This window comes from Tenrec ecaudatus, chromosome 8 (genome assembly GCF_050624435.1).
Source record: "Tenrec ecaudatus isolate mTenEca1 chromosome 8, mTenEca1.hap1, whole genome shotgun sequence".
In the NCBI taxonomy this organism is placed as follows: Eukaryota; Metazoa; Chordata; class Mammalia; order Afrosoricida; family Tenrecidae; genus Tenrec; species Tenrec ecaudatus.
In genome coordinates, this window is record NC_134537.1 from 45,513,206 (window position 1) to 45,583,119 (window position 69,914).

General features: G+C 43.4%; 1 protein-coding gene and 1 pseudogene across 1 annotated transcript; one reads left to right on the top strand and one right to left on the bottom strand.

The window, feature by feature from the left end:
- Nucleotides 1-36,352: 36,352 nt before the first annotated feature.
- Nucleotides 36,353-37,076, top strand: LOC142455381 (large ribosomal subunit protein eL14-like; annotated as a pseudogene).
- A 3,364-nt stretch (nucleotides 37,077-40,440) lies between these two features.
- On the bottom strand, nucleotides 40,441-60,035 carry CD86 (CD86 molecule). Its single transcript, XM_075557167.1, has 4 exons — nucleotides 59,992-60,035; nucleotides 44,762-45,103; nucleotides 42,050-42,388; nucleotides 40,441-40,613 (listed from the first exon to the last, which is right to left on the bottom strand). The coding sequence occupies exons 1-4, from the start codon at nucleotides 60,008-60,010 to the stop codon at nucleotides 40,441-40,443; spliced, it is 873 nt and encodes a 290-aa protein (XP_075413282.1). The 5' UTR covers nucleotides 60,011-60,035.
- Nucleotides 60,036-69,914: the final 9,879 nt, after the last annotated feature.

The window sequence follows — 69,914 nt, forward strand, 5'->3', positions numbered from 1 at the left end:
ATATATCTATCTGTATATAATTTAACTGTTCATTTCTTATGTTATATATCTGTCTTTATATATCTATATCTATCTATCTATATGTATATATATAATTTTATTAACACTCTGGTTTTGTCTCTCTAGAGAACCCTGTGTAACACATTTTGGTACCAGGAATGCTTCTAGAGAAATAAAATAAATATGGGCTTCTTAAATTGGCTTTCCAGCCTGATTAGTCTTAACACTAGTAAAGCTACTTCAACACCCCAAAGCATGGATAAGTCTGCTATCTTACTAATCCATGGTGTGAAATAGCAGAGATAATACCTAAAATAGCACCACTGATAGATGAGGTGCTGGTTAAAGGAGAGGCTCTGAGCGATCGTATGTTTGATATTTTCCAGGAGTTTTGTCAGGATGACAAGTATAGGGAAGCTGGTTGGCTGGTCCTTCTTACAATGAAAGCGTGATTAAGGAGAGTGATGGTCTCAGAGCCTCAGAAACATGCCTCAGGTGTGGACTAATGGATTTGAAAGCTTCCATCTGTGCTACAAAGGAGAGCTTTCTCTCCTCTAGTAAGAGAGCTGACATTGTTGAGAACCAGGTCTCATTATGTGAGTGGCTGAATCACAGCGGCAGCTGAATTTCAGATCTAGAGCAGTGTCTGATATCAAAGTGAGGGCGTTGATTGGGAAAAGTTGGGACCCTGAAACTCGGGATGGGAACATATGGGCTGATGATCCAGAAGAGGAGGATATTGAGCCCTTAGAAATAATTGACTCACCCCAGTCAATAAATCCACACCTCCCAGCTAAAAGTATTACTTCACAATCCACACCTGAGCAGATTAGCCAAACTATTCAAGTTGATATGCCAGGTGGGGCGGGCTGCATCAGTAACATTGCCTGATGGAGATGCCTTACAAGTTATTGCTGAGAGGGCCCAGGAAACACCCTCGCCACCCATTATTTCCACTAGACCTGTCACTAAAATTAAGTCTCAGAAAGCTCCTAAAGGTGAGGTTGAGATGATTACCCAAGAAGAAGCGAGTTATACTCATAAAGATCTGCTCGAGTTTTCAGATACGTACAAGAGAAGCCTGGGGAATATCCCTGGGAATGGTTACTAAGGGTGTGGGATACTGGTGTATGAAATGTAATATTAGACCAGTCTGAGTTTCTGGATATGGGACCCCTAAGCACAAACTCTTCTTTCAATGTCTCTGCAAGAGAGGTTAAGATAGGACCTAATTCTTTATTTGGTTGGTACAATGAAGCATGGACTGCCAGATGGCCTAGATTAGACCAACTTGAAGTACCTGACCTACCTTGATACACTGTAGAGGAAGGCATCCAAAAGCTTAGAAAAAATGGTATGTTGGAATGGCTCAATCAGGATATTCCTATAGACCCGAAAAAGGAGTGTCCTGAAGACATACCCTTTACCACAACCATAAGAAAAAGTTTGTGAAGTGGGCCCGAGCATCTCTTAAGACTCCTATAATTGCTATTTTATGTGCACCAGGATTAACAGTGGGCACTGCCCTAAGCAAATTCAGACATTTTTCCACAATGGGGCTGATTGGTCCCCATGATGGTAGAGGTCAGATGTCAGCACTGAATCAACAGAGACAGGGTGGGCATGGTTATAATAGACAACAAGGTTTCCATAGTAATCAAAGCAACCTGTCTCGTGTGGAATTATGGCATTGGCTACTTAGCCACGGTGTCCCTAGGAATGAAATAGATGAAAAATCTACTAAATATCTACGTGATCTATACAGGCGGAAGAATGATAGCTCAGGTGAACAGCAGAATACACAGTCATAATCGATCAATCAATTCCTAGACCTGAGCCAGTTTACAGACCCACAACCCCTTGAATGAGGGGGAGGATGGGTCCCTTTGAAGGAGGATCCTGCTACATCACCGAAGCTCTATACTGTTAGTCTTTCTTCTAGCCTTCCCCAAAGGGACCTGTGGCCTTTCACAAGAGTGACTGTTCATTGGGGGAAAGGAAATAATCAAACTTTTCGGGGGTTACTGGACATTAGATCGTAACTGACACTAGTTCCAGAAGACCCAAAGTGTTTCAAAGACCCACCAGTCAGAGCAGGGGCTTATGGAGGTCAAGTTATCAATGGAGTTTTAGCTCAGGAACGCCTCACTGTGGGTCCAGTGGGCCCCCGGACCCATCCTGTGGTTATTTCCCCAGTTCCAGAATGCATCATTGGAATAGACATACTTAGTAACTGGCAGAACCCCCATATTGGATCCCTGAAATGTGGAATAAGGGCTATCATGGTGGGAAAGGCCAAGTGGACACCATTAGCACTGCCATTGCCTAGGAAAATAGTAAACTGAAAGCAATACCACATTCCTGGAGGGACTGCAAAGATCAGTGCCACCATCAAAGACTTGAAAAATGCAGGGGTGGTGTTTCCTACCACATCCCTATTTAACTCACCTATTTGGCCTGTCAAGAAGACAGATGGATCCTGGAGAATGACTGGATTATCGTAAACTTAACCACGTGGTGACTCCAATTGCAGCTGCCATTCCAGATGTGATTTCATTGCTAGAGAAAATTAATACTTTTCCTGGTACTTGTTATGCAGCTATTGATCTCGCTAATGCCTTCTTCTCAATACCAGAAGCAGTTTGCCTTCACCTGGCAGGGGCAACAATACACTTTCACAATTCTCCCCCAGGAGTACATCAACTCTTCTGCACTGTGCATAATTTAGTCTGAAGGGACTTTGATTGCCTGTCTATTCCACAAAATGCCACACTAGTCCATTATATTTATGACATTATGCTGATTCGACCCACTAAGGAGGATGTATCAAAGATTCTAGATTCATTGGTGCAATATCTGCATACAAGAGGTTGGGAAATTAACCCAATGAAAATTCAGGCCCCCTCCACCTCAGTAAAATTTCTCGGGGTCCAGTGGTGTGGGGCATGTCAAGATATTCCTACTAAATTGAAGGATAAGCTACTGCACTTGGTGCCCCAATGACTAAATGAGAGGAACAATGCCTAATAGGCCTATTCAGATCTTGGAGGCAACCTATCCCTCACTTGGGTGTTCTACTTTGACCTGTTTATCAAGTGAATGAAAAGCCTCCAATTTTGAGTGGGGTCCAGAACAAGAAAAGGCTCTTCAACAGGTTTAGGCTGCCTGCCATGCAAGCTGCTTTGCCACTGGGACCATATGATCCAGCTGACCCAATGGCGCTAGAGGTGTCAGTTGTAGATAAAGATGCAGTGTGGGGTCTTTGGCAGACCCCTATTGGTGAATCACAGTGTAGACCGTGATTCACAGTGTAGACCGTTGGGATTTTGGAGTAAAGTCCTGCTATCCTCTGCAGACAACTACTCCCCCTTTGAAAAACAGCTGTTGGCTTGTTTACTGGGCCTTGGTGGAGACTGAACGCCTCACCATGGGCCACCAACTCATCATGAGGCCTGAACTACCTATCATGAACTGGGTATTGTCTGACCCACAGAATCATAAAGTTGGACATGCGCAGCAACACTCCATTGTTAAATGGATGTGGCATATACGAGATTGGGCCAAAGCAGGACCTAAAGGGACAAGTAAGCTATACGAAGAAGGGGTCCAAATGCCCACAGTCTCCACTCCTGTCACATTACCTTCTTTTTCCCAGTCTGCACCTATGGCCTCCTGGGGAGTTCCTTACCATACTTTAACTGAAGACCAAAAAAGTCATGCTTGGTTTACAGATGGCTCTGCACAATATGCAGGTGCCACTCGTAAGTGGACAGCAGCAGCACTACAGTCTCTTTCTGGGATCTCCCTAAAGGACAGTGGTGAAGGGAAATCCTCCCACTGGGCAGAACTTCGAGCAGTGCACCTGGCCATTCAGTTTGCATATAAGGAAAAATGGCCAGATGTGAGACTATATACTGATTCATGGACTGTGGCTAATGGCTTGGCTGGATGGTCAGGGAATTGGAAGGGCCATGATTGGAAAATTGGTGACAAGGAGGTGTGGGAAAGAGGTATGTGGATGGACCTCTCTGAATTCTTCATATAATCCAGCTTCTCTCATTATTTGCTCTCCATATAGATTGCATAATTATGGTGACTGGACACAATCCTGACACACAGCTTTCTTGACTTTGAACCATGCAGTCTTCCCTTGTTCTTTTTGAAAGACTGCCTCTTGATCCATGTACAAGTTCAGTATAAGCATAATGAAGTGTTCTGGAATTCCCATTCTTCTCACGACAATCCATAGTTTGTTATGAAGCACACAATTTATTGCCTTGGCAAAGTCAATGAAACACAAGTAAATATCTTTCTGGTATTCTCTTCTTTCATCCAAGATTCATCTGGCATCAGCAATGCTATCCCTTTTCCCATGCACTCTTCTCACTGTTTGCCATACCGTGGTGGTGTGTGTGTTCCAATGATGTTGGAAGTGTTGTCACTGATATTTCAGATGCCACTAGGGTCACCCACAATGTACAGGTTTTGGCTGAGTTTACAGGCTGAGAACAGATTATAAAGAAGGAATTGGCTACCCAATTGGAAGTTTGGAAGAAGTAGCTGCTGAAAATCTTGTATTCAAACTGGAAACATTGTCCAATACTGAAGGTGTAATGAATGGAGGCAGAACACTGTCAGAGAGAGGACCCCTGGGCCAGATAGCACTCCAAATTAGACTGTGAAGGAGCTGCTCTCTCAAAGTACAGCTGACCTTGGTGACGTGAATGCAGTAAAGCTGGTGAGAGCGGTTTCTCTTGGACCTTCATTTGCTCATGGGACACAACACAAGTGAGAAGAGACAGCTGTAGAAATCTATGAAATAATCAGAACTTGGAATGTACAAAGTATGAATCTAGGAAAATTGGAAATTGTCAAAAATGAAATGGAATGCATAAAGATCAATATCCCAGGTATTCATGAGTTGAAATGAACTGATATTGTCCATTTTAAATCAGAAAATCATGTAGCTAACTATTCTGGGAATGAAACAAGAGGAATGGTGATATATCCACTGTCTAAAAGGACATTTCAAGGTCAATCTCTGAAGTACAATGTTGTCTGTAATAGGATTATAATTATCCACCTTCAAGAAAGCCCAATCAATACAACTACTATTCAAATTTATGCACCAACTACAAAAGCTAAATGACGAATAAATTGACGAATTCTTCCAACAACTTCAGTCAGAAATTGATAAAATATGCAATCAAGATGCATTTATAATTACTGGTGATTATAATGCAAAAATTTGAAACAAAGCGGAAAAATATTTGGAAAATACGGACTTGGTGATAGAAACAAAGCTGTAGCTCTCATGATAGAGTTTTACAGGATCACTGACTTGTTCATAGCGAATATCATTTTTCAACAACACAAATAGTGACTATACACATGGTCTTCTCCAGGTAGAATACATAGAAATACAGTTGACTGTATCTGTGGGGAGACATGGCAGAGAAGCTCAATAACAGCAGCTAAAACCAGGCCAGGGGGCAACTGTGGAGCAGACCGTTGTTCCTATGTAATCTTCAGTGTAAGCCAAAGAAAATTAAAAACAAGTCCACAAGAGCTAAAATAGGATCTTGGCTCTGTCTCACCTGAATGTCAAGACATTTCAATAGATTTGACTCATTGAACAGTAATGAGAGAAGACCTGATGAGCTGTGGGAGAATATCAAGACCATCATTCAAGACAAAGCACGAGGTCAGTAAAAAGACAGGAAAGACAGAAAGGAGCACAATGGATGTCAGAAGAGACTCTGAACGTTACTCTCAATTACAGAAGAGCTAAAGCACGTGGAAGAAAGCATAAAGTCAAAGAGCTGAACAGGAAATTTCAAAGGGCAGCTCAGGAAATGTGTGAAGAACTAGAGTTAGAAAACCAAAAGGGAAGAGCACATGTCTTAAACCGAAAGAACACAAACGGTCCAAGCCTCAAGTGGCAATATTGAAAGATTCTATGGAAAAAATATTGACCGACGCAGGAAGCATCAAAAGAAGATAGTAAGCACACACAGAGCCACTGCGCCAAGAAGAACTAGGCTGCATGTTACCATTTCAGGAGATAGCATATGAGCAAGAACCAAGGTTATTGAAGGAAGAAGTTCGAGTAGCACTGAAATTATTAGCCAAAAACCAAGCTCCAGGAGTTGATGGAATATTGATCGAAATGTTAAAGCTGACGAAGCACTAGAAGCACTCACTCATCTATGCCAGAAAATTTTGTAGAGTATGATTTAGCCAACTAAATAGAAAAAATCCATAAATGCACCCATTCTAAAGAAAGGTGACTCAACAGAATGCTCAAATTATAGAACAATATCATCGATATCATATGTAAGTAAAATTTTGCTTAAGCTCATCCATCAACTGCTGCTACATTACATTAACAGGGAGCTGCCACAGGTTCACGCTTGATTCAGACAAGGAAGTGGAACAAGGATATTATTACTGATACCAGATTGATCTTGACTGAAAGCGTAGAATACCAGTAAGATGTGTTCTCGACTCTTCCAAGGTATTTGCCTATGTGGATCACGGCCTTGAGAATTCCAGGACACTTCACTGTGCTTATGCTGAACTTGAACACGGATCATGAGACAGTTGTGTAAGTAGAACAAGGGGAGACTTCATGGTTAAAAATCAAGAAAAGCGATCATCTGGGTTGTATTCTCTAACCATACTGAGCTAATCTGTATGATGAGCAAATAATCAGAGAAGTTGGCTTATCTGAAGACGAACGTGGCATCAAGCTTGAAGACAGGCTTTTGAGCATCCTTTTAGGAGGCAGCAGATGACACAGCCTTCCTTGCGAAAGTCGGGAAGACTTGAAACACTTGCTGATGAAGATCAAGCCTTCAGTGTGGATTACAACGCAATGTAAAGAAGACCAGCATCTTCACAACTGGACCAATAGATAGCATCATGATAACTGCAGTAAAGATGGACATTATGAAGGCTTTCATCTTGCTTGGATCAACAATCAATGTTCATGGAAGCAGCAGCCAAGAGATCAAAAGACATTGCCTTAGGTTAATCTGTTGCACAAGGCCTCTTTTAAATGTTGGAAAACATGGTATGCCTGACACAATTCATGGTATTTTCAATGGCCCCAAAGACATATGAAAGTTGAACATTGAATAAGGAAGCTCACCAAAAAATAGATGCATTTGAACTACAGTGTTGGTGAAGAATCTTGAAAAAAAGATGTGTCTTGGAAGAAGTACAGCCAGAATTCTCCTTAGAGGTAAGGAGGGCAAGACCTTTTTTCATGTACTTTGGGCATGGTATCAAGGGAGTCCAGCCCTGGGGAAGGACATTGTGTTTGGTAAAGTGGAAGGGCAGGGGCAGGGAAAAAGAGAAGGTTCCTCGATGGCATGGACTGACCCAGTACCTGTAACAAAAGACTCAGGCATAAGAATGCTTGTGAAGGTGGTACAAGACAAAGTAATGTTTCATTCTGTCGTACACAGGGTTGCTGTGAATGGGAGAGGACTTGACGGCAGCTATACTCTTCATGTCTGGGTAGGACTATGCAAATGTACAGTGCTTGGTCCCATCAAGGAGATTGGATAACTTGTTATATTGTAAATAAGATGCATGGAACCCTTGTGGGAACGGGTCAATGCAAAAATATTTTATGGAACTTGAACATAGCAAATTGGTAGTTTTGTCATCTTACAGGGGTTACAATGATACATCCCTAACGATCTCTCAACCACCAAGGAAGACCAGAAGTTGAGTGTACTCTTTGGACCCAGGATTCCCTTGCCAAGATCTTCTCAGAGTGAGAAAATTGAGTGCCTTCAGACAAGAGACTTGATGGTAGACTGGGGTGCCTCCAAGCTCTTACTGGTAGTACTAAAAGAACTTTGTAACACAGAACAGAAGCCGAGAGCCTGTGGGCATGGCTGGAAAAAGGCTGTCCTGATCAATATACTGTTTCCCAATAAGTCCTGATGGTAAATTTTAACATATTCTTTCCTAACCCAAGCCATGGTATTTTAATTACCTTATATGCATATGAAAGCTGGACAATAATTAAAGAAGGCCAGTGAAAAACAAATGTATTTGATAGTGTTGGTAACGAATAGTGCACTGGTTGCTAGCAGAATAAACCAGTCTGTGTTAGAAGAAGTCAGCCAGAAGACTTCTTAAGTAGCAATGATGGTGAGACTTAGTCTCACACACGTTGGTTAGGTTATCATGAGGTACCAGCATCTACAGCAGTGGTTCTCAACCTTCCTAATGCTGTGTGACACAGTTCCTCATGCTGTGGTGACCTCCCCAACCATAACATTATTTTTGTTGCTACTTCATAACTATAATTTTGCTACTGTTATGAATCGGGCAACCCCTGTGAAAGGGTTGTTCGATCCTCAAAGGGGTCTGGACCCACAGGTTGAGAACCGCTGATCTAGGGGAGATCATGCTTGGTCAAAAAGAGGAAGCCCCTCAATGGGATGAATTGATACTGGCTATAAAAATGGACTCAGCTATAGGAAGGACAGTAAGAATGGTGCAGGACAAGTAGTGCTTTGGTCTCTTGTCCGTGAGGTCACAATCACTTGGAACCAACTCAATGACTCCCAACAACAATGAAAAAGAACACTTCCCTATCAAGCCCCATAACTGTGCGTGTTGTCTGTGAGTTCTGTGTAGCTATTGCAATGAATTATTGAACCCTGTAGAGAAGTAGAGAGTGCCATAGAAGGGACAATTGGTGTGAGAATTTGTCACGAGGTTGGAGGGTCGAGGCATGTTTGAGTTCTGCCTAATAGTCCCCAGCCTTGGATTACTGATATTAACCTTCCTCCCCACTTTTGAAGTTAAGTAGGCCAGGTCCTTTGTCAACCATTCTTACACCATCTTTGCCCACTGCATGAAGGAATTTACCTGCAATAAGAGGGAAGATGGCCACACTACAAATAGAGTCAAAGCCAGGAAAAGAAGAGAGAGAGAGAGAGAGAGAGAGAGAGAGAGAGAGAGAGAGAGAGAGAGATGCCTTTGGATTCAGTCAGGCCAAGACTTTCCAGTTCTTTGATGTATCAGTTCGAATTCTGTTGTATGGAACAGAGAGTCCTATTCTGAAATAAAGCTTGTTTAAGGGATTGAAAGTGGGTGGGGAGAAAAAGATTTCACAATTCCTATAGGACAGAGTAGAATTGTCCCTGTGAGTTTCTGAGACTGTACGTTTATAGGAGGAGAAATCCTGGTCTTTCTCCTTAGGAGGCGCTGGAGCTTTCGAATTGCTGACCTTGAGGTTAGCAGTCCAGCGTGTTACCCACTATGCCAAAAAAGGATAGAAAGCATTTATTGGCTCACACCTGAAGAATGCAGGAGTAGATTTATTGCCAGTGTAGCTGGAAGCAGGTCCTGTGTGATGCCGCCAGGATCTACCTCTTGGGTTTGCTTTCTTAGGACTGACCCCATCTTCAAGTTGAGCATGAATCAGACAATAATCGGAGCGGCAGAGCTTTAGTTTGCTCAAAGTCTGCTCATCCTTTTGGACATGGTTGCCATGGTTCCTCACTCCAATGCTCATGCCTGGATTAAGTCTTTAAGATGAATGATTCCCTTGGAAATCCACCTCCTTTCCTCAACCAATTCTCTTATGATCACTTATTCCCGCAATTCAATGACAAACTCACTCACTGTCTATTGCTCCCATAATTGTTCTCCTTTCAATTATGTTATTTCATTACGGTTTCCTTTTGCCTTTTCTCAATACAACTTTCTGAGCGTTTAAAATGCTGCAGCCATTATTCCTTCTTCTCATTATAATGCATGTGAGCTGTTTAAAATTGTGCCTGGCGTGTGGCATGCTCAATAAACAGCAGCAATGATGATGGTGAGGATGATGGTGGTGAGGATGATGGTGATAATGACAATGATGTAGCAGCACTCCTTTGAGGACATTTTATCATTATTTCCAATGATGACTCAAATGTCCTCATCTCTTACCTCTCTATTTTCTATTGCAAATAAACCATTTCTATTAAGCTCTGGAAATAATAATCAGTGCATCAGAGCAGAAAATGCTTAAAAGTCTCTTTGACTTTCCATCTTGCTTCTTCAAGCCTAGCTGCCAGTTTCTTTTCCCCACCCAAGACTTCTTAAATTCTAATGACATTCATATGTGTTACTGTGCATGACTGGTTGGAACACAGGAACAGGATTTATTTTTAACACACAATCACTTTCTTTTTAAATTAGTAATGGGAGTCTCAAATATAACTCCAAGACAGCTGAACAAATCTACTGAAAACCAAAGGGAACAGTTTTGATTGTTTGAATTGGTATATATATATATAAAGTGGGATGATATATATATATTTTTTTAAGTGGGATGGCCTAACCACTTTCCCCATCAAGTGGACACAGCTCAGCTGTTCTTACAGAGTTTATGAGGCCTGAAGCCTGAGGGCAAATACTTGATGTGGGCAGTTAAAAAGCGGCAGGTGAACTGGTAGAAACAGCACGGAACTAGTTTGTGCTAACCAACCAGCTCTGTAACTACACCCTGGCACATTCTAACAATAACTTTTAGACATGAGCCTTGGGTTCCAAAATATGAATTTAGAAAGCGTTTTAATTATTTGCTGGCCAGAGATTTGGGAGTCAAGACCTCCCTCTCTGGACTGTGCTGTCTCTAAACTCTCGTGCCTAAAATGAACCTGGTCCCTATCCCTGTGCTGAGGGTCTAGCTGCATTAATGATTAAATCAAAGATGGATTTCTAATTTCCAATCTGCTATCTGTGCCTGGCTTATCCAGCCCGTCTCACGCAGTCTTCCAGGATTTCTTTCCTCCTCCTGTGCTTGAGCACCCAAAGTTCCCATGGTCCACCTTGATGACGGCAGCTCCCTTATGGTTCCACTTTCCTCTCCCGTGAGCCTGCTTCCGTAGTGGAGGCACTTGGCCCTGCCCCAAGGGTATTCAGCAGGCACCAGGATCCGGTTTGGAACAGTTCACTAGAAATGACCAAACTTGTTGGGGCTAATTAGAACTGGTTTTCTCTCCTCTGGTTCTACCCGCTCCAAGCCACCTTCAGTGTCTGCTCAGTGAGAGGTCTTTCAAAGTTTCATCCAGGAGCCCATGGCCCACTAACCCTTTGGCACCGAGTCATTCATGACTCCTGCCTCTATAGGCCAGAGTAGAACTGCCCCATGGGTTTCCCAAGGCTGGAATTCTTAGGGAAGCAGACCGCCCCACAGCTCTTCCCCAGAGCGGCTGGCGAATGCAAACCACTGACCTTTGGGTTAACGGTCGAGAGCTTTAGCCACTGTAGCATCAGCTCTCTTCCTCTAGAGAGTCCCTTTTCCTCCCCGTCTGACTGAGTAGAATTTTCCTGTTATCTTTCATAAGGACAGAGCTTCCTGCCCCTTGGCAGAGAAGACGATCTCAGGGTGCTTCTGAGCTGTGTCAAGCTGGTACCACTGCCGGCATGGAGGGCTACTTTCTAAAATAGGTTCACCTACACTGTGGGACTTCAGAAGCTCATGGGACATTTTCATGATCTTTCCACTCCACTTTCTACCAAATTTCTGAAGTCCCACCCCCGTATGTGTCAAAAGATGTTTTGCCAGGTTAAGAACCTCAAAAACACAAACACTGAACATTGTCAACTTCTGTTTCTTTTGTAAATTTTTCTTTTAAAAAATTGCTCAGAAGCAACAAAGCCCATATGGAAGAAGCACACCAGCCTGTGTGATCACCAGGTGTCGAAGGGATCAGGTATCAGGCATCAAAGGGAAAAAAAAATCAGATCATTGAGAATGAGTGGCAGTGTGGTGTCTGTACCTAAAGCCCATCTGTAGACAACTGACATCCCCTTATAGAAGGGTCACAGGGAGGTGACGAGCCAGTCATGGTGCAGTATAGCACTGATGAAACAAACAAATTTCCTCTAGTTCTTAAATGCTTCCTCCTCCCACTATCATGATCCCAATTCGACCTTAAAATCTGACTAGACCAGAGCATGTACACTGGTACAGATAGGAACTGGAAGCACAGGGAATCCAGGACAGATGATCCCTTCAGGACCAGTGGTGAGAGTGGGGGGGGAAGGTGGTGTGGAAAGGGAGAACTGATTACAAGGATCTATATATAATCCCATCCCTGCAGGACGGACACAGAAAAGTGGGTGAAGGGACACATATGACAGTATAAGATGTGATAAACATATTAATTTATAAATTATCAAGCATTCATGAGGGAGGGGGGTAAGGAGGGAGAGGCAAAAGTGAGGAGCTGCTATTAAGGGCTCAAGTAGAAAGCAAAGGTTTTGAGAATGATGATGGCAACAAATATGCAAATGTGCTTGACACACTGGATGTATCTATGGATTGTGATGAGTTGTACGAGCCCCCGATAAAATGATTTAAAAAAACACAATAAAGAACTGTCTACCTACAAAAAAATTGCTTACACTCGTGTAGAATCTAAACAATGGGAAGAGAAAGGAGGGAGGTCCTTGAAAAGGCTTTGTCCTTAGGCAGTGGAGGTGGAAAAGACATACAAGCAGCCTGTGAGCACATGGGTGCATCTCTGGGTACAGATGCAGAGAGAGAGGCTTCACATGAAGAGGAGAACGTTGGGGTTATAGGTGCATTTCTGACTTGTGGCAGGTTGTGGGGGGCTTCTGACTGAGTGTTTGACAAAAGAATCCAGGACCCCACAACCTGTGACTCTGTGGTGTCTGCCTGTTCCTGTCCTCCCAATCCTCACCCACCAACCCCAGGCCTGCTCTCTGCATAAAGGGACTCAATCGCTTATTTGCTGGAGCTTTAGCTTTCTGTTTTCTTTTTAACTACTTAATTTTAGACCTTATGGGTTATCCTTGGTCCCATGAGGAATTATTAATCCAATTTCACAGATTAGAGAACTGAGAATCAGAGATGTTAAGTCATTTTCCCAAGGTCACGCAGCCAAGTACTGTGGTGTCAACTCTAGCTGACCCAAAGTTGGGGTGTCCTTGCTGTAAACACTCTCACTGCCATCAAATCAGTTCTGACTCTTGGCGACCCTGCATGCCAGGGTAGAACTTCCCCTGTGGATTTGCAAGACGGTAACTCTTTGTGGAGTAGAAAGCTTCATCTTTCTCCAGAGGAGTGACTGGTGGTTTGTAAAGACTGGCCTTGTGGTTAGTAGCCCAATTCAAAACCACCGTGCCATAACAGGGCTCCTTGCGGCATAACCGTGGGGCTCTTTATTTTCCAGCTCTGCCAGTTAGTTAGCAGGAAGTGAGAAAGGCCATGGCAGGTGGAAAGCACCTTAGAGGAGGATCAGGGACATGACTTGAGATCATGTTTCACGCTGATGTTTGTGACTCACTGTCCTCCTCCCTCTTCTGCCGCATACAATGGAAGGGCTCTACTGGAGGCTTTCTAGGTTTCTAAGACCATTCGAGAAGTCCGGTGATTTTCTGACTTAGTGCTTTCTATATTTAGAAAAACCATGAACTCATAGTACTAAATCTCAGATTTAATCTCTCCTTGGGCATATGCTGCCCTTTTGATCTCCAATGACGGATTATTCTAAGGTGTGCATCCCTCCCGGGTGTTACTGTTCCTCTTCTAGACGAATCTATTTTGGGGTTGACAATTGGGTAAGTTCCGTTCCAGACCAGAAGGATGACTAAGGACCATGATCTTTGGGGTTCCACCAATCCCTTTTGAGCCTGTAATCTTGGTCTTTTTAAAAAAGATTTTGGGTTTTGTTCCAGGGTTTCCTCCCACTTGATACCAGACTTCCTGATGCAGACCGCGTTCACCAGTTAGTTCTTCTGGTCTCTGGGTTGTAGAGATTGATGTTTATGTGGCCCATGATACCAGTGGACTACTCGGTTCCACATGCCTTCGATTTCCATCACTCTTCTTTCCTCCAGACATCTTACATGGTCACTCAAGAGCTTTTAAGACCCTAATTGCTACTCACCAAAGTAGGATGTAAAACATTGCCTTTGTGGCCGAATTTATGCCAGTTAGTCTTGATGTCCCCTAAGACTATTACAGTTCTGAGCCCTCAGGTCCGGTTACTCATTTCTTCAAGGTGTGGTTATGTCCAAGAAGTCTTACTAACTTTGCCTCCTACTGATCCACTCTAGTTATAAATATCTTGGCAGCAAAGGTAAAGACACCTGTACAAATATCCGCAGTTAAACTTACCTACCCTTATGAGCATTCTCCCACCTCCCTTCCATGCTTTCCGCCTGGCTGTCTTTCCATGCATCGACTTAGAGCTGTAAGGCTGTGTCTGTAGCTGCTGTAGGTTGTGTCTGTGCAACTTCTATTGTCTTTAACTGCTGCACTCCTCTGAATATTCTCCCAGGACTCCATCTTTTATGTGGGTGACCTCCCTCTTTTGTATATTGCCTTCCCCGTCACTCAAGGTAACACGCATGGACTTACTCCCTAGCCAGTAATTTACCTTCCCTCTTTCGTCCCGAGTCCTGGTGGCAGAGTGGGTTGTGAGCTGGGGCTGCTTTACCACAATCAACAGCAGTTCAAAACCTCCAGAGGCTCTCAGCTCCCTTAATGATTTCCAGCCTCAGAAACCCATGGGGAAGTTCTAGTCTGTCCTAAGCGGTTATGTGAATCGGAATCAACTCCATGTGTTTTCTGTGCAATGCACGCCCCCTCCCCCTTTCCCCGCCCCCACCCCACCCCCCTTCTGGTAACCGTCAACGAATGTTTCTTTTTGTGTGAAAACCTTTTCCTGTCTTTTGACAAGAGTGGTCTCAAACAATAGCCGTTCTTTTGTGATTGACTACTTTTACTCAGCATATTGGCCTCCATTCATCTTATGAGGTGTTTTGTAGCTTCATGTGGGTCTTCAAAGTTGCATAGTAGTTCATGTGTGGACCTACGGTAGTTGATTCGCGCGTCCACTGTTGGGCATTCAGATTGCCGCGGTCCTTTGGTCATGGGGAGTACAGCTCTGAGGGACATGGGGGTGCATTGATCTAGTCACGCGGCGGCTCTCATTTTTCCAAACTAGATAACAAGTGGAGGAATTGCCAGGTCACATTTGGATCTCCAGCTTTTTAAGAGAGCACCATACTATTTTCCCCAGTGGCTGTACTGTTTTTCAGTCGCACCAGTAACATTCCAGTCACACCCAGTAACATTCCAGTAACATCCCTCGTCAGCAGTTGGTTTTTTTCATCTGCCTTTGTGAACTAGGCTATGAAAGCTGGAGTGCGGTGGTGTCTAGTTATTTTGAGTTGCATCTCTCAGGTGGCTAACAAACCTATGCGAACACTTCATATGTTGGTTGGCTGCCTGGATGCCTTCTTTGACAAAGCTTCTCATTAAGTCCTCTGAGATGGTTTTGGTTTTTCCCACACAATAAAAACCTTGGACAGTGATCTTTGTCAAATTATTCCTCTTTTATGTTTCTTTATTAAAACACACTTGGTTGTGCTGGGGTACGTATGAATGGTCCGCAAAATAAGCAGGAAGGCAAGGGGCCCTGGTCCCCTCTGCAGAGGTCACAAGTAGATAGTCGTGGCCCAAGACACACTCTGCCATTGCTGTTCCGTCCAAGGACTCTGATTTAAATCCTATAGATACAAGGTTCTACAACTACTGAGACGTCTTTCTTTCTGCATCCACAAAAAAAGCGACATTATTGATCACTGGATCTTTAGGTACAGATTGACATGAGATCATTTGAGAAGTGTAAGGTCTTTTGAGTGTCTTTATAAAATTTGAAAACCACTGATTCTGATCCCTTTTCTGTTCTTTTTATTCTCCATGCCGCTTTTTCTTAACACTTGATATGCTGTTTTCTTAAGAAATGCACGAGAAATAGACAGTTATCTACCAACCTAATTAGATGGGTTTAGTTACATGGTCACAAACAGGGTGTAGCAAGGCTCAGGAATGTTGTTATGAATGAGTTTTTCCATTTTTTCTTCTACTTTAAACTTGCCAACATCCTGCCCATCCCTATACCATCTCTAAGTCTTGGCTGTCTGTTTCTCATCTCAAACTCTTGCTTCTTGATTCTTTTTTTTTTTAAACATTTTATTAGGGGCTCATACAACTCTTATCACAATCCATGCATATACATACATCAATTGTATAAAGCACATCTGTACATTCTTTGCCCTAATAATTTTCTTTCTTTTTTTTCTTTTCTTTTTTTACATTTTATTAGGAGCTCATACAACTCTTATCACAATCCATACATATACATACATCAATTGTATAAAGCACATCCATACATTCTTTGCCCTAATCACTCTCAAAGCATTTGCTCTCCACTTATGCCCTCTGCATCAGGTCCTCTTTTTATCCCCCTCCCTCCCGCTCCCCCCTCCCTCATGTGCCCTTGGTAATTTGTACATCGTTATTTTGTCATTTCTTGCCCTATCCGGAGTCTCCCTTCCCCCCCCTTCTCTGCCATCCATCTCCCAGGGAGGAGGTCACATGTGGATCCTTTTAGGTACCCAGTCCCTACCACCCATGAGGGCCAAGGACTATTTGGTTTCTTTTAGAAAATTATTATGATTTCACAAAATTATAGGAGTCCATGAAATGAGAGGCCTTTCCTCGGTGAATAAGGATGCCTACTAAAATGGAGGGGCAGATTAATGGCACATGTTTACCTCCTGTGTAGAGCCATGTGCTCTGTAATCCTGTTCCTGCTGCTTGGGGAGCATGAGTCTACGATAAAAACGCTGAACTAACAGGTCCTGGAGGCTGAGGGGGTGAGAAGATAATAATCATGGGTGACCAGCAGCAGCTTTATTAGGGAGTGCATCCAAGACACAGTTAGGGTGGGAGATCAAGGTCCTAACCAGGGAGGGGAAGCTAATTGCTAGGCTGAAATGGTAAAGATAAGGTGGCCAAGACTGGAGGCAATTTGGTGGTTGAAAGGTAGAAGAGTTGGGGGAATTGGCCTGTAGGGCGTGAACCCTCTGGACCAAATTAGTCTGGGAGTAAGGAGTGAGGCTGCGCACAAGGTTTGTGAACATGTGATTTCCTCGTGGCTTCCGTTTCCCAATGGGGAGCCAAGAGCTCTTCTACCTATTGGCCACTGGCCAAGGTCATGTTGCTAAAAGGGTAAGGTGAGTGTTGGGACCGAAACAAATTATTGTTCCTCACGCACTCACTGCCTTCGAGTCAATGCTGACTCATAGTGACCTTCTAGAACAGGGTAGAACTGCCACTGTGGGTTTCTGAGACAGTAACTTTTTACAGGTGTAGAAGCCCTATCTTTCTCTTGCAAAGTCACTGGTGGTTTTGAATGATGTACCCTGGTGGCTTAGTGGTTACCCGTTGGGCTGCAATCCGTAAGGTAATTATTCTGTGATCCAAGGATAACGGCGTCAGTTGTAAGCAGCCGTGGTAGTAGTAAGACACGCGACTCGATGGGGATAGTCATATTTGACCTGCTGTAGATAAGTGAGATTTCAGTAGAGAAATATTTCAGATACATAGAACAGCATAAGTGAAACTACCGTAGAAAATGCCAGCTGAACTTGGTGAATGAGTAGTAGTTAAATCTGGTAGGAGCATGATTTTCTAATATGATAGGAGAGAAACATGTCCTTGGCAAATAGTTGACTTAGTTTCAAACGGCATTGTTGGTAACTGGACTTTAGTTAATGTGATAGTCCTTTGTGAAGAGGGTAACATGGAAGACAATTTTAGCACCTCCAGAAACCTGACTGTGTTGTTGTTCCGTTTAGGAGACCTTGAGTTGGCTCAGCCTCATGGGGACCCTACGTATAATAAAGGAAATGCTACCTGGTCTTGTGCCGCCCTCACAATCCTTGTCATGTTTGTGCGCATACCTAGAGACATATCATTTTTATTTAAGTGGGGGAAAATATTAGCAAGTAGAGGGATGACAGGAAAGGAGACCACAGGGTCAACATTTGGATCCTGAAAAGTGGGTGGATGAGTGGTAATTGATTTAGCAAGCCAGGGCAGCTGAACCCCAGTTTCAGCAAGGCAAGCTGAGAAAAACACAACTTACATCCCAGACTGTTCAAAGGTCTCAGGAACTGACAGGACCTGGACGGTCTGAAATTGAGGATTGGGTGCAAGCTGTTTCTTCAGCAGTTAGAACGGGGCTTTCATTTCCCATTTCACACCACTAGGTAAGTTCCTCTTCCCAGCCCTGCAGAAGTGTAGAGTCTCCTTCTCAGGACAGAGCAAAATAGAAAGCATTTGACTTGGGAGGCATGACTAAGAGTGGAGGCTGGAATAACAATACTGACAACATATGGATTAAATACATTTTTACTGAATGAAAACTAGAGACCCTTCCTGGCCTACTTTCCCACACAACCGCCTTCTCTCTCTTGTTCCTCAAATGTTGGCAGTTGGGGTTCTACCTTCCAGATACTGGAAATACCTACAGATAGTGGCTCCGGGAAGGCCTGCCAAAGTCCTTCTACAGGCAAGCCGAAGTTGACAGGTCTCAAAAATTGTCACTGACTCTTAATCATGAATAGACAGTCAAGGTCCATTAGTCACCCGAATAAATCCTCCAACATGGAAGAGAGAGAACAAAGCGAACAAACAAGAGAAACAATTTGGAGGATAGAGAAACACTGTAGGAAAATGAAAGTTTTAAATCAAACAAATGACTTATCATCAAATTGTTAAGAAACCACATGGTAACCATTAGTAACAGAGTCCTTATAAACAGAAGCATTCAGATGACAAGAGAGGGCTTTTAGAAATTAACAACATGATAGCAGAAATAAAAACCCAATAGAAAGTCTGGAAGATAAAGTCAAAGAAATCTGTCAGAACTGGAACAAAAGACACAATAAGGAAGAAAAATAGAAGAGAGTGTGATTAGGACGATCAGTCTAGAAGATTTAATATCCTAGAACCAAACATATTAAATAGCAAGAGTAAAGGCATACAGAAGAGGAAATAATCAAATCAATGAGGATTTTCCTGGAGTGGAAGATATTAGTTTCATGATGAAAAGGGCCATCTGAATGATGACCACAATAAACGAATGGGCATTTCTCTACACTATGATCATCTGGAGATAAAGAAAAGATACTAAAATTTCCATAAATGAATAAACGTTTGCATATAAAGTCAGTATTTCCAGATTTCTCAACAGCAACATTAAAAGATAGGGATAATGGAAATTATTTCTAATCTACATTCTATACTCAGTCAAATTATCAATTAAATGAAAGAGTGGAATAGAAGCATTGTCAGATATGCAAAATCTAATTAAATTGACCTCCCACTTGCCCTTCCTCAGGAAGTTATTGGAGGATATGCACCCCCAAAGTGAGGAAATAAAGCAAGAAAGATCAGTACATGGAAAACAGAAAACGAGAGATTTAGTTAAGAGTGACTGCTGTCCACCAGACCTAGGCTACATCATTAGATTGGAGGGTTGAAAGTTGTGTCGAATCAGAAGGCAGGGCTCCCCATCTGTGAAATAGCTCTCTTTCTGGAATGAACAGATAGGCACCGTGAAAGTCAATGGATTCACACCGAGGTTGGCAAATGAGTGAGACAAAAACTGGAACGCAAAGCAGTCTATTCCTAATATGAAAGGCTATGGTGAGGACCTGTGTCCCTCTTGAAATGCTGTCTTGATTCACTCAGGCTCCGCGCAGGATAAAAACAAATCTGTCTAAATAAACATATATACCATCTGTGGAAAGCTGCCAACGTAGCTGGAGGCAAGAGTTGCCTGAGAGAGAGGTGGTTCTCAACCTTCCTAATGCCGCGACCCTGTCATACAGTTCCTCATGTGGTGGTGACCTCCCCAACCATAACACTATTTTTGTTGCTACTTCATAACTGTCATTTTGCTACGGTTATGAATCGGGCGACCCCTGTAGAAGGGTCGTTTGACCCCCAAAGGGGTCGCGGCCCACAGGTTGAGAACCACTGTATGGTTAGGCAGAAGAAAGCCTTTTTTTTTTTTTTCACGATTCAGTCTGTGTTCTTTGAGGTGCGTGGGGTACAATGCAGCGGAGACGAGCTGGAGTCTAGAATGAGGTGGGGGGTGTTGCCTCTGCTTGCCACGAGTAACTCCGGTCTTGAATGAGAAAGGGGTGGAAGGAACACATGCCTGATCTTGTGATGATTGAATGTGGTTGGAGGTTAAGGGTGGCAGTGGGTGCTGAGAGAAAGGTCAGAGGGAAACAGAGATGACTCTTGGCTTTCGAGTCTGGACTAACCAACGTGAAGATGCTGAGTGGACGAAACCGACTTCGGAAGGGGGCAGAGACAGTCGAGGGCAGGGGAGAAGAGGAAGGGGTTGAAGGAGAGAGACATGGCTGGCTCTGTTTCCTTCGGACTAAACCTGTCTTCTCTCTGTGTTATTGTGTGTCTTAATAGCCACAGCGTCTGGCCTTATAACATGATGGGAAACCTTGTGGAAAATGCCTTGCTAGATCCCCTGGAGAGCCCACGAGCTGTGGAGCTGAGGTTGTCTCATGCAAACTATGATACAGCCCTTCAGCCTGCAACCTACCATAAGGCTATGTTTTCTATAGTCAGAAACGACAAGAATGGGGTGGGGCGGGGAGGGGGAGAGCAGGGGAAAAGGGGTAGAAGGACTGATGTTTTAAGTAATTTCCACAGCTCTGCCACTTACGAAGTTAGCAACCTTAGGGAATCACTTTAACCTCTCTGGGCCCAGGTTTCCTCATTAGCAAAGTGGACACAGCATCTCATTACCGACATCACCAGGTTGTTGTGAGGCTAGAAAGGAATTGAGTTGACCACATTGAAGGTAGGGTTTACGGTATGGTGAACAGGCAGTATTTGTTAACTAGTACTTGATAAGATCAGGTGGTCTGCTCCTGGAGAGATTTACAGCCTCAGAAACTCTCTATACTGTATAGCGTCTATACGGTCACTGTGCGTCGGCATTGCCTCAATAGCAGTAAGTTTGGTTTGGGTTTAATGTCCTCTTTACATTTTGTGGGTTTTCTTTTCTCCATAGTTAGAAAATACAGCAGATCAGTGAACTTAATATACAAAAGGGAGATGTCTTCATCAGATGGCATGTTAATGTTTATGTGTGATCTTTAAGCCGCAATATTGGAGGCACTCTCTTCACTCCCAGCCACACAGTGGATTGCAACTCATAGCAACCCCATGGGAGGATACGGGACAGCCGTGGGGTTCTAAGGCAGTCCTGCTTTGTGGGGCTGGAAGGCCTCTTCTTTGGTGCCCAGGATCCATTGGTAAGTAGGTTAGACACTTCTCTGCCCTCATAGAGCTTAATGGGTTTCCTCTTCAAAATGTATTGGAAGAGTGAGTTACAAGTCAGGCTGCTAACCACAAGGGAGTTAATAGTTCGAAACCACCAGGTTAATAGTTTGAAACCACGAGGTAGCTATGGGTCGGAATCGACTTGACCTCAGTGGGTTCCATTTTTGTTTTTATTCTCACATTGTGTGTACGTGTGTGTTTGTGTATGGATGTATTTGTTTTACAATCAAAGACATATTTTAATAGGAAACTTTCGTTTAATGTCCATACATACACCAAACTAGCAGTCCATCGCTTTAACCACTCGGCCACTTCGTCTGCAACATACACCACACTAAAGCACACAAAGCCACGAGTGGAAAAAGAAAGCCTCTCTCCCTTAGCCCTGGGCTTCCTGGTCGCCCTCAGAATCAACCACTTCTATTTACTTTTGCTTCATTACTAAAATTCACATGGGGAAGCCTAGCACGCCCCTTTCCTAGACAATGGCCAGGCACAGGGTGGAAGAGAGGATTCGTGATAATTCAGAAGTTCCAAAGCAGGGTGGCAGGAGAATGGAGCCACTGCAGAGACGCTAAGAGAAGCGGAAGCAAAAAGTGTAGACTTTTGAATCAATTTAATAAACATTTATTGAGAAATACTCTATCTAGAACATATGAAGAACCAACCAGGTGCTTAGACTTTAAGAAGGGGAGACACACAAACGGTGAGATTATGCGGGTGGGTACAGCTAGCACAGTAGCTTATAACCTGCCAGAGACCTGTAGGAAGACCTCACATGAAGGGCCTGGCGAACTACTGGGGAAAAAACAGCCTCCTAAAACTCCCTAAAACCAACAGTTCTCTTTGGACACACATGGGTTCACCATGAGTCAGATTCGATTCCATAGGCTAGCGTCCTTTAGATAGAACTAAAAAGAACAATTTCTTTATTTCATGGGGTTTCCCTTTTTTATATAATTTTGGAAGATGTAAAAGGGAATGATCATTTCCATTAGGGGGAACATGCAGGCTTCCTGGAAGAGAAATCTTTTGTATCTAGGCCTTGGATAGTTGGAGGAATTCAAGGCCCAAGCCCATGATCTCCTTGTTTCTAACTTTAACATCATGATTTAGGTTTGTAACTGCACTGTGCAAAGGGAGGTACCCAATATCTATGGCTGGGCCATTTTTTTTTCCTTCTAGACCAATTTCTCTGCCCAAAGTGCTTCCTTCTTCACCTGTCAGTAGGATGATTAATTCCATCTATCCTCAGCTCTGAGGGAATCTGGTAAAGTTTGAGGTGACCCTAATCTGGGGCCTTGGGAGGGAAGGAGAACTCAGTTCATGTCTCTCTCCCAGAGAGGTGGGTTGAGGTCTCCTTTAGAACTCCTCCTTCATGCCGCCTCCTCCTTTTCCTTCCTCGTATTTATGGGCCTGCCACATCTACAATGTTTCCCACTGGGCCCATTCCCCTGGAAAACACCAAGCTTCAGCTTCTGGAGGCCTTCTGGAATGTACTGGGTGGAGGAAATCGAATAGCCCCATAGAAGTGAGTTAGGGAGCCCTGCTTTTAAGGAGGCATCTAATGAATGTGACAGCATCAATTTAGACTGAGCCAAGTGGAGCTCCAGGCAAGCAGGGAAACACTCGTGAGAGTGTTTTTTCCAGAGGTGGGTGGCGGGGTGGTGGTGGTGGGGAACTCACTGCCATTGAGTTAACAACCCTATGAGTAAGAATCTATTTGGTGGAAGTGAGGCTTTGTTGTTGTTTTCCTGAAATGTACAGGGTCATAGGTCAGGGCTTCCTAACTCATTTCTATGGGACGATTCTGTCTATCTCCTATATCCAGTTTTACTATTGTTTCATTGAGAAGACAAATTCACTAGCTCAAGGGAGAGTGGGTTGGAAAGGGTAAACCGATTACAAGGATCTACATGTGACCTCCTCTCTGGGGGACGGACAACAGAAAAGTGGGTGAAGGGAGACATCAGGCAGGGCAAGATGTGATAAAATAATAATTTATAAATTATCAAGGATTCATGAGGGAGGGGCGAGTGGGGAGGGAGGGGAAAATGAGGAGCTGATACCAGGGGCTTAAGTGGAGAGCAAATGTTTTGAGAACGATGAGGGCAATGAATGTATAAATGTGCTTTACACAATTGATGTGTGTATGGATTGTGATAAGAGTTGTATGAGCCCCTAATAAAACGATTTAGAAAGAGAAAAGAAAGAGAATTCACTAGCTGGACACTAGGTCAATCTAGTTCTCCTTAGGATATCCAAGATAAGGCCACCTCTGGGTGATTTTGACCCTGGCTCTTCACGTCCACCTTCTAGCTTTCTCTCTACTGTTATTTGAAAGACTCCTGAGCTAAGCCTCCCTCTGTCTCTCCTATTCTCCAGACCATAGCTCTCTCTTCCCCCGCTGTGCTGCCAGTCACATCAAACACCACAGGGACCCGGGTGCCATGCAGCTCTCTCACCCATGCTCAGGGAAACTGCTGACTGTCCTAACCCCAGGTGGGTCAGACTGCTCATCTGTTGGTTGGTACAAGACTTCTCGAGCATATTTGTTGGTTAAAATCTTTGTTTTTTCTCTCCTTCTCTTTTGAGTATTGCGTTCGCTCTATTGACTCTTGCACCCTTGCCCCGAATCATTGTCTCAGCCATTTTTTTATTGAGAAGAGAAACCGGGCTGAGAGTGCGCACTGCTTTCCTGTAGGATTCACCACTCTTGGCAATGGTTTTTAGTACCTTCTTTGGCGTGGGGATCCCCCTCACTCTTAGCATCAGTCCACATGGAACAGGTCCCTGGATCTAGAGTTGTTTCTATCTTTGTCGCTTTAAGTTTCCCAGATGTGAGTTGGTCTGTTCATTGCTGCCAGCACCTTTTGCTCACTAACAATGGAGTGAGCCCTCCTAAGCAGGTAGACTTTTCTCCAGGGCATAGTGATTGCATTATCATCCAGCGGGTTTCTTTGTATCTATACATATTAATATTAAAACCTCAAAGCCATAAAATACATAACGTCCATCCAGACTGCACAGGTTGCTGTTCAGTCCCAGGGAGAGCAGAGGAGGCCCCACCTGAAAATCCAGGCCCAGTGGAAGTCAGGATTCCAGGGACTTGGAGTGCTTCATAAAAAGCATTGTTTCTAAAACCAAGACAAACAGTTAGCTTTGCAACAGGACGCATTGGTCCTAAGCTTTATTTCTGGACTAGGAACCACCATTCCAGGGGGTTTAGCTCACAAGTATGTGCTGAGATGAAAAGAAACAGTTATTAGCTCTTGGCATTGAGAATGGAGCTGGCATGAAAAGAAGACTTTTCTGGGCAGGTTTAGAAAGATAACAGAGATTGGCTAGATACATATAGAAGAAAGGGTATGATATGCAGATTCTCTTGACTAAAAATGTGTAACACTTTTATCTTCTGAAGAAGTTGTCTTCAAGCGGTAACATCACACTAGGTGCCATCATCAGACTTTTCCATCGTGTGGTCTTCGTCTCTAGAAAAAATAATGAAAAATAATTGATTAGGTACGATTTCAAGACCATGCCACTTTCTACTTCTAAATGTCAGTGATATGGCAGAATATTTATCATTGCATCAGCAGTTGGGGCAAGAAAATGTTGAAGACAGAGGGGGGGGGCACCGGAGGAAGGACTCATAGTCTATACTGTGTTCAATACTTGCTTCAACAGCTGCTCTTTATTCTGTCTGTCCCTTCCTCTGTCTCTGCTCCCTGCTGAGTCCCTCTGCAGACTGTTCTCAACCCTTCAAGAATGGCGTCTGACAGGGCAGCCAAGATCTCAGCTTACCATCCTGGACACCTGGAAAGCTAGAGTCACAGTGGCTGGTGTGTACTGATGAGTGTTGGGCTGTCTGTGTCCTTGAACTACTACTTAGTTTCGGTATTCAGACTTCTGGATGAAGGTCTCACTGACCTTGTGACCACGTGGTCAGAGCTTGTGAGCCCAATTCCTCAGAGGGGGTGGGGTGCAGAACATCTACGTGCGTCATGTTGTGAAAGCAATGATCACCTGAAACCTTTATGCACGCATGCATCACATATCGGTGGAGCACCGATCCTGTGTCAGGCACTGTGGTGGGTGTTGACAGAACAGTCATGGCTTAACTGACATGGTCCTGCTTTCAGGAGCGACCATTCTCTGGAGAAAGACATCGTAATTGGCGAAGAGGATGGGCAACGGAAGAAGAGGAAGGCCCTCAACAAGACGGACTGGCATGGTGGCTGCAACAATGAGCTCAGCCATAAGAACGCTTGTGAGGATGGCCCAGGTCCAAGTGGAGTTCGTTTGTACATAGGTTCGTTATGTGTCAGAACCGACTCAGCAGCCCCCCAAGCACCACAGCTGTTTAGGGAGTCTAACGGACTCACATAAAACAAAACAAAAAGAACAACCCAGCTGCGTGCATAGATACATGACGTGGTGAGTAGTGTGTACTTACAGGGATACACATGTCGTGATAACAGAGGGCTATAAACTAGTTTGAGAATAATGTTTTAGAAAGTGCTGCTGCAGCGAAGATTTGCAGAAAAAAGTAGAAATGAACTAGGTGAAGAAGTGGTTGGGAACAGTCCAATCAAAAGACCCGGCAGACGTGGACACAGAGGTGGGAGAGAACATGCTATAACCCTTCTCCCATACATTACACATAGATAGGGAGCCATCCTCATGTATACGAGGAGGGGGCTTCCAAAAGCGCACGGGAGAGTCCCATGATCTTTCCATTCCCCGTAGCCCTCAAACCTTTCGAAGCCCCTCATTGTATGAACGAGGATGTCCACGCATCCAGGCTTGGCACTGCTGTTGCTTTGATTAATAAAACACACTACGATGCACCATAAACAGAGCAAATATCTTTCAGGAACCTTGAGTTCAGGTTAGGTGAACTCACCACATCAGATCCAATTTTCACTTGACAGTAACTGATTTTGCTCTGTCTCTTGGACTTAAGCATCCAACATCCATTTATAGGCAGGTAGGTCCTTTCCATCCCGGTTCTATCTACCCTCACATCCCTCTTGTTTTGCATTAGTTCATGGCTACTGAGGTCTCAACATGCCTCAGGCTCAAGCCTACCCAAGTTATAGAACAGTGATCCTCAACCTGTGGGTCGAGACCCCTTTGGAGGTCAAATGACCCTTTCACAGGGGTCATCTGATTCATAACAGTAGCAAAATTGCAGTTATGAAATATCAACAAAAATGATTTTATGGTTGGGGGCTCACCACAACACGAGGAACTGTATGAAAGGGTCGCGGCGTGAGGAAGGTTGAGACTCAGTGTTCTCGAAGCTTTGGGGATCATAGCTCTTTGGACAACGTTGTGGGGTCAGGACTCACCTTTGCTTGAACTTCTCATTCGCTTTCTTCTCCATGTGAATGGTTTCTGCAAGAGATTTTCCACAATGTCAGAAGATGGATTGTCCAGAAATACGAAAAGAGGAAAGTCTGAGCAGTGTCGAAGTCTGAGTACTAGAGAGAACTTGTCGATCCCCCTTCCATGTGGAACAGGGGGTTCTTAAATGACACAATTTTAGGGGGACTTGGAAGAAAATCCTTGTATCCCAAAAGTAAATAAATGTTCTTGTAATTACTGGGGCTTAAGTTGTCATCCTAGCAATATGTTTTACACTTAAACTTGTATGCTTGGCTTTAGTGAAAATACCACTAGGAAGAAAAATACGGTCAGTTTTCACAGCCACTCAGGAACTAGAAAAAGAGCTCTGATTCTTTTCTGAAAGCACGATTTAGAAGGAGGAGGGAAAGGAAATCTTGTCGCTGCCAGTGTCTAAATGGGCTGTCCAGCTACCAAGTGCAGCACAATGTTGCTTAGGCTGGGCCAACGGGTGTCATTGTCTTTAGAGTGACTGGAAAGGGCTACTGTCCCTCTCAGAGCCTTTTTAACCATGTGGGAATCCAGAGGCTGCCGGAAGATTCTCAACATAATCTTGATGGTTTTGTGAATCAGTTTTTTATACTGGTGTCTTCTTGAACATTTCCTATAATTGGCAGTGTGCATGTGTGTGTGTGCGCACGTGCACGCACGTGTGTGTATGTGTGTGTGTGTGTGTGTGTGTGTGTGTGTGTACCAGTTCACAAGAGGGATGCAAAAAGTTTGGGGGAAATGGAGTTGAAAGACAATGGGATTTTTCCCGGAACTTTTTGAAGCTCCTTTGTAATTAATTGTGGATGTGTCTGTGTGTATATAAGGTTGGGAACTGTGGGTAATGCCAACGGTGAGTATACTTGGCTACTAACAAAAGGTTGGAGGTCTGAGTCTACCCAGTGGCCTTGGCAGAAAGGCCTGGCAATCTACTTCCAAAATAGGCATCACTGAAAACCCTGTGGAACACAGTAGTACTCCAACACACAGGGGTCTCCATAACTGCCATTGGCTGGCTAGTGACTCATGCTGGTGTGCGTCGGTACGTGCATATAAAAGATATTCCATTATCTTTTAATTCTGTCTTTCATGAACATTTCAAAGTCCCTTCAGTGTATATGTATTCAGCTGTATTGAGGTGTAATCAGTGTACTATCAAATCCACTCATTTTCAGTATAGGTTTGATAAGTTAAACCAATGTATACAGCCATGTCACCACCAAAATTGAGACATGGAACATTTAAATCACTCCCCAAATTCTTTTCTGACCCTTTTCATTCAATGTTTTCTTGTATTTCCCTGTAGCCACTGATCTGTTTAATGTAAAAATAGCTTTGCTTTATTCCAAGTTTTCATATAAATCATAAAATGCATAGTCTTTGTTTGTATCTGATTTCTTTCACTTAGCATGAGTCTTTGGGAAAGTCACACAGGCTGCTCCATGTTAGCAGGAGCTCATTGTTTTCTACTGCTCATTAATATTTAATTGTTTGAGAGTGTCACCACATAGTTAAATCCATTTGCCAGTTAATGGAAATTTAGGCTTCCAGTTTGGGGATATCACGATGAAAGCTATGCGCATTTGCATATTAGTGTTTGTTTTCATGGGGTCCCCCCCCCGCCTTGGACTGCTGGACTGCATGGCACTAAGAGTTCCAGTTGTTTCACATCCTCGACAGCCCTTGATATTACCCATCTTTTAAATCGTAGTCAATCAGGGCATGTAGTAGTATCTTGCTGTAATTCTATTTATATTTTAATTTTCTATTAATTCCTACGTACTTTTCATTGTTTTGATTACAGCGATAAAGACACAACCAAACATTTACCTCAACAATTTTTGCATATGCAATTCAGTGACATCAAGTGGGTTCTTTGTGATGTGTAACCATTTCCAGTATCCTTTTGGAAATAATTCCATTACCATTAACATAAACTCAGTATCTATCCCTTAAGCAAAAACTCTGCTTTGCTCCTTCCTTCCACCCCAGGTTGCTATGGTTGCTGCTGTCGTTAGGTACCAGTGAGTCAGCACAACAGATACAACATGGCCCAGTCGTGCGCAATCCTCACAATAGTGGCTGTCACGGGTTGGAGCCCATTGGTGCAGTCACTGTGTGGGTCCCTTTCGTTGGAGATCTTCCTCTTTTCTGCTGACTCTCTACCAAGAATAACGCACTTTTCTAGAGCCTACTTCCTCTTGATGACGTGAGCACAGTACATGGATCAAAGTCTTGTCATCTTCCCTTCTCGGGACTACTATGGCTGGGCCTTTTCCAAGAAAACCGTGTTTGTTCTTCTGGCCTTCCATGGTATATGAGAATTTATTATTTTTCACCAACACCAACATTCAACGCATCCACTCTTCTTTGCTTTTCAGCTTTCACATGCATATGAAGTGATTGAAAATGCAAAGACTTAAACAAGGCATACCTTAGTCTTCAAAGTGACACACATCTTTGCTTTTTCACACATTAAAGAGATCTTTTGCAGTGGATTTGGGCAATGCAACAGGTCATTAGATCTCCTGGCTGCTGCTTCCATCAGCTTTGACTGTGAATTGAGATAAATTGAAATCCTTGACAATTTCATATATTTTCCTTTTTACTGTGATGTTGCTTATTGGTCTGTTTTGTATTTCCTTTATGTTGTGGTGTAGTTCATATTGAAAATTAAAGTTTTTGATCGTCATTGATGATCATTTCAAATCCTCTCAGCTTCTAGCCAGCAAGGTTGTGTCCTCTGCGTATGGCAGATTGTTACCGAGTCTACCGCCAATCCTGATGCCACCGTCTTCTTCATGTAGGTTAGTTTCCTGTCTTCTGTGGGCAGCATACAGATGGGTGAAAGCACTGGTGAAGGGATCCAAGTCTGACACTTTTTCCGATCTTAAACTATGCAGTATTACCTTGTTCTAGTCTAATGACTGTCCCTTGGTCTGTGTCCAGGCTAATCATGAGCACAACTGATATCAATTCCTTGCAATGTTATTCATAATTTTTTATGATCAACATGATTGAATGACTATAAGTATAGTTAATGTAGTGAACATCTTTCTGGCATTCTTTGCTCTCAGCCAAGATCCCTCTGAATTCAGCAGTGAGATCTCACATGCCATGCTCTCTTCTAAATCTGGCTTGCATTTCTGAAAGTTTCCTGTTGATGTACTGCTATAAGCACTTTTGAATTACCTTCAGCAAAATTTTACTTGTATGTGATATCAATATGGTTCAGTAACCTCCACATTCTATTGGATCACATTTCTTTGGAATGGGCACAACTATAGACCTCTTGCAGTTGGTTGGCCAGGTAGCTGTCTTCCGAATTTCTTGCCATAGATGAGTGATCATCTCCAGTGTTACAACCATTTGTTGAAGCATTTTAATTGGCATGCTGTCAATTCCTGGAGTCATATTTTTAGCGAATGCCTTCAGTGCAGCTTGGACGTCTTCCTTCAAAACCATTGGTTCTTAATCATATACTACTTCCTGCAGTGGTTGAACATTGACCAGTTATTTTTGATACAGTGACTGTGCATCTGTTCTATTTTCTTTTGATGCTTTCCTGTATCACTTTATAGTTTGCCCATAGATTCCTTTAATATTACAACAGGAGAATTGAATTTTTTTACTTCAGTTCTTCCAGTTAGTTTAATATGTTGAGTGTGTTCTTCGCTTGTGATTTTCTAAGTTCAGGTCTTTGCACATGTCGTTATAGTTTACTTTGTCTTCTTGGGTCACCCTTGTGTTTAGTTTTTAAATTCACCACTTCTTCCTTTCCTTTGAGCTATTCTTCACTCAAGAGCAAGCTTCAGAGGCCCAGTTGACATCCACTTTGTTGGGGTTTTTTTCTTCCTTTTTGTCATTTTAATGACTTTTCATGCATGAGATACTTGATACCAATCCACGATTTGTCTAGTCTTTGGTTATTAGTGTACAGTACATCAAATTTGTTCTTGAGATTGTCTCTAAATTTAAGTAGAATATGCCCAGATCATATTTTGACTTTCATGGACTTGTCTTAATTTTCTTCAGCTTTAACTTGAACTTACATACAAGCAATTAAATTAATGTTCCCATCTGTAGTATGTGTCTGCCCTTGTTCTGATGGATATTGACTTTTTTCTTGTTTCTTTCCCCAGTTATAGTGTATTTGACTCTTGTGTGTTCTATTTCATAGTGCTCATGTATATAGTCTCTGTTTATGCTGTTGACAAATAGGAATTTGCAATGAATATACCATTGGTCTTGCAATATTCTACTATGTGATCAGCCATATTTTCCAACTGCTGATACTTCTTCTTTGTTTCCAAGTTTTGCATTTCAATAACTAGTAATTATGTATATGGGTCTGCAGAAAGACAGTTGATTTTCATTTTATATTGATCTTGTATGGAGACTTTGGTACACTAATATGTAACTAGTAGCTTTTAATAGATTCCTTAGATTTTTCTACAAGCACAATCTTGCCATTTGTAAAAATAAGCAGGTTAACATCTTTTTTTACAATGTGTGTGCTTTTTATTTCCTTTTCTAGCTCTTTTGCACTGGTTAGGTTGCTTAGTACATTTTTGTGAGAGTAGACATTTTTGCTTGCTGGTGCTCTTAATGGGAAAACATTCAGTCTTGTATTATTAAATACAACCTTAACTATAACACTTTTGTATGCTCTTTATCAAGTTGAGGAAGTGCTCTTAAAGTCCTAGTTTTCTGAGAGTTTTTTTCTTTTCTTTTTGTAAAGTTATCAGAGGGTGTCAGGTACTTTTACAAATACTTTCTCCGTAATCATGGGAATGATCTCATGGCTCTTCTATTTAAGTCTGTTAATGTGGTGGGTTTTATTGCTTAATTTTTGAATGTTGAACCTACCTTACACTTCTAGGTTAAACTCCAGTTGATCATGAAGCACATATTTTTAAGAAATTGCTAGCTCTACATTGTTAATTTTGTTAAGGATTTTGGCATTTACGTTCACATAGAATGTTTATAATTCCCAAATGATATCTTTTTCTGTAGTATTAGGGATCCCCCTCTCTGCAGACCAGCCTATAAACTAACCACAGACACCATCGGGCTCAGTTCACTCTTTCTTATCTCTCGGTGGTCACAGTCATCTGCCATTGATTGTCCAAGGTCTAAAAAGAATTATTTAATATATTTTTCCTGATTTCTTGTTGTTTATGGCAGGGGAAAGATTCCCTTAACTGCTAATTTTTATTGGTGGAAGCAAACATCATATTTCTTCTCTATAATGTTAAAAGAGCTTTCATTGTTAGAAAACTCTTTCTTCCTGTAGTAGCTCTTAAAATTATCATTTGCTGATAAACCCTTTACTTTTACACAGGTTAAGCACGATCTTTGTATCTTGTGGCAGCTCTTCAGATATTGTACGATAGCCCTCTTGTCCCCCTAAGGCTTCTTCTTAAATTAAGCAACATCCATTCCTTGAGCTACCATATTTCTCATTGATATTTTGTATATCTAGCTAGGCTTTCTTTCTTTTTTTTATTTTTTTAACATTTTATTAGGGGCTCATACAACTCTTATCACAATCCATACATATACATACATCAATTGTATAAAGCACATCCATACATTCCCTGCCCCAATCATTCTCAAAGCATTTGCTCTCCACTTAAGCCCTTTGTATCAGGTCCTCTTTTTTTTCCCCTCCCTCCCCACTCCCCCCTCCCTCATGTGCCCTTGGTAATTTATACATCCTTATTTTGTCATATCTTGCCCTATCCGGAGTCTCCCTCCCCACCCCTTCCCTGCTGTCCCTCTCCCAGGAAGGAGGTCACATGTGGGTCCTTGTAATCAGTTCCCCCTTTCCAACCTACTCGCCCTCCACTCTCCCAGCATCTCCCCTCACACCCTTGGTCCTGAAGGTATCATCCACCCTGGATTCCCTGTGCCTCCAGCCCTCATATGTACCAGTGTACAACCTCTGCCCTTTATTTCTGTGTAAGTTCTTTTTAAAACTTAACGTTGCTTGCAGCTGTTTACAGCTTCCTAGCTGGCACCAACCATTTACATTCCACTATTAATCTAAAGGTTAGCATCTTAAGCCCACCTAACCATGCCATGGGGTAAAGGCCCGATGGTCTACTCCCATTAGCCGAGAAAACTCCCCGGAGCAACTCTCCTCTGTGACACCTGGCGATGTCATGAGTTGGAATTGATTTGATGGCAATGGATTGGCCTTTTGGTCTTATAAGCTAAGTACATTATATCAGATGTCGCTACCGGTCTAGTTATTCTTTCATACCTATAACAAGTAATGGTGATTCAGCAGGCTTTCATGCCCGAAGCAAAATCATTGTCATGAAAACAAGTCTATTGTAAAAGGAAAGCAGACAATAAAAACCACATCTTGCACTTTTGTTCTCCAGAAGTAGCACTTTGAAGGGCACTTTGATGAAATCATCCACTTTCAGTTTTTATGGAAAAGACACTTGCCCTCTTGAAAGTTTGTTCCAATGAGGCAAGTGTTAAAGTTTTTGGTTGTTGGGGCACTTTTGCCCACATAATTCAATCACACAAGACCCAAATGAAGAAGTAAAATTTCAGAAGAGATGCTATTTTAGTCTTTCTCCCCAGTGGGTGAACTTACAGCATGGCTTCTGATCAGAACAGAAAGCAATTCCAGTTTTCAAATTCTCACGTCTTATCTTCCCTATTTGGCAAAGCAAAGCAAAAGGAGAATAACCGTGGCATTTCCCTTTTACCCACGCTAACAACCTAAACAGGATAAGCATGCAGGCGGAGGCATTAGTGCATAGACAGTGAAAAGGAATTTTGATGCCAAGTTAGCTTGAGGGCTACCTTATCGGAGAAAGGAGTAATATGAGGAGGAGCCCCAATTTGGTGAAAGTCCCTATCGGTTATTAGTGAATTTATGTCCCAGTGGGTGGATCATCACTGCTTCGTGTCTGTATGTTGGCAGAATCCAGTTCCTTGCAATTATGGAACCGAGAGCACTGTTTTCTTTCAACTTTTTGTCGTGAATTGGGTGAAGGATTACAAAGCAAACTGTTTTCCATTCAACTATTCGTGTTCATTTTGTGACCCCACTTCTCCCTTGTATTTCCTACTTCTAGTCTTCCTTTCTAAGCTCTGTCCTTTGCCAGATGCTGCCATTCTGACTCCTTGATTATTGTAAGGAGTGCCTAGCTCCCTGCTGCCTGCGGGGGAGCCCCAGGTTCTCAAGGTCGCTGGCATTCCTTGGCCCATCCTTGTCTTCAATGGCAGCAATGGTGGGTTAAGGCTCTCGGCTGCAGCTTCCTCCTCCTCCTCCTCCTCCTCCTTCTTCTTCTTCTTTCTCTCTCTCTCTCTCTCTCTCTCTCTCTCTCTCTCTCTCTCTCTCTCTCTCTCTCTCTCTCTCTCTCTCTCTGTCCTAATCCATTCATGCAATTAGGTTGGGCCTACTCAAATAATCCAGTTTAATTTCATCAACCCCAAATCCAACACACTTAATTATATTTGCAAAGTCTCCTTTGTCACGGAAGATAACACATCCACCGGTTTTGAGGATTAGGACATGGATGTCTTAGGGAGAGGACAGTGATTATTCTGCTTGCCAAGTACCTAATGCCAGAAGCATCCAGAAAGCAAGTTTACCATCATCTCATATCTATAAGGGGGCTTCAAAAAGTCCATGGAAAATAGAATTACAAGATAAATGAGGTTTTTCTACAAACTTTTTTGCAATGAAGTGACTTATTTAATATGGCTTTGTAGCCGTAGTCTTTGTTTACTCCCTCGGAAACAACCTTGATTTTCTTGATGGGACTGGGTACGAAAGTGGGGGAAATAGGTTATGGGACGCTATGATTAATCCGGGAGTGATTGTTAACAGAGTTCATTGTCATCACCATCCTGTTGGGTGTGCAATGAGCCATCTCAGAAAGAGGATCAGGGAAATCTCACCACCAGCAAGAGAACAGAATAATGAGTTGTGCATATCCTTTGGACTCCGAGAGGCCTGCACATGGAATCTCCTGGATCCAGGACACAGCTTCGACACCAGGGGAGTGGAGTGGCAAAGGAGCAGCAACATGAGCCAGAGCATGAGACAAAGCAGTGGACTTCCCAGGTTACAGAGCAAGTGAAGCTATGTGCCTTGGGGCAGGAGACTGGCTCACGGAGTGGGATGTCTCTAGGCACCTAATAAGGAGAGCTAGGTTTCCTGACTCACTGCGCTGGAGCTGGACTTTTGGTGGACAGAGCATGTCCTTTGGATATTTATCGGCAGCCCTCTAAGAGCTTTGCATCCAAGCAGGACAGAGCCCAGGCCAAGAGGCTGAGTGAGGGACAAAGAGAGACCTGCCTCTCGGTCTGGAAGAGAGGAAACTATCCTGAATGAATAACTGTATCCTGAGCATTTCCCAGGAGCCCCCATGGCATATTGACCCGATTGCTGTCTATCTTTTCCCACTCAGAGTTCAGTTTAGCTATCTCCTATGTATGCACGTAGCTCCTTTAGCCTCTTTCCAGGAACTCTCATGTGTACATAGTTTAAACTCTCTCCCATGTAGTCAGTTCTGACTCATGCTAACCCTACAGGACAGGGTGGAACTGCACCTGTGGTTTTCTGAGACTGCAGCCCTTCATGGGAGTAGAAAGCCTTGTCTTTCCCCTGTGGAGCAGTTGGTGGTTTTGAACTGCTGACCTCAATTGCTAACCTGTGCATACATAACCACTATCCTATGTGTACACACGCAGCCACTCTAGTCCTTTTATCTCGTCATCTAAATTTTTATGATTGCTTCTTGGAGGAAGAAACCTCCTTACTCTCTTCTTTCTTTCCTATGAGTATTTTTTTGCAAGCAATCTATCCCAAAGTGAAAGCAAATTAGCAACAGTTTATTCATAAACTGCCATGGATTGAATTATGCATGCCTCTCACAATATGTGCCAAGTTGGGTAGACCAGGCTTCCCAGAACTGTGTGATTTCTTCCATTTTGTGATTTGATCAAATTATTCTCTGTTTTGTAATGTGTTACAAACCATAAGCTCTAAATGTTAACGAAGCAGGATGAGTATGGGGTGGATCTTGAGATACAGTCTTATAAAATGGCTTGACTCAAGTTGTACATTGACTGAAGTACGACAGTTATTCAAGCCACGGCCTTTCCGCCAGAGCTCATATGGAGAGAAAGCCATCCCCTTGGGATGGAACCTTGAATTTGGACCTCTGGCATCCTAACCTGTGAGAGAATAAAGCTCTAGTTTTAAAGGCTGGAGATTAGATCATTAAAGCACAAGCAGAAGGTTTCATTTTGCACATTTGACTCATTTTAAATGTCGGTGAGATGGAAAGAAAGAGAAACAAAGAAATTTCTCCTTGAAAAGTCAGAGCCTGGACAAACATGGCATGTCTCCATCGTTGACCCTGTGCTCTGAGTTTTACATTTTTAGCATGCCCTGTCATTGGGCAGTTTGAATGGTTCTGCCATACGCTTTATATTAATGTACTGAAATTTTCTAATCTTTCCCTAAGCCCTCTTTAAAAAACAAAATACGGCGGTGTGAAATGAAGCTTGCTGATGCCATCCACCTAGTATCTGGATGGAGCTTAAAAATCAGTCTTCTAGAGACCTTCGGTGGCTGAGGCGGCAGGTGGGCGGTCTGGTCAGCTCTACCCCCAGGCTTGCCTGCTGACACGGGCCAGGGGCGTATTCCCCGCACACCAGGTGCTTCGCTCGGGCCACATTGCAGATCTTACAAACATGAGTGCATTTGGAAACAATCTTGCTAACACCTCCTGCGCTCTAGTGTTCAGGAGCTTCGTGGGGGTTGGCCAGGTGGCCTACGTCTCCTGGGGACCTCATGCCGGGAAGCTGGTGGCGCTTGTTGATGTGATTGATCAGCTCTTTGGTTGATAGCCCTGGCACTCAGGAAAGGCAAGTGCACACAGCTCACTGACTTCATCCTCCAGTTCCCACACAGAGCCTGGCGGAAGCAGAAGAATGTCCGAGAAGCCTGGCAGAAGGCGGCTATCCATCCAAAATGGGCAGCCACAAGATGGGCCCAAAAGATTGACTCCAGCGAGAAGAAAGCCAAGGTGACAACTGCTGGTCTGTTAAAGTCATGAAGGCAGAGACAATGAGGAACCGGTAGGCTAATATGTGTGAAATTCAGAAGCTTCAAAGGGCGGCTCTCCCGAAAGCTTCTCCTCCCAAAAGCAAGAACTGTGCAGGGAGCAGCCAAGAAAGTCCCAGCTAAGGAGGGGGCTGCAAGGAAGGCCCCACCCTGAAAGAAGAGAAAAAGCTCGCTCTAAACGAGAAGGCTCCCAGGTAGCAGGCTGAGCCTCCCAAAGCTCAGAAAAGCCAGAAAGCTCCAGCCCAGAAAACACCTGCCCTGAAGGCCACTGGCAGGAAATCACCAAAGGTTATTAGATTTACAAAAAGGCAAAAACAAACAAACAAACCCCAACGATACCCTGAGGCTTAAATAAGATGCTGGACGGAAGCACTATTCATTTCATGGTTGTTTTGGTTTGTTTTACGGAAAATGAGAGGGGGAAAAAAGTTACCTTGATTGCTGCTGCTGCTGCTAATTCGGACTCACAGTGAACCTATATACCACAGACTGAAGCCCTGCCTGCTCTGTGGCATCTTCACCGTTGTTATATTTGAACCCATTGTTGCAGCCCCAGTAGCAATCCACCTTGGCAAAGGACTTCCTCGTTTTCACTGTCCTACTTTACTAAGGATGAAGTCCTTTTCCAGTGGCTGGTCTCTCCTGAGAGCAAGTCCAAAGTACATCAAATAATGTTTCCCGGGTTCCCTTCCAGGGAGCATTCTGGCTGTGCTTTTTGCAAGGCTTTTGGCTGTTCTGTGGGCAGCCCACGGTGCTTTCGCCACTCTTCACCAATGCCAGAATTCAAATGCACGAGTCTTGTTCAGTCTTCTTTATCCAATGTCCAAATTTCATGTGCGCGTATGAGCCAATTGAAAATAACATGGCTTGGCTCAGCACACCTGATTCCTCAAAGTATTCCTTTGCTTTGCTTTTTCCTTATTCCTTGCTCTTCAGCACTTTAAAGAGATCTTATGTAGCAGATTTGCCCAATGCAAGGTCATTTGGTCTTTGGAATGCTTCTTGTGTTATCATTAATTGTGAATCCAAGAAACACAAGATCCTTAACACCTTTAACTTTTTCCTCTGTGTATCATGATGCTACCAATTAATCCAGTTGTGAGAAATTTTGTTTTCTTTCCATTAAGTTGTAATCCATCTTGACTGCTACAATCCTGGATCTTCTTCAGTCAGCAAGGTTGTGTCAGGTGCACATTAAAGGTTGTTAGTACGCCTTCCTCCAATGTCAATGCCATATTCTTCAGATATTTCAGCTTCTCTGATGACTTGCTCAGCAGATAGACTGAATAAGTATGATAAGAAGATGCAGCCCTGACACACACACTTCTGGATTTTAAGCCATGGGCATTTCCTTGTTCCAGTTACACAACCGCCTCTTGCTGCGTGTGCAGATTCCACATGAACACAACCAAGTGTGCTGGTGTTGCCATTCTTCCCATGGTTTATGACCCACATAACTGAAAGGCTCCACGTGGTCAATGAAACACAAGTCAACATCTTTCTGGTGCCCTTGCTTTCTGTCAAGGCCTATCTGACAGCAGCACCGATATCCCATGGTCCACATCTTCTGACTGCAGCTTGCATTTTGGGCAGCTCCCTGTCGATATTCTGCTACAAACATTATTGAATGATCTTCAGCAAAATTTAACTTGCATGTGATATTATAATATACTTTGCACATTCTGGTGGGTCACCTTTCTTTGGAATGGGTAAAAATAATGGATTCTCCAGTGGGCTTGGCAGGTAGCTATCTTCCAAATGTCTCGGCATAAATGAGTGTGTGCTTTACCAGCTTATTGAAACGTTTCAATTGGTATTCAACAGGCATCCCACTGACTCCTTGATTACTGTTGTTTTTGTTAGATGCTGTTCAGATTTTGTTAGATGCTGTTCAGATTTTGACTCGTGTGACACCCCGGGATTTTCCTGGCTGTAATCTTTTGAAGCAGATGGCTAGAGTTTTTTTGCTTTTGTTTTTCCCACTGAGCTGCTGGATAGGTGGGTTTGAACCACTCACCTTTTCCTTAGCAGCTGAGAGCTTATCTATCCACACCACCAGGGCTTCTTGTTATTGGCACCAACCAAGCCAACTACTTTTGGAAATAATTATTGAGATAAATAAAGTTTGATCCTGTCTCAGCATCTGGCCCAAAGTAGCCCGAACCACAAACTGGCATGGGACTATTACAAAGTCAGAGACAACTGTAGTCCCACGGTACTACATGTACAAAGGAAATTAGTAGAGAAACTATTCAAGGTTGTGCTACTTACAATGGCTGGACTGTGGCAACAGCCCAAGTGACCGACATTTAAGAAGTGTCCACATAACAGAAAGCCTTGCAGCCATTCAAATGATGTTGTAGAATGACGGTGCAAGTTTTCTTGGTACATGAAGTACAAAAAAGAATGTGGAAAACAGTCTGTATAATATTACACCGAGGACCTCTGACAGCACAAAGGTCCATCCCTAAGATGCTAACCGAAATGTGGGTGGCTCGAATCTACACAGCAACCACGTGAGAGAAAAAACGGGGTGACCTGCTCTCATGAAGCTTACAGCCTAGAAAACGTTATCAGATGTTTCTGAGTTGAAAACTGGCCCCATGACACCTAACAGCAATAACAACATGCACCAAGTATGGAAAATGATATAGATACACAGAGGCATGGAAAGGCCTACAAGATTTATTTATTAGAAGATGGAATATACCTACTAATGGAATCATGGGAGATTTTAATTTTCTGTCCATTTAATAATGAATAGCTATTACTTTGTAATCAGTAAAAGTGAATATTATTTTTTTTAAGTCACAGGCTTGCTTTGCCAGGAAGTTCCTAGATTCTTAAGGGATGGAAGGATGAGTTTTGTGTTCGTTTAACCCTTTCACCAGATTCCCCTGTCTGAACACCAAAATCTTCCACATGTGTGGTTTAACATGTAAAGGAGTTATTGTTTTTGTCTCACTATTTTACTTCATTGGATTTTCATGGTAGTGTTATAAAGTGAAGCAGATGTAACAAGTAATACTAGGTTGTGATATTTAGGGTTTTTGCACCAACACGGTACCCTTCAAGAAGATATGGGTGGAGTTTTGCCTGTCCATCAGGTCGCAGCTTGATGACCTCCTTTGAGGTGCCACTGGGATAAATGGCTCTCTGGAGGCGGGCCACTCTCCTTCCTGTTGCCTGGCCATGCTGAGGCCTGCATGAGCCCTGACGCAGTGACCGCCATTGGGTCCACGCAGCTCTGCACCCACTGCCACTGGTGAAGCCACCAGTGGTCCTCCTGCATTCTGTATCATTGCATGTAGCTGTGTGAGTCTGAAGAAAGACTTACGGACTAGTGTAGGACTTAGGGACTTGAGTAGGAATGGACTGGGATGTTTTATTGATGCACGATTACTTCTTGATTTGAAGCTCTTCCTTATACATATATGAGTGTCTCGGGATTTGTTTCTCTAGTCAACCCAGCCTAGCACATATGCTATGTCTGCAAACCAATAGCACATTTGTAAACCTTGAGTTCGAGATGTTCTCTTTCTTAGAACTCCAGAGCAACGGTATCCATTTGACTCCAATCCACGTGAGCTCTAAACCCCGAGGGAAACGTTTCTCTCCAGTAACCAAATGTTTGCCTGTCTGGACTCCCAATGTGCTAGCCAACAGGCGCCAAGAAGACTGCTGGGGAGGGAGCTGTGAAATGGCAAAGACTGACTCACCACGGATTACACTCACGTGAGTGGGAGTGGTCAGGTTTCTTCTTCTTCTTCTTCTTCCATTGTATTAGAAAGCCCACCGAACCAACAGCGATCACTAAAATGACAGCGGTGGTGGCAATCCAGAAGAGGTCATCGTTTTGACTCGATCGTGGTTCTTTCTTCTTAGAAGCTAGAAAAGACCACTAGTTTTCAATCATCTAGTAAGGCCATTTATTAAAAGGCGTATTCTTCATATTGCCCTGTCTGCATCTTTCCAAGACTCATGGTCATAGAAGTCTGAAATCCATAATATGAGGGCATAGAACGTCATGGACTCAGGACCTCAGCAGCCAAGATCCAGCCGCCAATGCTTTGGGTCGAATTCTGGAGCTGAATTGCTTTCCTTACTAGAGGCTAGTCAGAGGGACTAGCTTTTCTTACTAGAGGCTAGCCAAGGAGGGAGCAAATCCAAGGATCAGAGTTAGGAAAGATTAAAATAATCAGAATGGCAGGTGCATAGGAGTCAGGGTCAGAGCAGCTGATGATTGGGACAGTGTGAATTCAGAGGACATGCATTCCAGAAGAAAATCATCTTGAAATTACTGCTCCTCAAAACAATGTGGGCGTTTTCCCCTGAGGGTCAAGCCGCTACTTAAAAATGCCAGGCTCCTCTCCTATTACCATTTCCTCCCATTGCACTTTACCAGCACCACGTAGTGTGCGTGTCAACAGCATTTCTGAGCTCTAGGCTTTCCTTTCCGCCTGTGTGATGATCCCGCCACCACCTCCTGTGCCCTCCTGCTCTTCGACCACGGTCCTCTTGTACCTTTAGAGCCTGGACACCGTCTCAGAGTTGTGCTGTTCAGGAAGCTATTGCCATTTTGACTACCCGCCATCTAAAATGCTCTCCCCTCTGTTCACCAAATTTAGTCTTATTTCCGTAAGGGTCTTATGGAGTATAAGGTTCCACCTCTTTTAGGAAACCTTTTTACAAGTCTCAGGAATCTTGCCTTTCTTCTCAATACCTAAAAACTTGATTAGCAGTCCCTCTAGTTTAAATGTAGTTCTGTATTTCTATGGGATCAAACTTAGATTCTCACTGAACTCTTGTAAAATCCAGTTTTCCATGCCTGTGCATCGTGACTTTGTTGGAAAGTCTTCAAGGGTAAAGAGCATGTCTTAGACCTTTTAATATTTTCCCCACCCACCCGAGAAGGTCTACAATGACCCGTATTCATAATAACTGCCATGTATAACTACGTGCGTAGATGTGCATGCACGCATGATATGTGTGTATGTGTTATGTTTATGGCTGTAAGAATTAAAGCCTGGAAGAAGTCTGAATTTTATCACCTACACTTCAGAGTCTTCCTCCAAAAAGTAGCCAAAAAGACTGGGCCCATTAATGGGCTATGAGCCTCTTACTTTAAGTGCAGCATAGGCGCGGAGACTCTTGTGCCCTGTGTCATCACTGAATTCGTGAAGCAGTAGCCCTCAATTTGGGTCCTCCCTGAAAACCCCGTAAATAACCAAATGAGAGGGTTCTTGAGATTGGGGATAGTATATCTTAATTGTTCATGGATGATATTCATGAATGAGATAAAGGATCTTGGAAAGCAGCTTTACCTATAATATAAGGTTTGGAGAGAAGACACTTCTCCTTCAGCCCGGGTTGCACGGGGTGGGCATCTGTGGGGCAGAGAACACACTGAATACTTGCACTCATGGCATTATCGTGTCCGGTGTAGTACAAGCTGGTGGATACATTGTATAGTTCTGTGACGTTATCTTGAGATTGATGGATGGTATCAGAATACTTGTTAGTTGAATTATCCGTTGAGTTCTGGACCAGAAAATACATTTCCTTAGGTAGTGGGTAACCTCCTGTCGAAGAGCAAGTCAAATTTACGTAAGATGTATCTGATGAATTAGAATCTGGAATTATTTCAGGTTGACTGAAGTTAGCTGCAAGTCGAAGAGAGAGAGAAAAGATCAGTTTACATTGGGATGACAAGGTATCTGATCTGGGAACGTATTAGGGGAACATCTCAGAGCCTCCAGCTGTCCTAACGGTCACCCTCAAGTCATAGTGAGAGTCATATGATGACCCCCACCTTTATTTTTCAGAAATGCAATTTTGAGACCCACTCACTTTCTCCTCATCCAAAGCAAAAAGATGCCCTGTGAGACGGCAGGGTTGAAATTGAGTCGACAAAGCTATACAATGGGGACATTACTCTAGGGACAGCAGCCTGTAGGAAATGTATTCTCCCTCAGGACCCTAGTGTCCCCTGGAATCGATTTCAGACTAAAGACAGAAAGGGCTGAAGCTCCACCAGAAATTAACAGAATTCATGGCACCGGTAAGCGCTTGGTCATGTTTTTCAGAAAAGCCAAGCATGATGTGGTCCATGAACTGATGGGGGCTGGAATTTAGAACTTCACTATGCTGATTGTTGGCATGCCTATCAAGATATCTTCACCGTGTTCCATGGGAAGACGATCAAATCGAGCCATCTCAACTACAATGGACCTTTTAACTTCTTTAGGTGACCTGCAGGAGGACCTGCTACCTACTTTGGCCTTACCCTATATAATAGTATCTGTGTAACCACACATTGGATAGAGTTACAATTTTTCTAGTACACATTAAATGAAAATAACCAAAAAGCCTTTTAAAATTTAAAAATGATAAAACTTGCCTAAGACATGTTCTGACAACCCTGCCATGGCACTTGGTTGAAGAGTCCAGTGGCCCTGGAGCCTGGTTTCAGTCATTCACATAGTGCTCAAAGGAAACCACTCCCTCTATTTCTGCTTTGATCTGCTTTACTCTGTGATCACAGAATAGGTATTCATCTTCCTTTTCCAGGTGTATCAAAAAGCAATCGGGAATTGTTAATCGGGCACCTAGAAGCCTGCCCTCTCCTAGCAGTCTTCCACTGTGATCAAGTTGATTTCCATTCATGATGACCCAGTGGGGTAGAGGAAAACTGCCCGCTGGGTTTCCCATGGCTGTGATTTTCACAGAAGCAGACAGCCATATCTTTCATCTGTGGAGCAGCTGGTGGCTTCAAGCCACCAATGTTTGGATTAGCAACCAAGTGTTTTTAACGGTTGTGCCACCAGAGATCCTATATCTAACCTGAGAGAAATGAAAACTATGTTCACCTGAAAACCTGTACACGAATGTTCACATGTTTCTAGTAATCCCATACTGGAAGCAACCCACATATTCATCCGGGGATGAGTGGATAAACAGCAGAATGCTACTCAGCAATAAAAAGGAAAACCACCTTTGATATGAGCAGCAACTTGGATGAATCTCCAAGGTATTATTTTGAATAAGAAGAGTCCATTTTAAAAGTAATACTAGGACTGTATGCCTCCATTTATGTGCTATTTTCAGCAAAGACAAAAGCAGAGCATTACAGTAGCTATAGGGGCAAGGAAGGGTGCCTAGCACAAGGGAGCTTGTTTTGGTTTCGTGGAAGCATTCTTTATCCTGATTGGGCGACTGGTTACTTAAATCCATGGGTGAACATTCATAGAGCTGGAAACCAAAGGCGGGGGAGGGGGGAGATGGCAATTCTTACTATATGATTGATCATTTTAAAAAACTACAGTGCTCTAACAGCAAGGAGTCTGAAAAAGAAGAAACGCTCTAACCTTGACTGTGGTGACTAATGATTGCATAACTGTTCTTCATCTGATTGGACTAGTTAATTGTATGACGTGGATTGGATTCCAATTTGTTCAAAATGTTATTTGTAGAGTCATTTAGGCTCCTCAAGGCTGACGGAAGCAGAGGAAGCAGGTTTGTCAGCTTGCGGACTACTCGTTGAATTATTTCCCTTTGTCTACTGGGCTCATAGTAGGCATGGCAAACAGCTAATAAGGAACTGTCAGGAGGTTGGAGGGAAAACCCAAATCGACCGGCTGCAATCCTTGCTAGGGACTCCAAGCAAAGATTTTGTGGGCAAAAAGTTCTCAAACCAAAACAGAAAATGGATGTAAAAGAGATTTGAGGAGAGTAAATGGTTATATGAATTTAAGTAAAGGTCAAATGACTGTGGTTTTCACTTAGTCACATTATCTTTGTTCATTTGATTCTATTTTGTCTCTAAAGCAGATTACAACTGATCCTTCAGGAGCAAAGTATAAAAAGTGCAAAGGACTTTCAGTTCCCTGCTCCCAGACCCTGAACACTCTTGAAATGAACGTCCCAGAAGCGGTGGCTCTTTGCCTTCTCTCAACAAGTCCCCCCAAATAGTTCTCTATTCACATGTCTCATCTGAAAAGGTTAGGAATCTTACCACATCGTTCACAATCACTTACCAATCACTGAAAGTTCAGAACTCATCTGATTGATAAGAATGAGTCCGTTGGAACTTTTATGAGAGATGAAGCATTGGTATGTGGCCTGGTCCTTGATCTCAACATCATGGAGATACAGGGTCCAACTTTCCTTGTCGAAGCTTATGTGACGACCCTTATACTTGGGAGCAACATTGTCAAATAGCCCTTTGCCTAGGTAATGTTCATACAAAACTGACTTCTCCTGGTCCTGAAAAAATATGACGAGCTTATTCAGGCTTATGTTTTGAGGGTTGGTAAATTTACATGACAAAACTGCAGTCTCGTTGAAATGAGCCTGAATCTTGCTGGTGGCAGCAGCACCTAAAACAGGAAAAGGAGAAGAAAAAAAGAAAGGAAGTACAATATGACTCTCTTTTCTTTCTGTACAATATCCAGGTGCTTTCTGATTGTTAATGATCCTGAAGAACTAAATACTGAGTTTTAGAACGGGGCATACATGCTGATTATCTGGAAATCTCTCTGAGTCGCAGTTTCCTCGCCTGTTTAATAAATACGTGGCTGAAATATTCTAAAGGTATTTTTTAGAATCTGCACATAATTCAGTAGATTCAACGTCCAGCACAAGAAAATCAGGCAGAGTTAGATAACTCATTTACCCTCCTGCTACCTATCAATAATAGGAATATTGATTCACATCACTAGAGTTATATAACTGCTCTTACTTCTGTCACCATCACCCCAAACCCTCTTATTCCTTGGTCTGACTGTGGGCAAGAGATTGTTGAAAATAAATATGATCTCCCTTTTCATTATACCTCCTAACAACTCCCTCAGTTGGGGGTCACATTGACTTATATCTTTGACATTCACAAAGTGCTCCCCATGGCTGCTCTTCCCATGACCAGGTCTCCTAAGGACAGCAAAAGGTTTGGAAATGACTCCAGTAGTCAACCAAGGCTTCTATTCTCAGGGACCTCTCTAGACCCAACCTCTTCAGGAATCAGAAAGAGAACTGGGCAAGCATGATGATTGTTCTAGGATTGTGGTAGCCAGAGACCATTTAAAGAACATGAATGAAATTCTGGAAACGAAACATACATCAGGAGGCGAGAATGTTCTTTGGGAGTTGGGGAAACCCCAAGGCAAACTTGCTTTTCACAGTATCCACTACCCCCTGGAAAGTTTTGCAACTTACAGAAAATGTGCTGGCAGAGTTCAGAAACAAAACAAAACTGCAGCAACAAACTTTAGTCCCTGAGAGCATCTTGGGGTTTGTGTGAGGGATTTGGACCACCAAATACCTTTGACATGATGATAAGAGTTTTGTAGGCCTTTTCTATGTTACAGAATTACTACTTGAGACATGGACCAGAAATCGTGGTTGGTGAGAGTGTGGGCGGAGTACGGAGTTAAATGGCATCATGGGAGCCCTTGCACCATTGTGGATTATGCCTTGCTCTGCTAATGCCAAGGTCTGCAATTCAAAGTCACCAGCCAATCTTCAGGAGGAAGATGAGGCTTTCTGCTCCCATGAAGATTTGCAGCCTTGGGAACCCAAAGGGGGCAATTCTGCCCGGTCCTATAGGGTTGCTATGAGTCAGCATTGACTCGATGGCAATTAGCTTGGCTTTTTGCTTGTTTGTTTGTTTTTTAAATCATTTTATTGGGAGCTCTTACAGCTCTTATCACAATCCATCCATCCATTGTGTCAAGTACATGTGTACATATGTTGCCATCATCATTTTCCAAACATTGTCTTTCTACTTGAGCCTCAGCTCCTCATTTTCCCCCTCCCCGCCCCTCCCTACCTCAAAACCCTGGATAATTTATACATTCCCGCCCACCCCCGCCATGTCTTACACCAACTGCTGTCTCCCATGACCCACTTTTCTGTTGTCTCCCCCCACTAGAAAGGGGTTATATGTAGATCATTGTGATCGATTGTCCCTTTCTCCCTCACCCTCCTGATATCTCTCTTCTCATTATTGGTCCTGAAGGGTTTATCTGTCCTGGATTCCCTGTGTTTCCAGCTCTGATCTGTACATGCTCTGGTCTAGTCAAATTTGTAAGATAGAATTGAGGTCATGATAGTTGGGGAGAGGATGCATTAAAGAACTAGAGGAAAGTTGTATGTTTCATTGGTGCTATATTGCACCCTGATGGGCTCATCTCTTCCTTGTGACCCCTCTGTAAGGGGATGTCCAATTGTCTACAGATGAGCTTTGCATCCCCACTCCGCTCACCCCCCAACTTCATTCAAATTGATATGATTTTTTGTTCCGGGTCTTTGATGCTTGATACCCAATCCCATTGACACCTCATGATCACACAGGCTGTTGTACTTCTTCCATGTGGGCTTTGTTGCTTCTCATCTAGATGACTGCTTGTTTATCTTCAAGCCTTTAAGACCCCAGATGCTATATCTTTTGATAGCCGGGCACCATCACTTTCTTCACCACATTTGCTTATGTGCCCATTTTGTCTTCAGTGATCGTGGCAGGAAAAGTGAGCATCACAGAATGCTGGATTATTAGAACAAAGTGTTCTAGGATTGAGGGAGCACTTGAGTTGTGGCCCAATGTCCATCTGCTATCTTAATATTTAATATATAAATATAAGTATATAGATCTAGTTCCTGATCATTGTATATAAATATATTTACATATGTACATGCCTGTATCTAGACCTCTATAAATGTCCTTTGCCTCCTAGTTCTTTCATCTATTTCCTTTTACTTTCCTCTTGTCTCACTATCATGTCCGGCCTTCAATCCACTTTCAGTAATTCCTCTTGGTTACATTGTCCTTGATTAAGCCCCACCAGGCATCCTACGCCCACCTCTCCATTGATTTGAGATCACTTATTATTCTCTTGTCCCTGAGTTGGCTGACAACCCCCTTCATTTCTCCTGCCCGCCCCCTCTCCCATTGGACCCATTGTTTTCTCCTCCAAATTGTTTATCCCGCCATCTTATCTAGATAGACACGTGGAGACAATAATAAGTGCAAAAATAAGATAAAGCCAAGCAAAACAGCAGAGGAAAACAAAACAAAATGGTAAAAAAGGAAAAGCCTATTATAAAGAGTTCCAGGTCTGTTTGTTGGCCTTTAGGAGTGCTTTCCAGTCGAGTCCAATGGGGTGCCGTGCTCTGGCCCCAAAGTCTATTTTTGGTATTCCCCGGGGATTTCATCACTTTGCTCCCCTTGCTGCTCTGTTGCACGCCCTTAGTGTATCACCCCAGTGTGATGGGGTCAGATCGGGCACAATTCCTGCACTGTGTCTCCTGTAGCGCTGTGGGTCAGTGAGGGGTGAGCTTGGCTTTGAGTTTGAGGAAAGCATTGTCAATCTTATTTCAGTAAGGGGATAATGCCATTAAGGAAAAATGGAGTTGGTTGGTGAAATCCGAGCAGTCTTCTAAAAGCTTGTGGGAAAATGGAATCAAAAGAGAATGAAATTTTTCTATGAGCTTTTTAAAGCTCCCTTGTAGTTGAGAGGAGTGTCACTTGAATATGCTTTGGGGAGTGTGAGATTTTAAATTGTCTAACAATGGGCTTCACATCTAAGAGTGAGCAGAAATACGAATAACCGTGATATGCACTTGATGGAACTAGATTGTCTCCAGATGAGTTTATGAGAACACATAACCAAAGGGGTTGCTGGTAGTCTTACACTCTATGGGAAGTGGACTCCAGGCATCTATACACGTAACAGAACCCTGTGACACACTTGAACGCATAAAGTGTGACATCTACACGGCACATGCTACTATTTGGAGGGAGGAGGAAAATCTACCTGGATACCAAGAAGAGTGAAAGGGCATTCTAACAAAGATTCACCTGTATTTTGACCCTTAAGGCAAACCTGGAGCTCCTGCTACTATTTTGCTAAGCTCTTAGTGAAAACATCACGGGTTAAGAATTGGGCTGTTATCTAGAAGGGAGGCCATGAAGTCCACATGTAAGGAGCACACCTGCCTGTGTGATCACGAGGTGTCCACAGGATCAGGCAGCAGAAGACCCAGAACAAACAATCATATCGATGCAAACAAAGCCCATCTGTAGGCAATTGCATATCCCCTCACAGAAGGGTCACAAGGAAGGGACAAGCCAGACAGGGTGCAGTATAGCACCGATTAAACACACAACATTCCTCTAGTTCTTTAATGCTTCCTCCCCACCCCACTCTCATGACCCCAGTTCTACCTTACAAATCTGGTTAGACCAGATCATGTATACAGGCACAGATAAGAGCTCTTGACACATGGAACCCCTCTGGAACAATAATGAGAGTAGGGATACCATGAGGGTTGGAGGAAAGCAGGGAGAGAAAACGGAGTAAGGGGGAATCTATTGGAATGATCGACGTATAACACAGACACATACCCCAGGGAGACAAACAACAGAAATGCGGGTGAACAGAGACAGTGGACGGTGTAAGATATGAACATAATAATAATTTATAAATTATCAAAGATTCACGAGGGTGAGAGTGGGGAAAAGAGGGAAAAGAGAGGAGCTGATACCAAGGGCTCAAGCAGAAAGAAAATGTTTTGGAAATGGTGATGACAATATATGCACACATGTGCTTGATACCATTGGTGTGTGGATTATAATAAGAACTGTAAGAGCACCCACCAAAATTATTTATCAACAAACCAACAGAAAACAATAAAATGCTAGAGAGGGTGTGGAGAGACTGGGAGCCTCACCCTCTGCTGGTGGGCCTGTAAATATGTGAAACCGTTGTGGAAAATGATGTGACGCTATCTCAAACAACTAGGACTAGAAACTCCATAGAATCCAGCGATCCCCCTGCCAAGTGGCTGCCCTGCAGTAGAGACACGCATCGCAAGAACTGCCGCATGCAGTCCTGTGGTCATCACAGTTCTATTTGCATTAGCAGGAAGTTGGAAACAGCCTTAAAAACAGGAAAAGAAAAAGAAAGCCAGACTGAGAAGTTTTCCATATCTGAGTTCAATGATTTTTAAAATGAAAAACAAAACAAAATTCAAAAAAAAGCAGAAAGGGCATTTCTAAAGAATTTGTGCTGCTAATTTTTAATCGAAGTTGCCCAAAATGATAATTCCCATTGACCCTAAAGACATTTTTATTAGTCTTCTATGGCTGTTGTAACAAATTATCACAAACTTAATGATTTAAAACAATATGCTTCTCACACATGATTGTGGAGGTGGAGTATTGCAGACAGCCGCCCTTCCCCCCCCCCCAAAAAAAAAGAATTGGGCTGTTAACCGCAAGGTGAGCAATTCAAACCCACCAGCTGCTTCCTGGGAGACAGATGAGGCTGTCTGCTCCCATAGAGATCTGCAGACTTGGCGCAGTTTTACTGTGTCCTGTACAGCAGCCATGAATAGGGATTTGACTGGACAGCAATGAGTTCAGTTGGGTTTTAGTGGAAATGCAAGAGTGCCACCTTCTGTAAAAGCTTCTCCCAGCGATCATTTCAGAAATTCATTCTGGTTTTGTCATTTTGTCATATTACAGAGAGCAAAGTGACCGGACAGAGAAATCAAACACAGTTGGAAGTTCTGTGCGTGGACAGGAAGACTGTGCCTCTTGGGCCTGGAAATGACTTTGCCTTTTGCTTCTTCGTGCATACTTGTTTCTCTGCAGAGTCTCAGGGCACTTTCCTCCCCAACAACTTTCTCAATCAGCAGGCTATCCAATATCTTCAACCCAAGATTCTTCTTGCAAAGATCAAAGGGTTTTCTCTCCCACCCACGCAGCTAAACCTCCTCATCAAGCAATTGAAGGTGGCCTGTGGCTGGTGAGACGGGCAGCATCTCCAGTCACCAATCTCACCCTAGACTACATTTGGACAAGCGTTTTGGGTGCACATTCAAGTTGGAGGGATGTTGCTATAGGCCACTCCCTGAAGCTCACTGAAATAATCCAGGGGGTGCGCAAAAGCAGATACCTCAAAAACAAGCCAAAATACCCCTGTGGGTTTCAGAGACTGCAACTCCTTACAGGAGTAGAAAGCTGCACTTTGCCCCTGTGGAGTGGCTGGTGCTTTCAAACTGTCGACCTTGTGGTTTGCAGCCCGCTATGCCAAGACACCTACAATGTTACAATGGTGCAGATGGCTCAGGATCGGGCAGTGTTTCCTTGTAATGTACACTGGGTGGCTGTGAGTCGGAACTGACCCAATGGTATGTACTGTATATACTTGAGTAGAAGCCGTTTTCCAGCACATGTTTAATGCAGCTTTGTGGTACGATTAGGTGCCTCGGCTGATATTCGAGTTGGCTTATACTCGAGTATATACGGTAACAACAACAGCAGTTTCTCTTGCTATTGTACAAATAAACCCATTCTGTCACTGACAGAGGGCTCTGAGTACTTTTCTGGTAAGGGGGGGAGGGTCATTCAAATACGTTTGGGAACCTGTGCATAGAGGACCCAAAGTGAGGGAAGCAAATGAAACATCTCTTTCTTTCAATGCTCAGTTGCTAACCTAAAGGTGGGAGGTTGTGTCTCCAGAGGCACCTTGAAAGAAAGGCCAGGCGATCTACTTCCAAACTACAGCCCCTGAAAATGTTGTGCATCACGGTCCGTCTCTACCCACACGGGGTCGCCACGATTTGAAGTGGACGCTACAGCAACTGGTTTATGCCTCCTCGAACCCCTTCTCCTAACTGTGGGGTGGAAGTCACCCTGAAGGCCATTCTCAATGGACCTGAAAGTACTTCACAGCTTACTTCACTCAGCTGCTACTTTCCACAATACCGCTCAGAGCTAACACAGACGTCCTACTAATCACCTCTCTGGTCACACGGAAGATGATGTAACTCAAAGTCTGTCCTCCCTCAGGAGTTCCAGGCCTCTTTGTTTAAACCTGAGACCACTTATGGATAAGCTCTGAGACTCTCCCTCTGCCCCAGCATTTGGTAAGAGAAATGGTCTGTCTCACGATGGCTGAATGTGCAGGGATGACAGGAGCTAGATGCCACCCAAATCAGCAAGAAGCGTCGAAAGATATTTAAGAACTTCCTCAGCAAGGTACTGTTTGAATGCCACACAAAACTATAGTCTTCTAAACCTAGGAGGTTTCTGACTCTCACTGGACTTCCATCCTCCTTGGCACTAACCCAAAATGCTCTTTCTCATGTTACTACCTTTGTCCACAGATTTCCCTTTGGTTACTGAACTTCTTTTTAAGCTTTAATATCGCCTTCTCAGTCTTCTTACATTAAAGTATTTGAGTCCTTCACCCTTTTCGGATGTTTCCTCCACGGTTGTGTTTAATGGAGATCTGTCCCTTCCCAAAGGAAGCCACTTGCCTTCTGCTGCTATTTGTTTTATCAACTTCATGAGGATCTTGTGCAACCCCTTCTCAATTCGAAGATGTCCACCTCTCTTGTTGTTGCTAGCACCTAGTTATCTGTCACTACTCCCGTGTTCATTGAGGATTTTGACATTAGAGACATGACCTTAATCCATGTGGGGACGCTGCAAATGAATTTGGGCCCCCCACTGTCATTCATAGCCTTTTGCAAACTGGGTGTTCAGAATTTAAACTCTGAGACAGCTTCTACTCCAGATTTGCATTTCATTATTGACAATCTTTGGATCACAGAGGCTGGTGTGCTTCATCCTTGTGGACTTAGTTGACGAGTCCCATAGATGGCTGCTTGTTTTAAGACAAGCCTTTAAGCACCCAGATGCTGTTCTTTCTGATAGCCGGGCACCACCTGATTTCTGCACCTCACTTTACAGTAGCACCCGTGTCTACAGAGGTCTCTTCACAAGGGCAAACGTCAAGTAGGGCCATATCTTAAGAACTAATTGGAACATTCTACTTTTGATGAACTGTCCTTAGAACTAGAGTTCCTGATGGCACAGTCAGTAAACATTCCATTTCTAACTTAAAGGTCAGCAGTTTAAACTCACCATTTCATGATAGGAAAATGTAACTGTCTGCTTCTCGGAAGACTTCCAGTCTTAAAAGCCCAATAGCATAATTCTACCCTGTCTCATAGTATCTCTATTAGCTGAAATCAACATAAAAGGAGTTGGTTTTGGTTTGACTCTTACAACTGAATGCTTGAGCACTCTTAGAGGAAATTATTCAATTGTTCAGACTGGTGACCTTATAAATTTCTAGACTCCATTCTCACTTCACTTGACTCCAGTGCCTGTTGGTATTTCTATACCATGTGCCTATCCACACATCAGTTATTTCAAATGCATGCCCCTTACTATTGCTTTTAGTTTCTCTTTCCCTTAAATTGTGACCAATGTCATTACACCTAGACCTCCCTCTCTACTGAAAATGCCCAAGCAAAGGTTGTCAGAGGCGTCCCCTCAGGGCCACATCTGAAGTGTTTTGCTGTCCTCATCTTCTTTAACCACTTTGTTGACTAACAACATTGACTATCTCTCCTTCTTGAACTCTTAATTTTTTCCCAATCTCTGGTCTTCTGACAATTCTCTCTGATTCTTCCTTAAGCTTTGAGGATATCCAAGTGCCTATTTTTAGTCCTTTCCTCAATCTCCAGGGAGGAATACTCTTGAATCTCTATACAAATATAACTCTCTCTCACACACCCCCTGATTACCCACTTTATTTACTTTCTTCTGATTCCATCTCTCCTCTTAACATCTCTGGTTGTAATATTCCTATGTCTCCTCAGTCCCTCTAGCCCCACAGATTTTTTTTTTCTGGCAGGTGTAAGCTAACAGTTCATAGATACTTATTTCCAGCCCAGAAGTTTCCCGAGAGTTCTGAACACCCACATCCAACTGCCCGCTGGATGCTTCTGTTTACATATTCCGTTCCTCTCCTTCAAGCCTGCGTCTCCTCTCTCCCAGTGAATGGCTGCCCACCTGCTGTTGTCAGTCATTGTCTGAATCATAGAAAGAAGCTACCTATGAGAAGCTACACAGGTGTGGCTGAGGAGACATAGGAATATTACAACCAGAGATGTTAAGAGGAGAGATGGAATCAGAAGAAAGTAAATAAAATGGGTAATTAGGGTGTGTGTGTGAGAGAGAGTTATATTTGTATAGAGATTCAAGAGTATTATGTTTAAAATATTAAAAGGAGATTCTCTGTTATAGGGTAAAGATGATTAGCTAAGATGTTTTATGAATTGGATATTTTGGTTAAAATTATTTGGGTTTTGATTTCATATATACCACACACACACACACACAATTATATGTATATAGAGTATGTTGTTGATGTTATTAGATGATATTGAGTTAATTTTTGACTCATAGAAAGCCCAGGTGACACAGCAGAATTGTCACCTGGGGGGTTCCTAGGAGCGAGTTGCCAGGTCTTCTCCTGGAAGACCATCTAGGTAGGTTGGCACTGTCAGCCTTTCAGTTTGCTGCCTAGCTCTCTCACCCATTCCATTACCAGGATTTCTAATGGATCTTCAAGATGGATGGAGATAGTTTTATATAAAATGTAAAAGCAGATATTAGCATCTGAGTTCGTAGACATGTCAAGATGAAGAATGATAAACAAGATATAATAATTGTGGATAAATGAATAAGTGGACTGATTTTATTGCATATAAACAAAGCTTACAGTAGGTTAAACAGCAAAACCTAAGGACACATTGCTGGCTTATGTATCAGTAAGGAGTAAAAGTCTGAGTGAAGAAGATACTTTAATTACATCAAGTACAAGGAAAGTAGGGCTAATGTGTTGAAATTTAAAACAAAAATGAAATAATAATAGAATTATAAAATATAAAATTCAAAAGCATTATAACCAAGCATACAAAGAAAAAATGAATAAAGAGCATAACATTTCTTTTTAAAGAAATAGTCTAGCTAAATTGTAGCCAGAAAAGCTTCCAAAGAAGGAAATGCTCCTAGAACTATCTGATAAGGAATTCAAAAGATTTATTCTTTTGGCAATATAAGGAAAAGATCAAGGAAACCACAGACAAAAATAAAAGAAAATACAGATAAGACTCTGGAAGAATTCAGGAAAACAATGCAGGAACAAATGAACAAAATAAATGAAAAATTAAAAACCATATAGAAACAGAAATCTAGAAGTCCTACTTCAGTTTCAGGATAGGTAATCCATTGGAGAATTGGTGAAAGCAGATTTAGTAGAACTGGGGAAAAAATTCTTTGTATTAACCTATTAGAAAAATACCCAGAAATAAGAATAGCCACCACCAAGCTAAAAAGAAGAAAGTCTAAGAATTACATGGAACAGTATCAAGAGGAATAACTCATTGGATCAGAATTCCAGGGCAAGAAGAGACAGATAGATGGAAAAAGAGATAGATACATAAATGCATATATGAACAGATTGCTAGATAAGCACCAACAAAATTGTTGGAAGAAAATTTTCCTGATATCATTAAAGATAAAAAGACACCACTCAAAAGGCTCAGTGGATCCCAAATAGGATAATACTCCAAAGAAGAGCACCCAAGATCTATCATCAACAAATGTTCTAAAATCAAAGATAAAGAAAGAATCCCAAAAGCAGCCCAGGAAAAATGTTACCTTCAAAGGATTAATATGACTCAGATCTGGTATCTTGGTAGAAACCATACAAGCAAGAAGGTAAAGCAATCACATATACACAATTCCTTTTCAAAAAATTGCCAACCAAGAATTACATATCCAGCAAAACTGTCTTTCAAATATGATGGTGAAATTAACACATTCCCAATACTGCACGTCAAGAAGCCCCAGTGGGATAATGATTACTCATGGGGCTGAGCTCTCTGCAAAGCCAGCAGCTCAGAAACAGCAGCAGCTGGGGGAAAGACCGGGCTTTCTATTTCCATAAACTGCTACAGTCTCAGAAACCCTTGGGGGCACTTCTACCTCTCCTATCAGGTCACGATGAGTTCCCATCAACTCGATGGCAGTTGGTCCATCAAAGACACATCGGGGCAGGTCCCTAAGGGAGACAGCCCTTATGGTCTGCCTGGAGACAGTGGAAGTAATCCAAGGATTCAACGGAGGCTTTAATACACATGGAGACTCTGCAAATGAATTCCTTAACTTTCGGGAAAGGCTCAGAATTAAAGCTCGACTATAGGCTTCTTAAAATGGTGAGAAGCCGGAAGATTAGGAAACTCAGTTTGACAATTCAAGATGCCTCTGTAATCTGGACTACGCACCTAAAAGTTGGTATTTGAACCCATCTGGCAGCACAGTGGAAGACAGGTCTGGAGAAGTGCCTCTAGAGAGATGAGGACGAAGGAAGTGGCCTTCTGTGGCACACTAGAGGACCAGGGCTCAAAGTGGCCTCAGGGACTGCACTCTTTGGTTGTTGCCCCTTGCCAGTAGCTTCAGAAACATTCCTCTGATACCACCTTCACCTCTTTCAGTCATCAAAGTCATCCAATTTTAACCTCAAGAATAGGGGTAGCCCATTTTAAATTTGTTCTCTCACTCAAAAAACTCGTTGTCATTTTAGTTTTTATTATTTTCTGCTTTCTTTTGGATTGAGGTTTTTCTGTGTATTTGTTTGCTTCAGGGGTGGGGGTTCTTTTGAGTGATTTTCTTTACATGACATCCAGGATAGTTAAATCTATAGAAACAAAAAGTAGATGAATAGTTGTTTCCGAGTGTTGTGGCAGGGGATGGTGGGAGGAAATGGGAGCTAAAAAATAAGAAGCACAGTAGGGCAGAAAATGTTCTCTACTTGATTGTGGTAATGATAGCACAATTCTTTTTTGGTATATTTAAACCATTGGATTGTATGGTATATGGATTTCCATATATACTCATGTATAAGCCAAGTTTTTTTAAGCACATTTTTAATGCAGTTTTTGTGGTAAAATTAGGTGCCTCGGCTAATATTCAGGTTGGTTTATCCTTGAGTAATGCGGTATATGTCAACAGAACTGTTAAAATTAAAACAAAACAAGCAAGTGGTTGCCATGTCTGAGTCACATGACTGAGGAAGAACATGATAGATAGGCATGTGCCAGACAGAGGAAATGGATGATTTCACTCAGCAGTCATCTCGGCTATCAAGTGAATCACTCAACGCTGCATTTACGCTGTGGATGATCTGGGCCAATTACATCACCTTTTTCTCATTGGATGCCCGACCCTGTGACTAGTTCATTATCCATTCGCCAGCCTGGGAAGTAGAGATAGACACTAAGAAAGATGGATAAAACTCAGTCTGATTCTTTTAGAGAAAAAAAAGAAGGAAGAGGAGACGGAGGAGAAGAAGATTTGTATCTGTTTGATAGTGTGTGTTATTTCCCTAAACAAACGTTACCATTTTCCTATCTTACTTTTGATAATCAATTCCTCTCTCACCACCATAAAGCACAAAGAGGCACCATTTGGGGGAGTTATTTTAAAAGTTGCAACCTTGATAACTCTTTGCAGGAGCAAAGAACTTTTCCAGCAGGGTTTCAAGGGCAAAAAACAAGGGCAAAAGTGACCGTTGGACCCAGTGTGCAGGGGGTGGGTGAGGTGGTGGTTTTACCTTCTTACTTTCAGCCTGCAGAATCAGGATCTTTGGGGGAAAGTGATGCCTCAATTTAGTCTATTCTGAAAGAAATTACAGGGCGTTTCCCTCCTTCTTATGCAGGTCATGGGATCCAGTCAGGTCACAATGATGAGAAGGACTGGGGGCCACCCTTCAGGGTAGCAAGGGTGCTGTCTTCGAGGCAGGCAGAGGGTGTGCTGGTGAGGAGCTTATGAGAATGGATGAGGGAAAAGCAACAGGACCTGTAGAAGTCATTCCGGTCACCAAGGAAGAAATTCTATCACTTATGGGTGGCTCATTAGCAAAGGTTGGGAGAAGCAGTATAATGTCATTGTTAAGTGACCAGAAAGGACCCCGGTGACATATTGGGCTACATATAGGGCTGCTAATGACAAGGTCAGCAGTTTGAATCCATCATCAAGTGCTGCGAGATAAAGAGAAGATTGTCCTTTCCCCCAGATCCTGGATGCTTCCTCCTCGCCAACTACCATGATCCAAATTCTACCTTGCAAGTCTGGATAGAGCAGTGGTTGTACACTGGTGCATATAGGACCTGGAGGCACAGGGAATCGAGGGTTGATGAAACCTTCAGGACCAGGGGGTGAGGGGCGATACTGGGAGAGTAGAGGGTGAGTGGTTTGGAAAGGGGGAACCGATTACAAGGATCTACATGTGACCTCCTCCCTGGGGGACGGACAACAGAAAAGGGGGTGAAGGGAGATGCCGGATAGGACAAGATATGACAAAATAATAATATATAAATTATCAAGGGCTCATGTGGGAGTGGGGAGCGGGGAGGGAGGGGAAAAAAGAGGACCTGATGCAAAGGGCTTAAGTGGCGAGCAAATGCTTTGAAAATGATGAGGGCAAAGCATGTACAGATGTGCTTTATACAATTGATGTATGTATATGTATGGATTGTGATAAGAGTCGTATGAGCCCCTAATAAAATGTGTAAAAATAAAAAAGAGAGAAGGTTGTCTGCTCTCGTAAAGATGTATATAAGGCCTGGGGGATCCGAGAGTGCAGTTCTATCCTGCCCTGTGCTGCTGGTACGGGTAGGAATTGCCTCGACATTTTGGAGGAGCAGGGTAAGTGAACAGATACTGAATTCAATCTCCCATCATTCACTGCTGTTGAGCATGTGGATGCGAGCCCTGTCGATCATTACCATAGCTATCTCAGGCAAATTGCTACCTGCTCTTGTAACTGGGACGAATAACAAGATCTCAGAGTTATTGTGATGTTTCAATGAGTTAGGATTTATGAAGTGCTTAGAACAGTACTTGACACAGAGTAAGTGCTGCATACATATTTGTCAAATAAAAGAAGTGGATGGATAAATAATCCTGTTGATAAGGTCCAGAGTTTATCTCTCTCTCTCTCTCTCTCTCTCTCTCTCTCTCTCTCTCTCTCTCTCTCTCTCTCTCTTTCTCTCCAAAGTTCTTGGTCAAGTCCCTGGAAGGTAGAGGTTTTGCTATCATCAGCAATAAAGCGCTTAGTCCCCCCTATCTATGGACCTCACCCTCAGACTGAACAAGTTCCGAAGTGCTAAGCAGAAAACTGATGCACAAAATTCCTAGCACAACCAGCATGTATATGAGGGAGCAGCTCCCTCTGCTGTCCTGGTTCCTATTACCTATGACTGGGATGGGGACAGGGCGCAAGGGCCTAGAGGAGACCAGACCTGTGGCTTGACCAAGGGTTGTCAGGGTTGCCTGGATGCTACCTTACAGGCTCAGTTCACCTTTCCCCTCTGCCTCTCACCAGGCCTGGGATGACTTCCCTTTCTGTGCTCAGGGTGAGAATATGAAAGGCAGAGTCATAGGATGTGATGCAGGGACTCCAGCCAATCCCGTCTCACAGAGGATGACTTGAAACTCAGAGAGGAACAGCAAACAGGGAAGAGCTCAGCTTTATGGGCGACTTTAAGAAAAATGACAAATGGCAGATGGCTGTGCCCGTCATCGCATCACCCAAAAGGAGGAGAAAGTCCCTGTGGAAAAGGGGAAGGAGTCTTAGCTTATTGTGGTTAAAATATATTTATTGTGGTTAAAATACATTATTCATGCTCATTTTAGCAAAGCACAGGCATGTGACTACCCTTTGAGGGCCCTTGATGCAGGCTTGAAAGGGGCTCTGGGAAGGGTTTGTGCCGGCAGGGAGTCCTAAGGCTCCAGCTTCATTAGCTTCATGGCTCATCTGTCCATGAGCCCAGTGGAAGGTCATGGAAGCAGGAAGTAGAGAGCCGGAGCCCTTGATCGTCACCATAGACAACTACGGTCCAAGGGAGTAAGATGGGGAAGAGAGTAGATGAGCCTGCAGGGAGCAGGGAGACCAATGCTCCCTAGCGGAAGGAAGTTCTGGAAGTCTGTCAGCTGCGTCTTAATGGCCAGAGAATGCCAGCAAAAGGGATAAAGAATACCAGAAGGGAGTCTATGTGGAACAGAAGGATCAAGCCTCAGTAGGGTTTTGTCTGGCTCCCTGGGCACTGCTGGCCAGTCCAGTCTACCCTGCTCTGTGCACTCAGGACCATGGGTGTGAGGTGGCAGAGGAAGAGCATGCACACAAGAGTAGGGGCTTCACCCCTGTCTGCTATCCATCATTGAGATACCCGATTTCGATCGCTCTAGGTTTTTCTTCTCCAGGAGAGACTTTTGCATGCAGTATGGCACAGCCTGCTCGGGGAGGAAGTGACTGAAACACAACCACGTGTCAGACTGGGACTTGCAGTGTTCAGAGACTCAGTGGAAGGGTGTTAGGTCTTCATCAAGTCCAATAGTGCTTACCGTAGAACAGGATGACCATCACAAAGAGAATGGTTCTCAGTCCCATAGTGCTGGAATCAAAAAAGAAAAGATAAAGTCGATGAGAAACAAAAACAGGAAAAAGCAAACAGTCCTTACTAAAACATGCCAATCAGAGCTTGGGACACAGTTCCTGAAAGTGGCAGGAAGTGTGTGCTGCATGGCCACAGACAGGCCCTGGTTCCCAGTCTCCCGGGAGTGAGCAAGCCATGTGATTGATTGTGTTTCGATTCATGAATCATGGCAACATGGTGGAAGAGGAGGGTGTTACTTCCAGATCTGGCTCCGAAAGTCTCCCTACTCATTCCTCCTCCTGCTCTCTTGACAGGATTCAGAGAGATGGCAAAGGCTGTTCATTGTTCACTTAAGAAATGAATAAAACCAAGCTGGGCCCCTACACTCTGGAATAAAAAGAAGCATTTATTGTGTTCAACTATTGGGATCTGGGGGGTTGTTTATTTCAGCAGTTGAGATGCTTTACCTGAACCAAGACCGTGAGAATGATAGACATGTTTAGACATCAGTCTTTCTTAGGTGCATCTGTTCTCAACTTTAATGTGCCACAGAGTCTGTTCAACTTCCCCAGGCTCCTGCCCATAAATTTTTATTCTTAACAAAGCTCACAGGTCATGCCAATGCTGCTGGTCCAACGGTCATACTTTGAAAAGCCACAGCGCAGGAGTAGTTACATGATCTACCTGATGGAGCCAAGTTGTCATAGCCCTGACTTTACATTCTCTTTCTCTCTCTTCTTCCTTGATTCTCCACTCACCCACTTACCTGAACTTATACCAAAGAAGGATAGAGAATGGCTTGCAGGGAAACATATCAAAAAGAAAGATGACGAATGGTAGAAATTTATAAAATACAAATCAAAGATGTATATAAAATAGAGCCAGGTAATACATACTAACCATAGAAATCTACTTCACTGGTATGCAGTAGGACACTAATTTGGCACAGGGCTTTTTAACATCCAGTGTAAAAACAGAAGCCTGATCAGTGGATGAATCCACAAGATAAAAACAAACCAATGCTCAGGAGATGCACAGTTATTTCTGATCCAAATTCCAAAGAAGCCATTTCTTCTTTGGAGAGTGGCTGCCGTGGGCTGGGCCAGACGCCCTTCTTCTGTGTTCCCTTGAGACCAAACAAGGGTATTGGGCAGTGCTTCTGTTATATTTCTCACCTTCCAGACGATAAGGTCTAAAGCATTTTTTTAAGAGTAGAGCATATCTGCATATGTACTAAATGTAACAGGCACAGTGAAAAATGGTGGGAAGTACGTCTCTCTCCCCTGGTCATAGATGTAACTGGAGTGGTCAGACCAGTTGCCAGTTTCTTAACCTCTGCTTACAGTTATTCAAAGCAAAACAAAACAGAGCAAAACAGGCACCTGTATTTTTTCTCTTATTAAACACGAAGGGAAGCACACTGTATACATTACCGCCTACACTTAACCATGATGTTGGAGACTGGCTGTTTCAGTGCATAATGAGCATCTTCTTTCTGACGGCTGTAGCTTATTCTATTGTTCAAGGGAACTTCAAAAAGTTAGTGGGAAAATATTATCTTCCAACTCCATTTTTCTATGCACGTTTGGAAGCCTCCTTGTATAAACGTTAATCACGTGTTTTATAAAGCCCCTTTGATGGATATTTAGATTGTTTCCTTTTTCTTTCTTTCTTTTTTGATGCTATGAATGAGCTTAAATTGTGCCCTTCCACATGTATGGGAGGAAACTATAGTCATGGAAGTGGAATGACTTGAGCAATGGCTCATGGGGGACTGGCAATTTTAATTTTACAGATCCTGACAAATTCCTCTCTCGTAAGATCATGTCAGTTCATACCCCAAACCGGAGAGTGCTGATTGTCACTTTCCTTTGATATACATAGTAATGCTATCCAACTCATGATCTCCGTCCATCGGGAAGGTGAGGCTGGCATCTCTCTGTCATTTTAAAATGAATCTCCCTTATTGTGAGTAAGTCGGAGCATCTTTTCAAATATAGGAAAGATAGTGTTTCCAATTCCATGTGTGAACTGTCTGCAAACTTCTTTGCACTTTTAATTTGAATTGCTGCCTTTCTTATCTTTCTTATGAACTCGCCGGAAGCCTTTCATAAATAGGAAGTTAGCATTTTATGACATAAGGTGCACATAGTCTCGGTTGCTGAAATACACAATAGGTGTTCAGCAAATGAGTTGAACGGGCTAGCTCCAGGTGGCTCTTGCCCTCCCTTCTAGTCGTTTCCATAGTCTCCAGAACCTGGGCATCATCGGCTGGGCCAACTTGATGACCGGTCAAGGACAGGGCCAGGAAGAGGGTTCTCTCTTTAATCCCTGTGTGTTTCCGCAAAGTAAATCACCAACAGCGTACTATTCACTACAGAACCTGACTTTGAACTACTTGGTGTGGGGAATCGGTTGTTTACAAACCAGACACCATTATACTTGACCAAACCAAATATGCCGGGGGTTTTCTTCCTAATTTGTATTTTCAGACAACATATCAAACAAGGATACAAAATCAAATTATAATTTGTATAAATGTTCCCTCTAATTACTCTGAAATTCAGGTAATATGTAGTCCTGGAAAATCTTAGCTAGGTTGTCCCTGTAATTTCACGGTGCCTTAAGAGCACTAGATTTGAATGTAGAGTTCATGAGTTCAAATCCAAGCTCTACACATAAAGCCAACAAGCAAACAAACAAGAAGAAACTGAACATCAGATCCACTGTGATCGAACCAGTGCCAACTCATAGCGACCCTACATAGGGCTTCCAGGGCGTGAATCTTAACAAGAGCAGACTGCGGCCCCTTTCTCCTGGTGGCTTTGAGCGGCCGACCTTGGGGTTAGCAGTCCAGATCCTACCCACCAAGTCACTGGCCCTCCTGTGCTTCACTTTAGGGTGTGTCAGTCCTCAAGGTTGCCGCGTCCTTCGTTTATGAAATATAAATGAATTACTCTCAACTCTAGTCTTGGTGGGTGTGGCAGGAACGTGGCGGGTAAGCTTCTTCCTGGCTCTGAAGAAGAGCCCTCCGAAATGAACCCCAGCCACAACCACAAGTCCTTGCATCTCTACGCCTACGAGGTGGAAACTCTTGCTTTTGTAGGGAGAGAGCAAAAAGGGGAATGGGAGAGGAAAGAACCTAAGAATTTATGGGGGGATTCTCTGAGAGGAGATTTCCATCAGCTCTGAGCACAATAAACCTTTTGAGCGGGGTGAACGGGTTAGAACCCTAAAATGTACAGCCACCGCCTAGACAACACGCACCGCACACAACACTCGCTCACTTGCGTGCCTGGCCTCGTGTAGAACACGCGTGAGAATCAGACGCAGAGTCTCTGTGCCAATAGTATTCCTCATTGCTCTGAACAATAAACAAACTCACGGCCATCCAGCCAGTTCTGACTCATAGCTACCCTCTAGGACAGAGTAGAACTTGTCCCAGTCAATTTCTGAGACTGTAACTTTGCAGAGCAGAAGCCTCATCTTTCTGCCTCCAAGTGACTGACCTTGCTGTTAGCAGCCATTAGACTTGTAATTAACTGTTACAGGGCCAGGAGTCCCCACTGCAAGGTGGGGTTATTTCCCTCCAAATTACAGATAAAGAAAAGGAGTCTCACAGAAAGAGATGAAAAAAATTGCCCTAGGACAAGGAGCCAGTAAATAGTAGAGGTGGAATTTACTATCTGCAGCCTCTGGGTGCTCTTTTAACACCTTAGTGTTAGTTCCTTTTCAAATTCTAGCAAGTTTCAGTTCTGCCTGAGCATTATCCTCTTCTAAATCAGAAATGAGCTCGAAGCAGGAAGGATTCTGATGCTCACTCTCAGCAGCACCCATTCCAGACCAGGTGTGGTGCTGACTCCCGGGATCAGAAGGAGATGCTCAGGAGATAGAGTGGGATGGGATAGGAGAGGACCAGGGATGTTCTATCCCAGCAGGTGCCTTCCTTCCCATTCATTCTTCCAACTCTACTTAAGCAGCCCCTGTGTGCCAGGCCGTGATTTCTCAGTTCTAACGCTGGCCAGTGGGGAATTTTCAACAAGTGGATTTAGCTGCAGGCACAGTACTAAACTAAACTCCTTCTAAACCACACCAGGGAGAGCTCTGGGGGAACTATGCATATTTGGGCAAAAAGACAGAGGGAAATAAGGATCTGTTTTAAGTCTGAAGTCTGACGGAGGGTAAAGGGCAGTAGGAGGGGAAGGGGGGGCGCATGCAGCGTGGGACCGTGGAGGGCAAATATGTCAGCACAGGAAGTTAGAGCAGGGTTTCAGGACGGAAGCTGGGGAGCAACACCAAAAAAACATTTCTTATTTCACAACTTTGTTCAGAATATCTGTGACCCTAAAGTCCAGAAACTTGCTGATGGCTGAGAAACTCACTGAGACAGCCTTTCACACAGTCCCTGAATTTCCTCAGGGTCCGTTTGACTCTGGAGCTCGGGGGAGACCTACAGAGATGTAGGTCTTAGTCCCTCCACCAGTGCTGCAAGGAAAGGTAGAAGATCCGTGGTTGTCTTCACCTGCTGTGCCATCAAATAAATAAACGAGATAGATAGATAGATAGATAAATGAAATAAATAAAATAAAGGGAAAGATAAAAATAAAAGCAAACAAGGAAACAAACGCACTACTATCCAATTAACTCTCACGTATCAAGCCTGGAGCCCTGAGTAGAACTGCCCCTTTGAGTTCCTCAGGCTTTACTCCCTTATCTTTTCCAGACTTTCAATCTTCACAGGAGCACACAGCCTCAACTTGCCCCCAGGGGGTGGTTGGGGGTTTTAAAGGGAGGTAGTGTCCACAGCTAACTGTCTATTCAAGCTCCAGGTCAGTATGGAAGGAGGTCCTTTTTAACTCCTCCCTGTACATAAAAATGCCCTGGCTCCAAGCAAAGCAGGAGACCCCAAAACCCCATGGAAGAAGGACTGAGTCTGCCTCCATCCAGCATTCAGGGCTCAGCCTTCGGCCTCCTCCCACTCCAGCTGGCCAACGGAGGCACGCTCTCAGCAGGTGAGATAGAGACAAAAAGAGTCCAAGCCTTCCAGCAGGTTGGAATATAGCTTCCTGGGACTTTAACGTCCCTCTAGGTGTGACATGCGGCACCGAATTACTTCTCAGAGCACAAGGTCCTTCGGCCAGATCTTTAGGGAGTTGTTATTGTATGGTTCACCTCTCAGGAGTCCACGCTTAGCACATAGCGAACCTAGGAAGAGACTGATGCAGGAGGAAGTTGCACGGTTTGTGAAAGCCATGTAGCAGACCCCCTTATTGGGGTAAAATGATGATAATAAGAGGAATGAGGTAGATTTGTTTCCTTTTTTTGTTATTTTGTTTTCAACCAAGGTTTCTAAACCTTAAAATAAGAGTTGCCGGGACTGGAATGTATCTAAATGAACAAGGGTCACGTGACAGACTTGAGGGCAATATGAAAAAAGCGTGGCATCCACCTGAGTATAGTTAGTTGGCTGAGAAGTTGTGGCTGAGAAGTTTTTGTCCATTCATTGAGCCATGTGTTCAATAATGTGTTGACACAAGCATTGTGCTGAGTTCCGAGAATACATATATACGGGGAAAGATCAGTTTCATGGTACTTTGAAAGGCCATAAGAGGTTAGTCTAAAATTAGATTTTTAAGAAAGTTGTGGTAAATTAAAGAGCCCCAGATTCGTTGCTGCTGTTTTCGTGAATCTAGACTAGCCGTAGTCACTTGTTGGACAAATAGAAAGCAGTAGAAAAGATATTCTGGGACTTCTAAGGCTAGGTCATAAGAAAACTTGCAGTTTCTGTCCTTCTGTCTTAGAATACCCCTTCTAAAGCTCTGAGCCACCGTGGATGAATCTTCACTGCCCTGAGATGACCAGACCCGAGATGACCGTCCCAGAGAGGTCACATATACATGTGTAAGCCACCGGCCCCCGCTAAACTCAACAGCCCAACCATCTTGGCTGAACCACAGGCCATGGGAATAAAATCTTGGCTCCCCTGGATCAGCCATCACCAAACTATGGCCTGGACACCAAATCTGGCTCACCATCTGTTCAAAGTTTCCTTGGAACCCTGTCACACACATGTGTTTAATTGCTATTCATGAGGGTTTTCAAGCTATAAAGCAGAGCTGAGTAGCTATGACAAAGACAACCTGCAGTGTCAAAAATAACTTCAATCTGACCCTACAGAGAGAAAGTGCTCTAAATCAGAACCATCTAATAGAAATATAGTCCAAGCCAGAAATGTAAGGCACATCTGTAATTTGAACATTTCTAGTAGACACATTGAAATCTTAAAAGGAATCAGGTAAAATGAACTTAAGTAATATATGGTATTTATATTTTATTTAAGATTTCAATCGATTTATAATGCATGTCTAATCAATTCTATATCATGCATGATCCATATTAATATTTTATAGCTTGACAGGTAATCAATATGAAATATTTATGAAATATTTTACTTTTATGAGATAATAAATATTCAAACTCAGGTGGGATCTTACAATTCTAACATGTCTTAATTTGAATTAGCTACATTTCAAGGATTCAATAGTCACATGTGTCCCCCAAAACTATCTGCTACTGGGTTAGTGCTAACTCATAGCAGCCCTATAGGACAGGGTAGAACTGGCCCAGTGGGTTTCTGAGACTGTAACTCTTTATGGGAATAAAAAGCAAAGTTTTTTTTCCCCTGGGTATGGCTGGTGGTTTTGAACTGCGGACCTTGAAGTTAGCATCGCAACCCATAATCATTAGGCCACTAGGGCTCCTTCATATGTAGCTAGTGGCTTTGAGTCAGTGTAATTTTCGCCAGGCCATCCACCAATGCAATGCCATCTAGTGGCCCCAGTTAATGCCGTGAAGCACAGGGTCATCATCAAGAGCCCTGCCCAATTTCTAACCCATAACACCGCGAGATAAAATAAAGTATTTGTGGTATTAAGCTGCTAAAATTGGGGGCACTTTGTTGATACAGAACAGATCGAATGGGTGCTAACTAGGCAAAGAGCTGCATGGTGACTGAGAAGAGTTCTAGGCAAAGGGAGTCAGCAGCATGGGCAAAAGCCAGGAGAGGACATGCAAGCAGGTGCAAGAAGATCAACCTGGCTAAAATGCAGACACGTGAGAGACAGGGCTGGAGCAGTCAGCTGGGGCCAAAGCATGCTTATCTTGTGGGCCAGTGAAGTTTGGGGTATAATTTATCCCCAGAGCAAGGTGAAGCCTCTCAAGAAATGAAAGCAGAGAAGTGATATCATTAAGGCTTGCATTTTCAAGAGATCAATCTGATCTCCCGTGTGGCTTCTTGTCATTCGCTCTCTTTTCCTTTGATCACTTGGGAGGACGTGTTTCCACACAGATATGAAGAGAGCAGCTTGCTTCCAAGAGGCATCGGCACAAAGAACAGCTGTTGATGGAGACTCACGAGGAGAAAGAGGACGCATTCACCCCAACCCACCCGTCCTCGGCCGTATTGTAGGCAGCTGAAGTATTACAACGCAGAGTCCAGCCCACTCACGGTCCAGGAAAGAGAAGGGCATGGGGCTAGTACTCAGCTTATCTCGTCCCTTGAAGCAAGTTTGTATACAAATATGCAGGCCTCCTACCCATCTCTAGAAGTGGACCTTTCTGAATCTAGAAGAACCTCTTTTCTCAAATTACAAATGCCAAACAGTGCCCCAGGATGAATAACGAGTAGAATTGTAAAAAGGTCAGAAGTAGATATCTTGCTCTGAATCTGCACATATTCACTTAAAGGTTCTGTCCATCAGGAGAGAGTTTCCCAGAACTCCCTAAAGAGCAGCTAGGCCTCTGGGGAGGCCTCTTCTCTGATTCTCGCAGCCAGTGTCATGGTTGAAGAAAGAAAAGACAGCACTTTGAGGGTGCAATTCAAGGGATGTCCCCTGTTCTCATCCCATATACCAGCTCTGCCCCGGTGCTTGGAATTCCCACATTACTCATTCCTTGGGTCGAGGCATTTTTTTGAAAGCCCCTGCTAAAGTGCAAATACTAGCTGGAAGAGAGAGTTTTTGCTTTACGCCATTAAGGGTTAAACTCGAGTGAATTTTTTTTTTTTGGAACTTGAACTCAGAAAGGAATCACACCTTGAAAGAAGTGAGAATAAGGAAGGGAACCCTTCCCAGTGCTGAAGTCTCAGGGCCTTGACAGGAAACTAGAAAGTACCCAAAACACACTTGGCTTCCTCTAACATCTTCAAAATGGCACAGATTTCCCAAGCCACAGCCTGAATAGACATCAATGTAGAGTTCAGAAGTAACTTTCAATGTGTCAGAGAAGCGAATTTGTGTCTGATTAAGGTCTGTGCCCCGTCGTTGGCTCTCCTTTCCCCTGACCACATACTCTCCACAACTGTCTGCACCTGAAAGGGGAGTTTTCAGCACTTGCCTGGACTCTGGGTGAGCGCCCAGGAGCCTTGAGTTGGCTCAGAATCACCTCACAAGTTAATTCCATGGCCGAGAGACCATCCTAATGCCACTCCCACCTCTCTCTGATCTCGGAAACATAGCACTTGACTTTGATCTTCTCATCAATAGCCTGGCGTGGTTCATCTTTTCAACTTTCACATTCTCTCTCCTCCCACGCCAGACTCAACCTCCATAAAAATCTACTCCTCTACATTGCCCATCTCCACCCAGAAAGGGACATCTGACAGCCAGGGGTATAAAACCAAGCCAAACTCACTGCCCAGTCAATTCAGATGGATAGCAACTCTATAGGATCGGGTAGAATTGCCCCTGGGGGTTTCTTAGCCTGTGATTCTTTACAGGAGTAGAAAACCCCGTCTTTTTTCCTGTGGAGCAGCTGGTGGTTTTGAACAGCTAAATGTCCGATTAGCGGCCCCACATGTAACCCACTATGCTACCAAGGTTCCTGCCGGGGATAACAGGGTGACCAAAACATCAGCCTCGAAGACACAGTTATTAAACAGGTCAGCACAGTCACACCGAACCAGAGCGTTGTGTCACCAGATGGCCATCTCCAGGGTGAGGACTTAATTAACACTGTTGTTTTCCACGAGGCTGAAGCTTCAAGAATGCAGGGACCATATCTTTTACATTCATTGTTAAAAACATAATAAGCAGAACCTAATAAGCATTCGGTACATGTAATTAGAACACACAAGTGAAAGTATCACATGTAAGTAACATGAGCAGTCTGTAATAACAAGCAGCAGATGTAAAATAGAGCTGAATTTGTCCCTGTAATTAAATCCTCAGTTTAGGGTACTCACTTGAGACCTCCCCAAAGCAGAGGTCCCATGTTAGAGAAACTGTTCATCTCCGTAGTTAGTACAATTTCAGAAGACTAGGAGGGTCCCTTGGGGGGGAGGGGAAACCCCACTTTCACCTGTCTCTTAGCCTAAATTACTATTAATGGAGGAACTCTTTTGTCTATTTGCAAATATTAAAATGTTCGCTGTATTTGGAGTGTACTTTTAAACCACAGCCTCGCCTCCTTTTTGCCCTCAGACTATTTTGTTCCAAATGAGTTATTGGGCTCTGGTATCAAGAGGGCTCAGTCCATGTGATTCGGGCATTTTGGATGGCAAAGGATGGGGCGTTTGTGGACAGGCGGAGTGAAAGGCTAAATAGTAAGCAAAGCACTCACAGTAAGGCTGTGCATGCTGTCTGTCCTCTGGCTGGCTGTCCCCCTGGCACAAGGGTTCAGGAAGGCCGGCATCTAAGGCCAGCATCTCCTGGAGCTGAGCTGTTGGGTCTCCCCCCACCCCACCACCAGGCACCCCAAGTCAACAGCCGATTCTTGGGTAAGTGTTGTCTTCTATTTCCCTCCTTGCCATGTCTCTTAGCTTGCCAAAGCTAACCGGCTGCCAAGTGTCACGTTTCTGTAATGCCCCCTCCAACTTAGCCAGTCTGAGCAGCA

Coding starts and splice junctions, on each gene's coding strand:
- CD86 (XM_075557167.1), bottom strand. Junction 42,389..44,761: donor TTCTGAACTTTCAGTGATTG/GTAAGTGATTGT, acceptor TTCGACTTGCAG/CTAACTTCAGTCAACCTGAA. Junction 40,614..42,049: donor CTCCAAACCTTATATTATAG/GTAAAGCTGCTT, acceptor GGTCTTTTCTAG/CTTCTAAGAAGAAAGAACCA.